The sequence below is a fragment of the Trematomus bernacchii genome, unplaced genomic scaffold (genome assembly GCF_902827165.1).
Source record: "Trematomus bernacchii unplaced genomic scaffold, fTreBer1.1, whole genome shotgun sequence".
Classification (NCBI taxonomy): Eukaryota; Metazoa; Chordata; class Actinopteri; order Perciformes; family Nototheniidae; genus Trematomus; species Trematomus bernacchii.
Genome location: NW_022987910.1, coordinates 2,738,021 through 2,810,109, shown reverse-complemented (window position 1 = coordinate 2,810,109; position 72,089 = coordinate 2,738,021). Strand labels below are relative to the sequence as shown.

The 72,089-nt window shown below is 39.9% G+C and overlaps 4 protein-coding genes across 4 annotated transcripts in view; 3 read left to right on the top strand and 1 right to left on the bottom strand.

Moving 5' to 3' along the window:
- The window catches only part of gosr1 (golgi SNAP receptor complex member 1), a 22,040-nt gene extending 10,595 nt beyond the window's left edge, over positions 1-11,445 (top strand). The window contains exons 7-9 of the mRNA XM_034115277.1: positions 6,460-6,489; positions 8,954-9,036; positions 10,900-11,445. Coding sequence (XP_033971168.1) covers positions 6,460-6,489; positions 8,954-9,036; positions 10,900-11,024 — 238 coding nt within the window. The 3' untranslated portion in view covers positions 11,025-11,445. The remainder of the gene's footprint in view (positions 1-6,459; positions 6,490-8,953; positions 9,037-10,899) is intronic.
- A 19,630-nt stretch (positions 11,446-31,075) lies between these two features.
- Positions 31,076-37,109, top strand: LOC117470284 (coiled-coil domain-containing protein 106-like). Its single transcript, XM_034114995.1, has 4 exons — positions 31,076-31,199; positions 32,353-32,502; positions 34,965-35,231; positions 36,850-37,109. The coding sequence occupies exons 2-4, from the start codon at positions 32,373-32,375 to the stop codon at positions 37,041-37,043; spliced, it is 591 nt and encodes a 196-aa protein (XP_033970886.1). The 5' UTR covers positions 31,076-31,199; positions 32,353-32,372; the 3' UTR covers positions 37,044-37,109.
- A 4,730-nt stretch (positions 37,110-41,839) lies between these two features.
- Positions 41,840-49,082, bottom strand: LOC117470554. The gene is made up of 3 exons (XM_034115375.1): positions 46,376-49,082; positions 44,980-46,260; positions 41,840-41,892 (listed from the first exon to the last, which is right to left on the bottom strand). Exons 1-3 carry the CDS (start codon positions 49,080-49,082, stop codon positions 41,840-41,842), a joined length of 4,041 nt encoding a protein of 1,346 aa, XP_033971266.1.
- Positions 49,083-60,918: 11,836 nt separating this feature from the next.
- LOC117470500 (coiled-coil domain-containing protein 106-like) lies at positions 60,919-66,946 on the top strand. The gene is made up of 4 exons (XM_034115297.1): positions 60,919-61,032; positions 62,189-62,338; positions 64,801-65,067; positions 66,687-66,946. The coding sequence occupies exons 2-4, from the start codon at positions 62,209-62,211 to the stop codon at positions 66,878-66,880; spliced, it is 591 nt and encodes a 196-aa protein (XP_033971188.1). The 5' UTR covers positions 60,919-61,032; positions 62,189-62,208; the 3' UTR covers positions 66,881-66,946.
- Positions 66,947-72,089: the final 5,143 nt, after the last annotated feature.

Here is a 72,089-nt window from a genome sequence, read left to right as displayed (position 1 = left end):
TATCTTACATATTGGCTTGAGAGGGCGGAGGAACCTTCTCCTCCTTCCTCATTTTTTTCCAAATTGCCATTCTGAATTTTAATGACGAAATAGCAACATCAAATGAGAACAGGGTTTGCCAGTGACGCATGTTGAACCTCCTCGGGCTTCTTGCAGCGACCTGCATTCCCAGCACTTAAGCCCTTGTGCCAATCCAGCACAATTGATCAGGATATCGACAATGAAATCATCTTGCCACAACCCATATTAAAGGGCTTCCCCAGACCATAGACAAAGATGATGGGGGGGGGGGCATGGAGGGCATGGAGAAGACTGGCGATGAGGATCGAGTTACGCTTGATTGATCCTGTTAGAGCCATGAAACAGGAAAAAGGACCTTCAGAGAAAGGGAGTAAAATGTGTTCGTGGCCAGAGAAACTGTCTGAAGTCTAACTGAAGGCAGAGCATGGATCCTCCATAGAGATCAGAGGTTTAAGTCCAAATGCTTTTAATGTTTTAAATAATGCATTCTGACAATCTGGGATTCTCTCTTTTAATAAAATACAATAATAAGCATTAGTCCCTATGTGCACTTGAGGGATGTGTTTGTATCTAGAAAGATTTAAAAACATTCTTAGTATTAAATATTCACACTGAAGTGTCTGTGGAGCTATTTTGCAGCTCAGCTTGTGATACACTTGTTTTGTGCCCTTGGCTTTTTACCTGAGGCAAGTAAGCCAACATGAAGTGTTCTGTCTCTGTTTTAGGGTAGATGATGTAATGTGTAATCAATATAAATCTGCACCGAGGCCAAAGAAGGCATTGCATAGTGCGTGTGCTTGTTTAAAAATGTATTGGCAAGGGATGGTACCGGCATTGCCAAACTGATCAGCTAAGACTAATCACTTCCCAAAGAAAAGAGAACAAGTCCCTTCCAGTTAATCTATAAATGTCTGCAGTGAGTGGAGTGTTTGCCACCCTGCATTCATTGTCAACAGTGCCTAATAAAAAAGACATGCACAGACACATTTTTAAGATAACCTCCTCTTGTGTGCTGGTAGTGGTGATCCGTGTACAGACCTTCCTGTATTATGTTTGAGAAGCCGAGGTGAATAAGAGTGACACTTTAGGAGCTTTTAGACAGCGAGAAGCCGCTGCCAAGGTTGGCTGCAAGGACAGAGAGGGCTGCTGCCTCTAGTGAAGGCACGCAGCTATTTGGCACCGCATTCAGAGTTTACGATGATTCAACTTTTTCAACTTGATGTCGCAGCTCGCTGTGTGACCCTGGCAAGCGCAGAAACTACTGTTAAAGGAAGGGAGCGATAATGAGGTGGGTAGCAGCAGCCTGCGCTATACATGTTAGGATCAGAGATGTGCATTTTGTTTTTGTCACTTTTATATTTCCGTAAGTGTTATTAATAGTGTAAGCGATCTTAAACTTGAACCTGTTTTTAGAGCTACTGGTTTGTGAGTGTGCCTCATCTTTGTCTTATTCTCTCTCCTTGTATCTGTTTTTCCATCTCTCTCTGCCATAAAGGTCAGAGCTCATGAATAAACTAGAGGGAGGGAGGGGCGGGCGGGCAGGTCCATTAAAAGTTCATGTAGGAAATGCTCTAATGGTAGTGGTCGCTGCTATCAGGACTTCCTGGCAAACGGAGGCATTTCTTTTGACACAGCAATGGTGTCAGTGTGAAGTGAGGCACATTCACTTGTCCACTCCTACTTTTACATTGACAAACATTGGCTTGAATATGATGGAGACTTGCTTACTCTTCGATTAAATGTGGACATTTCATGTTTTATCTCATAGCCATCCTTGGCTATCAACAGGGTACAAATTATTCAGGGTGAAGTAACAGCTAGCTAACAAAAAAACACTACAAAATGGGAATATTTAAAGGGGAATTATCATGCAAAATGCACTTTTTGATGTATTTTATACATAAATATGTGTCCCCGGTGTGTCGGGGAACTCACGCAGCGTCAGATAATAAAACCCTCTCTTTTCCTCCGTACCCAAATCTCTAAAAACGGGGCTACAACGGAGCTGATCCAGATATGCGTCCGATATGACGTAATATCAGAAATGTAGGCTGGCTTTACACCCACGGCCCTATCAGAAACGTTGCTATCAGAAACAATGCCCGACTGTTTTGGACGTAATATGGTCGGTGCATGTTTACATTAGCATCGCTAACACTCAGAGCTAATCTGTACACAGAGCATGTGTGTGAAGAAGCAGGAAATAAAAAGGAACTCACCTTGTGGTATAACCGGCAAGAGAGAAAGCCTTTGAGCTCCATACTGTTTCAGAAATAATCCTTGATAACCCATGATATGGCGTTTCATCGCCGCAGTATCTGCCGGTAGAATCTCCCGCATGAGCTCAGCCACCTCCTTTTTTCTTTGTATCAATTTCTTTCTTTTTTTAAGGCTTTATACCCCAAATCAGCACTTTTGAAACAGGAAGTGAAATAGAGGGATATGAGGCATGGCTAGAATGGGTTATCTGTTTGGTATTTTGAGCAAAACACTTCATAGACATGTTTTTTATATATTTTTATCTGAGACCTATGCTATTGCCTAAAAATAGCATGATAGGTGCACTTTAAGTTATCTTTTATGGTTGAGTGGATAGAGCAGTTATATCCTCCTGAAAAAATCCACCTGCTAAAAGCTTGCTCAGATACGTAGTGGAGATTGACCACTGAAATGAAATGAGCAGAACACTGAAGCAAGCAAAAAGAGCAATAACATGCCATGTATTTTAGGTCAATTCAGTTTAGTGCTTTGTTTCTAGCTGGTTATAACAAACTGCTCCTTCAAAAAAATATACATAAACATCTCAATGTTAAAGCTTTTCCATAGTTCATCTACCATATCCATGCCCTCAAGTGTTTCATTTCCAGTACAGACATTATGATTGTAGTGTTTCGCTGCTCGCTGTTATGTGCTGAATGTATTCTGCTTGCTCGGTGTTGTATTTGCCAAAGAGCCCGGCATTTGCACAATGTTCTCTCCCTTAGCAGCTACATTTACAAATGTCTACAACAAAATGCAGGAAAGATGCTCTCTCTACCGTGATCAAACCATTTTCAAAGAGTCTGTCTTGCTTCCCCCAGTGCTATACTCATCGGCCATGGTTGGTGAATGGCAGCGTTACTGAAAAGATCCTCCTCGAATCTGACAATTTGTGAAGTGTGCTGACTATGTACCCCCGAGCTTTGATTTATGACCACTTTTCCTCTTTGCTGATGCAGTTTGCTTTCTACAAATGTTGCCAAGATTTGCTACACTGTTTCCTAGGCAAAGTAATGAATGTTTCAGTTTACCTGGCTGATTGTATAGTTGCCTCGCATTGCTCTAAAAGCCAACATGACAGAGCATTCATCTCAGGAGGTTGCTGCAAAACATATCCTTTCACAGAACCATTTGTGATCGTCTATTCATCTTTGCAGCGGTGCTTGAGAATCACTGCAACAACCAGTGGTCAAATATCAGGCACTACTGGATGGACGCAGTCTGTACGTTTCCATATTCTTGAGTGTGAATGGAAGCATGTGGGTGAGGGTGGGTTCATACATCACATTGAGAAAGGCAATTAGCTTGAAGCTAATGAGCGATATAATGACTGCAGCAAAACAGCACTGACCAGGAGAAACGGAAAGGTCCCACGCTGAAACCACAGGAGGCCACATTGACATGAAGGTGATCAACTTCACCACTACTGCTGCAGCTTGACGATGGAGGGAGCAAAGCATAAATCCTTTGGCCCGTCTGCTTCTGCATATAACATCTCCATAAATCACAGCTCACCTCAGCTCACAGCCGCTCTCTCTTTTGCTTCACAGCTCGTGATTTATAAGGATTACACTGCCGGCAGACAGACGGTTAAAGGTTTAGTTTTCTCTGTCAGTCGTTTGTCCGTCCACCATCACGTTTTTTCTTCCATCGTTTAAGAAACAATGATGGAAGTCTGTCATGTGGCTGTCTGCCCTTTACCTAACCATATTCTACTTAAGTTGTCATTTATTTCTATTCAAGACATTCAGCCTTTTGTTAGAGCACTTCTTGATCTTAAGTGCATGATAATCAAATTCAGCACAATGGGTTTGTAAGATTGTTTTAAATGACAGTTGCTGCACCCATCCGCTCCCACAATCTCGTTATGGCAAACCATCCAGCCGGAGTTATGCGCCAGTTAGCTTTCTTTTTTTAATACGTCTTTTTATTTCATCATAGTGTACAATAATCCATGCCATTTCATTGGCATTGTAATATCACAGTACACTCACTACACTCCCCATTCCCTCCTTCCACCCGCACAAGCCCACACATGCAAAACCAAACCAAAAAATGCTTATCAAGAAAATAATAATAGAAAGGAAAAACACATAAAAGTAAAACAAACAAATAATTATACAATACAGCGACAATGTAGACAATGACAGTTACCTTTCTATTTCACCAAACAATTTGATTCCTTAGACAGTATTACATACTACTGCCAAATAGTTTGCTTGAGCAGTAGCAACCGAAGGCCTTCCAGCCCACACACTGTGCAGTTTCCATTTCAGCGTCCAGTGTGATGGGCGAGGATATGGGATTACAGCACTTAAATCCAACAATTAAACGTTGATTGGTTGAGGTCAGTCCTATTTGGCCCTCCAGTAGAGAGAGAAGGACCCTAACATTACAGGTCATTAGCAGGACCAAGCTTAAAGTCATTATACTAATATAACCCAGAAAATTGTCTCCTCTGCAAGATCAGTTGGTCAATACTGACCCACAGTCAAATTTGGTTACAACGATTTATATCCCCTAATAGTATTGATCTTTGTTTAACTGAGTTGCCTTTGTTTTTTGGACTGTCTGAATATTGTAGTGCTCCTTTCCGCTATAACAAAATGACTTCTCTGTCTTCATCATTTTTTCCTAACATGGAACTTTTAAACTCCTTTTGAGAGCTTCCCAGCATTTGATGGATGCGAAAAAATGACTGAAGACATTTTGATGTGTCACAGTAGGATAGACACAGGTGTAAATGCTACAAATCAATCACGACTGAATTATATTTTGCTGCTTCAATTTCAGGCTCCAGGTGCTGTGCAAGCTGTTTATAATTCCCTTTATGGAGTGAGATAATTGTATACGTCACCAGGAGCTGACATGAAGTATGGATCATAGTTTTGAGAACAATCTCTATGATTGAGCACCAAACTAGTGAATTATGTTGCATGAGATTAGACACGGTAACACGCTTTAAAATGGTTAAGGTATAAAGAGAAGATTCAGGGAAAGGTTGAAGATGTTTGTGGTTTGGGAAGAGTTTGTTGTGGATCAAATCAAAGCGGGAATCTTTGAGATTCCTGCTCCTCTGGTTTGATACATTAGGACGCTAAGAGCTTCACAGAAAGCACATACGAAGCAAGGCAATCAGGTTGTGCAGCTGAATGGATGTGGAAATATGAAATGCATAGAATAGCTTCTACGGACACAATAACGTTGTTGTTGAAGTATAATAGTAGGGCAAATATTAGCTTTCTGCATGACCTGCCTCAACTTCCTTATGAATACAGTTCCTACAGTTTTATTTGTTTAGATTAGTTCTCTGAAACATAACCCAAATTGATACCATTAGGGAGTAAACCACTGAGAGCGTTGTTGTTGTTTGAGCAACATAAGAGGTTTGTTTGTGTGTGGATGTGTGCCTTCCACTTTGGTCTGTAGGACAAAAGCAGTGTCTGGATCCCTCTCTTTGCTCCAGGATCTCTCTGGCTCTACTCAGTCCAGACAAATGGCAAACATTCCTCTTTGATTCTGAGCTAAAAGGAGACTCTATCTAGCTTTGTCCATAAAAACAAGTCTAACATCTGCTGCTGCTTTTTGAGTTACACACAAACGTTGTTAAATACATAATACTCTCTGCTGTTGTGAACACAGAAATGTGACCCCACTACACTTTGTGGGAAGATTAGAATTAAGTCATGCTGTGTTGCCGCCCGACTTGGAGGCGTGTGGCGCAGTGGATAGAGCCTTGGTATGGGGATCAGATGGTCACAGGTTCAAACCCCACTGCAGTCAGCATGTCGTTGTGTCCCTGCAAGACACTTCACCCCAAATTGCTCCTGTGGGGATTGCCCACAGTATTGAGTATGTAAGTTGCTTTGGATAAAAGCGTCTAACAAGTAACATGTCATGTAATGTAATGTAATGTAATTCCCTATGTGGGAGTTGATCAGATTGATGGAAGAAAAGGAAATCCAGTCCCACTCAACATTACACTTCATTCAGTTCATGGTCCAGCTGAGTTTCACCAATTACTGTGATTCAGTGTCGTTTGCCTACAGTCTGAAACTGATAACTGCCCTCATATCATGTTTATAACCATCCAAGGTTTGCTATCCTGCCTCATGTCAATATCTAACCTGTGATTGTCTGTTTTTCCTTCCTCTGCCCTCTCCTACTTTCTGTCTATAGTTCGGACCGACTGATGGATGACACGATAAGGTAAGACCTGCTCTCTGTCTCCCACATATGGGACCGCTCCCACACCCTATCTCCACTGTCTTACCTACCTGCTGAATCTTAATCAAAACCAGTGTGCAAAAATGTACCTTAAAATGGCCTGACAGGTCCTGTTACGGTGGTTCCACATGGCCGAAATGATATGAATAAACGTGTATACTTAGTCCAATTGTAGACATGGTTTTTACGGACTATTCAACTAAAAGAGTTTTCTATACACATCAAAGCCTTGGAAGTGCAGCAGCTGATGGTCACATTATATCGTGTGTGCATTAAACTGAACAAATCTGTCACGTGCCCAGAGTAAGTCCTCCCACCTCACTGATTTATAGATGCCATCCATCTCTCTCCAGCCCTGCTCCTTCCCCTCCCTGCAGACATGCACAAATGACAAATATGTTGTGTAGGATTTACCCTCCATCCCTGCAGGCTGCTTTCTCTCCCACCCATCGCCTTTTCCATTTCCAGTCCCTGCATCTCGTAAACTATGTTTGCCTGGGGCTTGGCTTGGACAGCGGAATGATTTGTGGATTTCGTCTATATTTCTCAAATTCCGTTTCCTTACTTACCCCTTTTTATAAGAGCTCATTTTCTCCAAAGTCTTGTCATTTTCTATAGCCTCTCTGATCTTTTTCCACATTTTTGAAAACCTTTGAACCTATACAGTACGTTTGCAATTCTGTTTCTTATTCCTCCCAAGTTAAATGTGGAAATCATTAAGGTTGCTTCTCAAATTATCCTATCACACTCTCAAATACATTTAACTAATTAACTCAAGGGAGCAAGATATAGTTGTTGAGGTAAGATGTTGTGTAAAATCTAAACATTTCCAGATTATGATTTACATTAGAATAAAGATCTGGTCACATCTGAGTTCATAGAGAGATGATGAATAAAAGGCTCTAACCTAACTATCTCTCCATTTGCTCTTTGAATAGTTAACTACTTATCTTTGGACGTGCTTGCTTGTTGTTGCTTTGTTTGGGAAGAATTCAAGTAAAAAGCACACAGTCAACTTCTCCAGTTACTCTTCTCTCGTTTGGAGTGTCCTCTTCCTGTGGTTACCTCTCTGGTAACTCTGACCCTTATTTCCATTTCCCTCTGGTGCATATCAGAACAACAAACAACCTTGAAAAGAAATGCTGAGACGTGCTTACAAATCAGAATAACTTTATTTTGTTTATCCTAAGGCTGAGGCTGATTCAGTCAATTCTGGGGTGTGTGTGTGTGTGTGTGTGTGTGTGTGTGTGTGTGTGTGTGTGTGTGTGTGTGTGTCAAAATAAAGACGTGTGGAGGTTGTCGGCAAAGTGTTTCTCCCTGACAGAGGAGAACATGATCCCCAAAACACTGCTGCAGGCCAAGACTGTGGACTGTCAGGAGAAGCCATGACCTCTCTCACACACACACACACACACACACACACACACACACACACACACACGCAAGGCCTGCTGCTCATCAGCTCTTCCAGCCAAGTGTAAACAACTGTGGTGATTTCATTGACTTTGTTTTTGTGAGGCCCTGTCTCTCTGGGCTGGGAGTAGTCAGTCCCCTGGGCGCTAACTGCTTATCACCTCGCTGCCAACAGTTACATTTGGTGCCACCTGTTCTTTGAGCATATTAACACTAAGCTAAAGTCAGTGTTTTGTCATTGTCGGGTTGTTCTGGGGAGTATTTTTCTAAATGTCTCTCTCTGAGAAGGGCTCAAACGAGGGCAGTGTAGCTTCCATTGATTACTGCTTGTAACAGACGCCACAGAGGGCAAACATAGAGCCTGAAACCTTTCCTGCCAACTGCCCAGCGGCACTTTGCTGCACTGAAAGGTGCTGAGGCCGGAGAGCTACAGTAACACAGCAACTCTACACCTTCCTGTACAAGCCACAGCTCACACACATATCGTAGGCACCGACGTAAAGATGACAGTGATAGGATGACTTATGTTTCACTACAGAACGATTGTCTTTTAGTACGGATGTGCCTACAGAAATATTGTCTTTTAATACCAGATTAAATCACTGCGCAGGAATATTGAGAAATGAACAACAGTACAGTATATTCTAAACGTACTGTATGCAACCAAAAAAAACTGCTTTTTTCTGTACCCCAATGAACTGATTGGACAGGCTTGTTACAGTCCTGTCGACAGCTAAAGATACCAGATCTTTTTTTTGTGAGATCATTTGATTTGTTAATGGCTGACGGGATATAAAGAACATTTAAAAAAACTCAAACAAATCTTTGGTCATACATGCTTTCCTGACATGGTGCTTGTAGGGAGCACATTTAGGTGACAGGACATCTTCATTTATTTTCAGAAATAGACATTTTAGGTGGTTCTGTTTTCCGCCTTGACAGCTTTAGCGTTCTCACTTGCAGTCAAAGGCTCTTAACAATACCATGCAGCATTTTGTCACTGTTCATCTAATTTCTCCCTTTTGTCTTTTAGTATTGCCATGGCGACCAAGGAGAACATGACCTCGCAGCGTGGCTTCCTGAAATCCATACAGAGCCGGGTCAACACGCTGGCCAGTATCCTTCATGCTGCACATTAAGGTTGCTTTATGGTCTCCCTGGGGGGAGGAGGAGAGGAGGAGAGGAGGAGAGGAGGAGAGGAGGAGAGGAGGAGGAGAGGAGAGGAGGGGAGAGGAGAGGAGGAGAGGAGGAGAGGAGGAGAGGAGGAGAGGAGGAGAGGAGGAGAGGAGGAGAGGAGGAGAGGAGGAGAGGAGGAGGCCAACATCAGGTAAAACGAACAACCACCTAATTAATCACACGCCGTTGGCAATGTTAATCGCATCGTTGTGTGTGGAACCAAATAGAAGAAAGCTCACAATAGATTGGAAGCTGAAGGATTGGTGGTATGAAATGTAATGCTGGTCCTTTTATGGCGCGTTTCCACTACACGGCCTCGCTCGGCCCCGCTCGGTATGGCTGGGCCTCGTTAGGACTGGCTCACTTTATGGCGCATTTCCATTACAGTTTAGGAACTGGGGTAGTATCTATAGTAACGCAGTGTAGGCGGAGCCGTGACGTGATCTTCAGAGAACCCCAGAAAAACAACACAGCCGTTAGCTGTTAGCACTCAGAGCTCACAGCTCCTCATATATGTTCAGAAACTAGACAAAAGTTAAACAAGTACAAACCACAGACTGCCTGTGTCATGGTGAATACAGTCGCTGCTTTATTTATGTCTGTATAGGCCGTTGTTGTGAGTGTGGACGGTCGGGGCATATACTGCGTTAGCTTAGCCAATCTCCATTTAGAAAACACACATTTTAAAAGGTTTTTCGCCTGCCGTCTGTCTGCAGACTTGACAAAGCATTAATTCATGGTTTTTACTAACCGGTATCAGTATGTTGTTACTTCGGCATCATTTTGAAACGTGTATTACAATTAAATCACGGTCAAATATGTCCATCTTGTTGTAGTTGTAGCCCCCTTGCCAGCGATGCTCTCTCTAGTTTAGCATACTCAGCCCGACTCAGCCTCGTTGTCTCTGGCCCTAGACCCACGATTTTATGAGGCCAGAAAAACTGTGAATTAGGACCCGCCGGCCGGTACTAGGCCAAGTGGAAACGCAACCAAAGACGGGCCGCTGACGTCACAGCCCTCTTAAACCGTGCTCCGCGCTGTAGTGGAAACGCGCCATTAGAAATCAATGCTCACTTTTCTCTGATGGAAAGTGGGTCTTTGTTATATTATAGGGATGGACCAAGGAGTGGTCATTCACACAAATGATCTTTTGATATTTATAGAAGCCAAGTAATGCAAAACGGTCTGAGCAAAGGGCTGATGCAGGTTGAGAGGGCTTTTTTTTACCATGTTATACCTTTTAATGAGTCCTCTTTTAAGTAGGTCTGGTAATTTACATGACTTTATTTACAATTGCATTTTGGCTTCCAAAGGTAACAAAAACAAGATAATGTTGATCAAATGAAAACTGTGCCGCATTTTGTTTAGCAATGATGCTCCTGTTTTCAGAATCAGAATCAGAAACGGGTTTATTGCCAGGTAGGTTCACACATACGAGGAATTTGACTTGATGTCATGGTGCATACATACAATATAAAACAAAAAATCTCCATATAAAACACATTTATTTTGTCTTCTGTTATAAATTCAGTGCACCCTTTTCCTTGAGTTTTTTAATAGTTCAATATCCATCATGTTCCCCAATTCTAGATATCATATTATTGAGATCTCATTATATGGCAAAAATAAGATTAAGATTTTTGGCTGAATCATTAAGCCTTGAAATGTTCAGTTTGTTAGCTGTCCTGAGATTTTATATTTGCATGGCATCGACATCCAAAGTGTTTGATTTATGACTGCCAACCGAAGATGTCTTTGTGAATTTAAATATTTGTGATCCTCCTTAACTTTTGACCCTCCTCGACCGTTTCCCAACCATCAACAATCTCATCCAGCGAATAAACCTGCGGAAGAGGAGGGACTCCCTGATCCTCGGCGCAGTGATCGGCGTCTGCACCATCCTCCTCCTGCTCTACGCCTTCCACTGAAAGCCTGCTGAATGTTTAAAGGAGCCGCACTCTACGTGCTCTCTGTAACATGGGATACCCAGAGACTAAGCTCAGTGATTGGATAAACCCCGAGGCTCCTGAGCAGGGGGACATTCAGTTGGTCCAGATCTTGGACGGGAACAGATTTGGCCAACAAGAACTACTGAACTTGTATTTAGCAGTGGGACAGATGGAGGGCTGCCAACAAGTGAATGGAGACCAAAAGTACAAAATAAGTCTAGATTTTAATTAAATATATTGATAACTCACTGGAGAGTGTGAAGAGACTGAGAGAACGTGTGATGCATCATTATTTTCCACAGGGAGGATTTTTAGTTTAATTGTCCTTTTTAATGGCAGTGGGATGGAGAGTTCATTGTGGGCTGTATAATGTGAAATTAATAAATTATTCATATCAGTATGTGTAAACAAGTGTGTGGTACTACTAGATACTGAACATTTAACGCTTTTTTCCAACTATATGCTGTGCACTCTACATTTTCGACAGGTTTAACCGCCAGGATGTAACAGCAGGGCTTGTAAAAATATATTTTGTTTACTACATTTCCATTTAAAAAGAAATTACTGTTGTGTTTTATGTGAAAGTAAAGCCATCCAGGCACTCCAAAATGTAAGAAAAGTACTACGGGGAGAGAGAAAAATCTTCTGACAGTTCGGAGGGCCTGGATCAGCTTTTTATTCTGGTTTTCACCATTTTCAAACACCCGACACACCCTTCATCTACGGTTAAATATACAGACCAATCAGTTATATCTCACCCCTATTTTTGTATTTGTCTTATTATTATTATAAGGAGAGGACAGTGGAGAGGGACAGAAAGATTGGGGACTACATGCTCCCTGGCTGGAATATCACCGATGATGGTTGGTTGATTAATGTTTGAAGTACATTTTCCAAATTCAAAAACGTAATCCAAATACTGAACAGCCTCTGTAAAAAAAAATTCAATGCAGCAAAAAAGTAAGGATATAAAAAGTATGAGGTCAAAATGGATTGTCAGTTTGAGTTACTTTGATCAATTATCCAAGAGGCGTCATCCTTTCTGAGAGTGGTAGAGGTCACAGGATTGCAGCCTGAACACAGTTATCAGATTCTTCTGAAATGGGTATCTTTGACAAAGTTCACCACACCGCCAGCTCTATTCACTTTTAGGTTTCTGGAGAAGATGAATGAAGATGTCCTGCTTTAATGGTCGGCTGTTGAAGGACTTATCCGTTCTGCATGTATAGTTTGCCTGGCAGAGCCAATGAACCACTATTCCATTTCACTGCACCTGAAGTACAAAGTGACCTGTGCGTTTGAAGATGGGAAATCAAGCGTTTATCTGAGAAGGGGGTGATTGCCGGCTGGGGGTGACCCTTTTAGATTAAAGTCTTTGTTGGGGAGGGGTGTAAGAATGTGAAAGCTTGTGTGTGAGAAACATCAATGTGTTTTATGTCTCGCAGCATCAGGCTCACTTCAATGGACGGAAAAGGATAACATTGGAGTCTTGTCCTCATTCCTTCTGTTTGATGCCTTCCTCACGAAGTGAAACAGTAGCCAGACAAGCATAGCCACCATCCCATGAATCTCTCATTTCCTTCAGGAGGGAAGCAAATGTGCTGGAGTCTAAATTTGGTCCAGACGTGTACATGCTGTCGCTAAGACTGCGGAGGTGCTGAAGCATTGAGCTCCTGCATATTTCAGCCAGTCAAACCCAGCGGCGCCGAAGCGGAACTAAGTGCCAGATATTCTCACCCCTTTCACACCAACGCAACTCCGGTTCAAGCTCCGTGCTAGAGCTTTTCAGGTTCAGAACCGGTACTTCGGTTTAGCTCCGGCTCTTTTCACACCGCTCAGAGCCCGACGGTGCTGCCGCTGCTGCGTCATGACGTCACAGTTTACGTAGCTGATTTTCTCCCCAACGGAGCTCACCTCACAAAAACGGGCCGGGGACTGCGTTGCTTTTAATCATACGAAGCCAGATTTGTGCAATTTGAAATCAACTTGTATATTTCCATTTCTTATTAATCAGATTATTAATTAAAAAATGTTATTAATTGATAAATAATTGTGTATTTTTACCCAGACATAACATATTTGAAATCTTCCTTTGTAAGCTGCAACATTAGGCATGTATGCATCACTTATATTTAAAGTATGATATATTTTGTTGAAATAGCATTCTACATACATTACTAGTACTTGAATGCCGTTTACTCAACTGTTAGGGAATGTTAATGTGTCAAACATGCTAAGAAATAACAATGAGAATCCATGAGAGCGATCTGGTTGAAAGGAAAAGTACACTTTTTCGGTTGCTACTGCCCAATTGTTTTATTTTAATTTTATTTCACTTAATGTACACATAATGTCCCGCCCTCAGGGAAATGCCTTCTCCAGTAATTTGTTAGTAGCATTTCACGGGTAATATTACTGGCTATACTTAAATCGCAGGACAGGATGGTGTGTTGATAGAACAGCTTGTTATCGCGAGACGAGCCGGGCAGTCAAACTCATTACTGAAGCTGGATTAATGACTCCCTGCTTATTAAATAAATGTCAGTGAAGTAGATAAAGTAGTTATACCACAGTGTAGAAATACTTTAGGTTTAAATCTTGCATTCAAGTACTATTTTTTTTTAAACAATATGTTTATTAATGTTTCATTCTTTTAAACAACATAGTTACAAGACACGCCATACCTTACGCAAACTTATATTTAAAAAAAAAATGAAAAACAGAGGCAAAGACAAGACAGGATCTAATAAATAAAATAGAAATATATAATAAAAATACATTAAATGAAATAAAATTCACATATCTATATTATGTTTTAGGATTGTGCTTGGATTTTTTTACATTTATTTATAATGCAGGAGAAAACCAGTGTACCTGGACAAAACCCAACTTTAGCTTATTTTACAATCTATTAGTGTGACGACCATTCCATTACTATCCCACCTCTTCCTTCAGTGTCTCTGTGTAGCTGCTCAGAGTAGAGTTGAAGAGATGTGTACTGGTGAAATGTAGTAACACAGATTATATACTGCAAAAAGGTAGGTGCATTGTGGAAGATTGTTTAAGAACATTTAATAAAAGAGATCAATATTAACCAATTCAAGCAATACATTTTAAAAAGGCCTTATATTGTATGTTCTGTTTTTTCATATTTTCCATCTTACTTCATTTAGTTTTGTAATACAAACCAGATTATCAGCTTTAAAAGCGCTGGTAGCAATCAGCATGCATGAGATGATTGATATGTCTGCCTTTTTCTAAAACATAATATTTGATTCGATACTCATTAATGTTGAAATATACTCAAGTAGTGGAATTTAGCTTTTAATTTTTATTTGCACAAATAAATAAAAAAATTAAAGTATTCAAACAGATTGTGATTGGGAAATATAGAAATACAGAAAATATATATAACAACTCTGGCAGCAGCTAGAATCCGAACCATGTCAAACTCAATTTCATCATTAACATTAAGGGGCTTTCTGTTTAGGGTCTGGGCCCCTATTTGAAAGCTTCAGATGGCCTATCTGGGGGGTTTCACATATCTATATTATGTTTTAGGATTGTGCTTGGATTTTTTTACATTTATTTATAATGCAGGAGAAAACCAGTGTACCTGGACAAAACCCAATTTTAGCTTATTTTAGGATTGTGCTTGGATTTTTTTACATTTATTTATAATGCAGGAGAAAACCAGTGTACCTGGACAAAACCCTTAGCTTATTTTACAATCTATTAGTGTGACGACCCCTTCCCTAGATTTGAATTGTGATCAATGGAAGTCATGGGTTGCTCTTTCTGTGAGCTTTTCCTAAAAGATGTGATAGGAGGACCTTGACAGAAACCATCTGGCCGTGCGTCTGCATTACTGGCATTAAAATGTCTGAAAAAGGAAACCACTCTCTTTCTCATTCGCTGAAAAACATTTCGCCTCTTTGGTAATCCTGTGCGCGTTTTGTCGACATCGCCCTGATCAGTAGGTGTGATGGCGGCTGCAGCACCATCGTTGGAATTAGGTGTGGACTTGTTGTGTGTTGTGTCAATATTGGACTTCCCTAGATTTGAATTGTGAGCAATGGAAGTCATGGGTTGCTCTTTCTGTGAGCTTTTCCTAAAAGATGTGATAGGAGGACCTTGACAGAAACCATCTGGCCGTGCGTCTGCATTACTGGCATTAAAATGTCTGAAAAAGGAAACCACTCTCTTTCTCATTCGCTGAAAAACATTTCGCCTCTTTGGTAATCCTGTGCGCGTTTTGTCGACATCGCCCTGATCAGTAGGTGTGATGGCGGCTGCAGCACCATCGTTGGAATTAGGTGTGGACTTGTTGTGTGTTGTGTCAATATTGGACTTCCCTAGATTTGAATTGTGAGCAATGGAAGTCATGGGTTGCTCTTTCTGTGAGCTTTTCCTAAAAGATGTGATAGGAGGACCTTGACAGAAACCATCTGGCCGTGCGTCTGCATTACTGGCATTAAAATGTCTGAAAAAGGAAACCACTCTCTTTCTCATTCGCTGAAAAACATTTCGCCTCTTTGGTAATCCTGTGCGCGTTTTGTCGACATCGCCCTGATCAGTAGGTGTGATGGCGGCTGCAGCACCATCGTTGGAATTAGGTGTGGACTTGTTGTGTGTTGTGTCAATATTGGACTTCCCTAGATTTGAATTGTGAGCAATGGAAGTCATGGGTTGCTCTTTCTGTGAGCTTTTCCTAAAAGATGTGATAGGAGGATCTTGACAGAAACCATCTGGCCGTGCGTCTGCATTACAGGAGATTTCCATGTCTTTCTCTCCACCACTCGAGTCAGTTTCGTAATTATTGACAGGAACATCCGATGCATCAGAATGGTCCAGTCTGCAGATGGTCATCCACCTAACAGCATCTGTTACATAAGGGCTGCAGTCCAGGTCCTCCTCCAGGTGACCCATTGTTACAAAGCTGTGAGTCAGGGCTTGCTCGGGTGTGATTCGTGAGTTAGCATCCAGGTCAAATAACCGTTTAAGCAGTTGTACAAAGGCCATCCTGTCTTTCAACTCAACTCTGCCCTTTTCCTCTACGTAATCCTCAAATGCTTCATCCAAACTTGAATACTGGTCTAAAGCATGCTCTGAAATGTCAGACTCGACACCGGTTCCTTCCTTGTACTCCTCTGGCGTTTTAAATCTCCACTCTGGACTATTTTTCCGTTCCCTAATGAAGTACTTGGAGGAGAACTTTCCAGCATTTAGCAAGTGGTCTCCTGGTTGGCCAATAAGATGGCAAATTACTTTCATAATACAGTATGTTGAGCTGTCAGGGAAGAGGTGATCAGCAATATACATCTCTGTAATAATACATCCCAGTGACCACATGTCTATGGCCTCAGAAATGGGGAGGCCCAAGTTCACCTCTGGAGCTCTGTATTGTTGAAGTTGCTTTTCTGTTCCAATTTCTACTTCAGATGTTGGGATGGCCTCACCAAAGTCGATCAATTTAATCCTAAAGGGCTGATTCTGGTGGTTCACAAGCATGATGTTGTCATGTTTAAGGTCTGAATGAATGATGCCAATGCTCTTCAGGGCTTTGAATGCTACAAGTAGCTGCTGTGTGATTGGACGGATTTCATTAAGCGTATATGCTTTCTGTCTGTTAACCATAAAGTCCAAAAGGCTCTGATCCAACATCTCAAATGCGAGGCAAGAAACGTCTCCGAAAAAGAAATTGTCAATACATCTTATAAGGTTGTTCTTCTCTGGGTCAAGCTTCCTGATTTTTTCTAGCATTCTCACTTCTTCAACTTGATCTTCACTGTCTTTGTGAATCTTAATGGCTATAATCTCTGAGGTTTTTAGGTTGACACATTTTGCAACCTTGCCAAATCCTCCTTCTCCAATAAAGTCCAATACTCGATAGTCTGCAGACTTGCTGGAGATTACGTCTTCTTTCTCTACCTGAAATGTTTCAGAATTGTTTGAAACATCAGATGAATCTGAATGGTCCAGGGTCCAGATGCTTGACAAGCTACCTACTTCGTTTACAAAAGAGCTGCAGCCCAGGTCCTCGGACTTCCCTAGATTTGAATTGTGAGCAATGGAAGTCATGGGTTGCTCTTTCTGTGAGCTTTTCCTAAAAGATGTGATAGGAGGATCTTGACAGAAACCATCTGGCCGTGCGTCTGCATTACAGGAGATTTCCATGTCTTTCTCTCCACCACTCGAGTCAGTTTCGTAATTATTGACAGGAACATCCGATGCATCAGAATGGTCCAGTCTGCAGATGGTCATCCACCTAACAGCATCTGTTACATAAGGGCTGCAGTCCAGGTCCTCCTCCAGGTGACCCATTGTTACAAAGCTGTGAGTCAGGGCTTGCTCGGGTGTGATCCGTGAGTTAGCATCCAGGTCAAATAACCATTTAAGCAGTTGTACAAAGGCCATCCTGTCTTTCAACTCAACTCTGCCCTTTTCCTCTACGTAATCCTCAAATGCTTCATCCAAACTTGAATACTGGTCTAAAGCATGCTCTGAAATGTCAGACTCAACACCGGTTCCTTCCTTGTACTCCTCTGGCGTTTTAAATCTCCACTCTGGACTATTTTTCCGTTCCCTAATGAAGTACTCGGAGGAGAACTTTCCAGCATTTAGCAAGTGGTCTCCTGGTTGGCCAATAAGATGGCAAATTACTTTCATAATACAGTATGTTGAGCTGTCAGGGAAGAGGTGATCAGCAATATACATCTCTGTAATAATACATCCCAGTGACCACATGTCTATGGCCTCAGAAATGGGGAGGCCCAAGTTCACCTCTGGAGCTCTGTATTGTTGAAGTTGCTTTTCTGTTCCAATTTCTACTTCAGATGTTGGGATGGCCTCACCAAAGTCGATCAATTTAATCCTAAAGGGCTGATTCTGGTGGTTCACAAGCATGATGTTGTCATGTTTAAGGTCTGAATGAATGATGCCAATGCTCTTCAGGGCTTTGAATGCTACAAGTAGCTGCTGTGTGATTGGACGGATTTCATTAAGCGTATATGCTTTCTGTCTGTTAACCATAAAGTCCAAAAGGCTCTGATCCAACATCTCAAATGCGAGGCAAGAAACGTCTCCGAAAAAGAAATTGTCAATACATCTTATAAGGTTGTTCTTCTCTGGGTCAAGCTTCCTGATTTTTTCTAGCATTCTCACTTCTTCAACTTGATCTTCACTGTCTTTGTGAATCTTAATGGCTATAATCTCTGAGGTTTTTAGGTTGACACATTTTGCAACCTTGCCAAATCCTCCTTCTCCAATAAAGTCCAATACTCGATAGTCTGCAGACTTGCTGGAGATTACGTCTTCTTTCTCTACCTGAAATGTTTCAGAATTGTTTGAAACATCAGATGAATCTGAATGGTCCAGGGTCCAGATGCTTGACAAGCTACCTACTTCGTTTACAAAAGAGCTGCAGCCCAGGTCCTCGGACTTCCCTAGATTTGAATTGTGAGCAATGGAAGTCATGGGTTGCTCTTTCTGTGAGCTTTTCCTAAAAGATGTGATAGGAGGATCTTGACAGAAACCATCTGGCCGTGCGTCTGCATTACAGGAGATTTCCATGTCTTTCTCTCCACCACTCGAGTCAGTTTCGTAATTATTGACAGGAACATCCGATGCATCAGAATGGTCCAGTCTGCAGATGGTCATCCACCTAACAGCATCTGTTACATAAGGGCTGCAGTCCAGGTCCTCCTCCAGGTGACCCATTGTTACAAAGCTGTGAGTCAGGGCTTGCTCGGGTGTGATCCGTGAGTTAGCATCCAGGTCAAATAACCATTTAAGCAGTTGTACAAAGGCCATCCTGTCTTTCAACTCAACTCTGCCCTTTTCCTCTACGTAATCCTCAAATGCTTCATCCAAACTTGAATACTGGTCTAAAGCATGCTCTGAAATGTCAGACTCAACACCGGTTCCTTCCTTGTACTCCTCTGGCGTTTTAAATCTCCACTCTGGACTATTTTTCCGTTCCCTAATGAAGTACTCGGAGGAGAACTTTCCAGCATTTAGCAAGTGGTCTCCTGGTTGGCCAATAAGATGGCAAATTACTTTCATAATACAGTATGTTGAGCTGTCAGGGAAGAGGTGATCAGCAATATACATCTCTGTAATAATACATCCCAGTGACCACATGTCTATGGCCTCAGAAATGGGGAGGCCCAAGTTCACCTCTGGAGCTCTGTATTGTTGAAGTTGCTTTTCTGTTCCAATTTCTACTTCAGATGTTGGGATGGCCTCACCAAAGTCGATCAATTTAATCCTAAAGGGCTGATTCTGGTGGTTCACAAGCATGATGTTGTCATGTTTAAGGTCTGAATGAATGATGCCAATGCTCTTCAGGGCTTTGAATGCTACAAGTAGCTGCTGTGTGATTGGACGGATTTCATTAAGCGTATATGCTTTCTGTCTGTTAACCATAAAGTCCAAAAGGCTCTGATCCAACATCTCAAATGCGAGGCAAGAAACGTCTCCGAAAAAGAAATTGTCAATACATCTTATAAGGTTGTTCTTCTCTGGGTCAAGCTTCCTGATTTTTTCTAGCATTCTCACTTCTTCAACTTGATCTTCACTGTCTTTGTGAATCTTAATGGCTATAATCTCTGAGGTTTTTAGGTTGACACATTTTGCAACCTTGCCAAATCCTCCTTCTCCAATAAAGTCCAATACTCGATAGTCTGCAGACTTGCTGGAGATTACGTCTTCTTTCTCTACCTGAAATGTTTCAGAATTGTTTGAAACATCAGATGAATCTGAATGGTCCAGGGTCCAGATGCTTGACAAGCTACCTACTTCGTTTACAAAAGAGCTGCAGCCCAGGTCCTCGGACTTCCCTAGATTTGAATTGTGAGCAATGGAAGTCATGGGTTGCTCTTTCTGTGAGCTTTTCCTAAAAGATGTGATAGGAGGATCTTGACAGAAACCATCTGGCCGTGCGTCTGCATTACAGGAGATTTCCATGTCTTTCTCTCCACCACTCGAGTCAGTTTCGTAATTATTGACAGGAACATCCGATGCATCAGAATGGTCCAGTCTGCAGATGGTCATCCACCTAACAGCATCTGTTACATAAGGGCTGCAGTCCAGGTCCTCCTCCAGGTGACCCATTGTTACAAAGCTGTGAGTCAGGGCTTGCTCGGGTGTGATCCGTGAGTTAGCATCCAGGTCAAATAACCATTTAAGCAGTTGTACAAAGGCCATCCTGTCTTTCAACTCAACTCTGCCCTTTTCCTCTACGTAATCCTCAAATGCTTCATCCAAACTTGAATACTGGTCTAAAGCATGCTCTGAAATGTCAGACTCAACACCGGTTCCTTCCTTGTACTCCTCTGGCGTTTTAAATCTCCACTCTGGACTATTTTCCCGTTCCCTAATGAAGTACTCGGAGGAGAACTTTCCAGCATTTAGCAAGTGGTCTCCTGGTTGGCCAATAAGATGGCAAATTACTTTCATAATACAGTATGTTGAGCTGTCAGGGAAGAGGTGATCAGCAATATACATCTCTGTAATAATACATCCCAGTGACCACATGTCTATGGCCTCAGAAATGGGGAGGCCCAAGTTCACCTCTGGAGCTCTGTATTGTTGAAGTTGCATTTCTGTTCCAATTTCTACTTCAGATGTTGGGATGGCCTCACCAAAGTCGATCAATTTAATCCTAAAGGGCTGATTCTGGTGGTTCACAAGCATGATGTTGTCATGTTTAAGGTCTGAATGAATGATGCCAATGCTCTTCAGGGCTTTGAATGCTACAAGTAGCTGCTGTGTGATTGGACGGATTTCATTAAGCGTATATGCTTTCTGTCTGTTAACCATAAAGTCCAAAAGGCTCTGATCCAACATCTCAAATGCGAGGCAAGAAACGTCTCCGAAAAAGAAATTGTCAATACATCTTATAAGGTTGTTCTTCTCTGGGTCAAGCTTCCTGATTTTTTCTAGCATTCTCACTTCTTCAACTTGATCTTCACTGTCTTTGTGAATCTTAATGGCTATAATCTCTGAGGTTTTTAGGTTGACACATTTTGCAACCTTGCCAAATCCTCCTTCTCCAATAAAGTCCAATACTCGATAGTCTGCAGACTTGCTGGAGATTACGTCTTCTTTCTCTACCTGAAATGTTTCAGAATTGTTTGAAACATCAGATGAATCTGAATGGTCCAGGGTCCAGATGCTTGACAAGCTACCTACTTCGTTTACAAAAGAGCTGCAGCCCAGGTCCTCGGACTTCCCTAGATTTGAATTGTGAGCAATGGAAGTCATGGGTTGCTCTTTCTGTGAGCTTTTCCTAAAAGATGTGATAGGAGGATCTTGACAGAAACCATCTGGCCGTGCGTCTGCATTACAGGAGATTTCCATGTCTTTCTCTCCACCACTCGAGTCAGTTTTATTGATTTTCTCTACCTGAAATGTTTCAGACATTTTTGCTATAAAAGGTTCTTCAATGCTCTCTAAATTGAGTCGATTTAAAGTGGATTCCTTTGTCCTACACTGAATGTACCCAAATGTGATTCTTCCTGTAGGCATTTGGAATGTGACATCATTGTGAGTTCAAGGCAATACAACGCATCAAAGTGAACAGCATTCTAAGCATGACATCATCATGACTCCAAAGGATCAAGCCAATAGGATTCGAAATATATTCAAATGACATAAATATGATGACATCATCAACACAGATCCAAATGATTTTTAAATGTATCTTTTACAATAAAAAAAACAACAATATATTCCTGTTGTCCAATCCAATTTCTTTAGAAAAAAAGTTTGTTTTGTCATGCCAAAAATCCTGTCACTGAGACAGAGTACCACAGCTCCTTACTGCTTACAATACAAAAAACAATCAGTATTTAAATAACGCCTTATTTTAAATACATACAAAAAATAAAGATTATTCACTTAAAATCATCAGCTTGATCCAATCACTTTTGGTTTCTTCTTTACATTGCAGAATAAGTCTAAGAGCTTATTCTCGATTTTGAGCCTTGATTTCATTTTTGAAAAACAATGAACACTGTCACAAAATCAGCCGTTCTTTGCACAAATGTCTTTAAACTGCGTACCTCAGAATAATTCATTCCACTTTCCAGTGATGATCGACCCGACCCAGTCCCCCATGGTTGTTTTTGTGAACGGCATAGAGTGGTGAGGTGACGAGTCCTAAAACCCGGAAGTGAGTTAGCATTTTACCACTCGTAAAGATCCCTCGTCTCAGAGCCAATGGGATTTCTCCATAGGATTTTGGAAAAGAGCTGGAAATAAGGTCTGTGGTTGAGACACATTGAAGAGACGGATCACGTTTTGTTCTACGACATTAAATACATCAGCAGTGGTGATTTTTGAAGAGTTTACGTGTCTGAAAAACAATGGTTGTTAACAAGTGGCTGAATAGGACTACAGAAGTTGTGGAGGACATTGTAGGTCAGTACACCGAACACGTAAACACTCCCGCTAAGTTTGTTTGCCCTGTTCTGCTTGAAAGCAAGTACCTGCCTCCTGCAAACTGTTCAAACAAACAATTCAACTTGTTCAATTTTGAATCTGTATTTTTGAATATCGATCTTAAGTCGGCGTGACGTTGAAGTCCCTGCTGTAGTTCGTTTATAGCATAACGTTAGCATTTTGCTTCTGGCGATTAGATTTATGATAAGAAAATTATAAAAGTAGGGTAGACATGTGGAGATTACTTCCGGGTAAATACGTCATCCCTGCACCACTCTACTGGGTGTTTCTCAATCGCGAGTAAAGCTGCTGCAGAGCCACTATTTCAAGCATACTACGTCATCGAGTGCCGCCGAAGTACTGTTCCAATCTCCAGCATACTTGGAAATCTACCGAGCCCGGCGTACTCCGTTTGGAGAAATATCGAGGCTGCACATGAGTAGACTCCGCGGTCTTAAAATCCCCACAATGCTTTGCGCACGGACCAATTTCCAAAATCTGTAGCGAAAAATGTAAGGCGGGGCCTCTCATATGACACACACCTGCACACTTGCTAGCCTGTTCCACTCTTTATTTTCCAAATGTCAGGAAGTATTCTTGACTCGCTTCTGAAGCAAGATGCTCGGCAGACATGTGCTACCAAGCAAGCGTACTCACGATTGAGAAACACCCTATAGAGTCGGGCAGGGATGACGTATTTACCCGGAAGTAAGCTGCGCATGGGTTCCATCGACAAAAAAACAATGGGATTTCTCCATAGAATTTTGGAATATTGTAAAAAAATAAGATCTGTGGAAAACGAACCTGTAAGTGCATGTTTTGTTCAGCCGGATAATTTCCACATGTCTGCCCTACAATTATAATTTTCAAATCATAAATCTAATCGCCAGAAGCAAAAGGCTAACGTTACGAAGATTTTTTTTAAATATTGAAGTTAAAAGCATCAATCTGGTGCACTTTGAGAGCAAAATGAAGAGATCTATGGATACATCTCTCAACACCCATATATGTAATATGAAACAGAACTTTAACAGATTTACTATTTCTTTATGGATATTTTACTAATCACTCCCCTTTTAAACTGTATTCTTGTTTTACTGTCATATAGAATTTCATAACTGTTTTTCCTTTATTCTCTTGTTTTTTTTAGAACTATAATGATCGTATGAAGGTGTGCCTCGGAAATAATCTTTTGAATAATTCGTGACCAAACCGTTTGAGACCCACTGAGATCATTTAGACTAAAGTTAACTATCTAAACACTCAGAGAGACCTATAGCTCACCTGAGTCTCTCAGTCTGAGAGGAAAGGACTCTCCTCCAGCTTGTTGTGGAACAAACAGCTCCTTATGTCCATTAGTGCAGCTAGCTAACCAGATGCTAACAACACGGTCCTCCCTGCTGGCACCGGTCAACACGTTCTCACTCTCTCTCGCTCTCTCTCTCGCTCAATCACACTAAATGCGTGCAACTCTCTGATTGGTCTGGTGTCTTGCCTCTGTTGCATTCACCGAACACGGGAAATTACAATCCTGCCGTCCTCTCTAGTGTCATGATGAGGTTCAAGTAAAGCACGGTTAATGTATTATATTATTGAGGGACAATTGTCCAGGGCTACAAAAAAAACATTTGGGCCTTTAAGGCCAGGCGACGCCACTGATCATTATAGTTATTAAAAAATAAGAGAATAAATGAAAAACAGGTATGAAATACTATACTGTAGGACAGTAAAACAAGAATACAGTTTAAAAGGGGAGTGATTAGTAAATATCCATAAAGAAAAAGTACATCTGTTTACAGTTCTGTTTCATATGGGTGTTGAGAGATGTAGGCTATACATAGATCTCTTAATTTTGCTTTCAAAGTGCACCAGATTGATGCATTTAACTTCAATATTTAAAACAAATCTTCCCCGGGGAGCATGCCCCCGGACCCTCCTAGAGGAGGTTATAGGTCCACCCCCCACCTAAAACATGTTCACATGGATAGGATACTAAATACATTTGCACACTTTTTATATGGTGGCCTATGGCCATATGTTTCTGTTTTGGTGGTCGTGCCACAACCGTGCATGTATGCACAAGTCATACAGTAGGTGCGCTATAAAATAGCACTACACCCCTGCAATGTGTGTGAAAGACAATAAACTTTACAGCATGTTTTGAAATTGAAGTTGCGTTGGTGTTTTTGTGTTGGTTGTTGACGGCAGTGTGCAGGGCCGTCCCTCCCTACAGGCTGATCATGCAGACTGCATGGGGCCTCACCTTGCGGAGGGGGCCTCATCTTGCGGGGGTAGCCTCAACTGAGCCGCAAATGCGTCTCAAATGCCTATGCGCTTATGCGGCGCAATTATACCCCTTTCACACCAACGCAACTCCGGTTCAAGCTCCGTGCTAGAGCTTTTCAGGTTCAGAACCGGTACTTCGGTTTAGCTCCGGCTCTTTTCACACCGCTCAGAGCCCGACTGGTGCTGCCGCTGCTGCGTCATGACGTCACAGTTTACGTCGCTGATTTTCACCCCAACGGAGCTCACCTCACAACAACAACGGGTCGATGATCGTGTTGCTTTTAATCATACGAAGCCAGATTAAATTAAATAACGACTTCTCCAACCTTATACTTTTCTCCAGAGTGCCGTGGTTCATTGTTTATTAATGTGTTTCAGCGGCATTTACCGACCGCTGCAGTGCTGCTGCTCTTCCATGAGTGTATTCTCCCGTTAGCTCCGGGTTAGCTCACACGGCTCTAAAGTATTCACTGTCTGACTGTCACACAAGCAGCTGATACATATCCCCAGTTCCCCTTAAGTGAATGTGTGTCAGTCTGAATTGACGCTGTTTGGCATCACAACGCTGTTATGAAAGTTTCTCTGGTATAACATGGGTGATGTTAGCATAGCAACCGAAGCTAAACTGACTACTTGCTAAGCCGTTTTCTACAGGCACTTTTTACCGGCGTATTTTTCATTATGATTCTACTTTTGATAGTCGGACATGACAACCTGTGCAGCCCATGTATTGATTCCATCCGATAGCTGCTATAATAACAAACAAAACGTCTGCCTGCATGCTCTCCACAATGATCAATAACAGCGAACGGATGGTCAAAGTAAGGTACAAATAAACAGAATCACACGAAGCCTGGTTAGTGTTGCCTGACTTTATAAAGCGTGTTTTTTTTTTACAAGTGTGTGGTTGCGTTCTAGTCACTTTGCTCAGCACTACTGCTTGTTACAACTTTTATTTGCCGTACTCGCCTTAACTGTTAGCTCAGGTTAATCTCGCCCCCCTCCGACGTAAGCGTGACGTATGCGGTTCTTGCTTCTAGACGGACAACTTTTTGGTGCTCAAAACGAACCGGATTCCGGAGCTTAGAGGCTGCTCCGCTGCGGTGTGAACAGGAAAACCCGGTGCTTTTCAAGCACCAGCACCGAACCGGCCCCGAAACACCGTTGGTGTGAACTCCGGTTCAAGCTCCGTGCTAGAGCTTTTCAGGTTCAGAACCGGTACTTCGGTTTAGCTCCGGCTCTTTTCACACCGCTCAGAGCCCGACTGGTGCTGTCGCTGCTGCGTCATGACGTCACAGTTTACGTCGCTGATTTTCTCCCCAACGGAGCTCATCTCACAACAACAACGGGCCGGGGACTGCGTTGCTTTTAATCATACGAAGCCAGATTTGTGCAATTTGAAATCAACTTGAATATTTCCATTTCTTATTAATCAGATTATTAATTAAAAAATGGGTAACACTTTATTTTGATAGTCCATAGTTAACACTCTATAAGTCATCAGTTGATATTCAACAGACATTCAACAACACTGTTTCAACAGACAAGTAACATGCATTCAACTAACTGCCAGTAGAATATAAGGTACATCTCAAGGTTGATTTATAGATTGTACAAAAAGTGTCTGTTGACTGTCAACATGTTTTTTGCAACAGGTTATTAACCGATATTCAACGTTACTATCTGTAGATTCTGTCAACATCTTCAAAATTGACAATCAACTACTCAAAATCTATCTGTCAGTTGAAAGTCAACAGGGTCATGTCGACTATCTGTTGATAATCTGTTGAGAGTCAAGATGTCAACTAAAGATTACATTAACCATTAGTTGATGATCAACAGATAAGTAACTTTAGAGTTTAGTTGACTATTACATTAACCATTAGTTGATGATCAACAGATAAGTAACTTTAGAGTTTAGTTGACTATTACATTAAGCATTAGTTGATGATCAACAGATAAGTAACTTTAGAGTTTAGTTGACTATCTGTTGATTGTCAACTAATCTAGAGTTGACTATCAGTATACTTTTAGTAGGTTCTCCACTAAGCGTTTGTAGGCATGTGTTAGGACTATCCAATTAAAGTGAAAAACAGTTGAGAACAGTAGAAAGTCTATAACCTATCAACAGAACACATACAGTCATCCACTAATTATATGCAACAGACATGGGAATAAAGCGAAATCTTTTGCACAACTGATCACAAACACTGGATAACTGAAGTCAATACCAGGCTATAAAGCACAGTAGAACAAACATTATACACAGCATATCAGAGAAAGAAAGCTATTTTATTTTAATAATACACTACAAGTAAAAACACTGAACAGTTGTGAACCACATTCAATCCTACTAAAATCCTACATCTAAACGTAATTATTAACAGGTCGCAAAAATAGAATACAAAAAGGCTTAACAGTTTGCCTAAAACTGCAGGGCATGGTAGTTTTTCTCACTTTGGGATTGACCATACACAGCATATCAGAGAAAGAAAGCTTTTTTGTTTTAAGAATATACTACAAGTAAAAAAAACTGAACAGTTGTGAAATGGTAAAAAATAAAGTTTGAAACACATTATCTACCAGCTGGTAGTCATACCAGGCAAACGAAAAAAAAATCACTGCACTGCAGATTTGTACAGTTTAATAACTATAAATACAATTTTATTTTGCTGTGTTCAGGACGTTTATGGGCGTCAGCAAAGAGCCTTTGGGCCCAATGTGTGGGTCTAACCCCCAGCCAATTACCAGGGTGTAAAGCTCGATCAGTTAACAACACTAATTAGGCTACAGAAAGGTCCTAAACTTATCTGTGGTTACCATTCCCTATGTCCTTGATAAGTCTTCCAAGTACACCATGTTTATAGGTTCTTGCTAACCAGTAGGTCCACTCTATGAAGGAGAGCTGTTTTTTCAAGGTTTTCTCAGAACGATTCCCCCGCATACGCCAAACTTCCCTCTTGTATGTCTGCCATGCTCTCTCAATATTTTGTGTATGTAGTCCTGTTTGTGGATCAACATAATTCTGGCTGTGGTTGACCCTGACATGCCTGTAGCCCTCCTGGGAAAGACTGGCATATGCTCTCCACTCATCACTCACAACAAGACTTTGAGGCTTGACATGCTTCTTGATGATGGGAACAAGGGTCTCCTTGTTTCTTCTCTTTACAAGGCGAAGAATGGGACGTCTGCTTGCAGCTTTGATCTCGAGTATACCAAACACCCACGATCTCTTTCTTCTCCAGGTGTTACCAAAGCGTCCTCTTCCATACTACCAAAAAACAGTATAAAAAAGTTTTTAAAAAAACAGTGTGAATATTATTACAAAATAATCTCTTGACTTTATGTTTAATCAATCTATTGTTAGTCAGGTGTAATTACCTTTTCATCTAAATCTGTTTTAAATTCCTTATAACACAGTAAACATGCTTACAAAATGATTTGCTGGAAATGGATAATCTTCTCAAGGTCTAACCCTAAGGTTATCTTTTTTCTCCTCGACAGTTCATGAATTTGTGCTTTTATTTGTGTCACTATGACCACATTAGGAACCAGAAAATCTTGACTGAAATTGATTGAAAACAATTACCAAATCTTGTGACACTGCAATGCAATTCAATTTAGTCTTGACTCTGGCTTTGTGTGAATATTTAATTATTTATTCATTATGTATGTAATGTTTGAGTTAGGAACACCTGTTCCTGTTTTATTTGACTAATATATAAGATAGATACAGAAGCCTAATGCATTCACTTGAGGAAAAAAAGGTTATTCACGAGAACCTTTCCTGAAACAGAAAACGTTTATTTCTCACGTGTATGCATTACGCTTCCGTAAATAAACCCTCTTTAGGTTAAACAAATACAATAAAATGAGTATATCACATTTCACATAATCACATTTTTCATCAACGTTTTTTATTAACTGATTGACAGCTTTGGGGAGAGTGATATTCATTTCTGCCATTTCTTTTGTATATCCTATCTATGACTCTCCCCTCCCACCCACTCTCTATATCTATCCTAAATTATGATTCACATAATGATGTAAGCTCTTTTAGGTTATAGAAAATGTAACACATTTAGTCAGGTGTATTGCACATTTAAATTATATTACCTTGCGTTTGTGGCAGAATTTGCTCTCATCAATGTGGACAAGGACATTAACTCCACCGACTTTCTGCTTCTTTTTCTTTTGGTGCTTTCCCAGGCTTTTTACACAGATTCTTCTGAGTTTCTTTGACATCATGGAAAGTGTTGCTGAGCTCTTTGCAATGCCATCTTGAAGCATGTCAACTTGCCGTAGATGCAAACCCTGGGCAAATCTATCAAGGATTAACACAAATAATGAAATAAGGACAGTGCATTTCCCAAAGAAGAAAACATTTCTTTGATCAAGATATAAGTCACGAAGCATAATTTATACCGAGTATATTGTATTTGGGCCATTAGTTTTTTAACTAGCATCAATAACAAGCCATCCTGTCAATCAACCATCCTGTACAGGGCTGACTAAAACTGATGCTCATTGCAACACAGTGTCACATCTGGTTGTATAGATATAATCACCACCATACTCTTCTGTCAGAAGCCCACACTTATGATTTATAAGAAATCCTAATGCTTGAAAGCAGAAAAAATTAATACTTAAGAGCAGAAAAACAAAATATGGTCAACTTACAACATGATGAAATTAGCAAGAGCCAAAAGTCAAGTCAGAGAGTTTTTTTGTTACTGTAACATATCTGGCCAATCAAGGCAGGTTATATGACAGGATATGCTTTTGTAATATTCTTTCAGATTGACCATACATCCATGCCACCATAAATTATGATAACAGCATGTGCTGTAGTGCAAATGTACTCCATATACTCAAATGCACTCTACACATAGGCTACTGTAATCTATCAAATACTGTAATAAGATAATACCTTTGCATTGCTTACCTATGGATGTACTTCATCCATGCGAATAAACTGCAGTGTGATTGTGAGAAAAGTGACTTTGTCCTAACACTTCTCCTCAAACGTCCACATCTTTTACGTCGGCATTCCCTGTAAATTGCAGGACATCAAATTGTATGATAAACTGAACATTTTCTATGTGTGTGTTACGCACACATACACACTAAGTTGGATATATAAGTAATTCAAATAACAGCAGCTTATGTAAAAACCATGCTGTTTATGCAAGTAAGCCTAGTTCATGTCAGTGTCATTATCTATACTATACGCTGAAATAAATATCTTGTAACATTAGTTAGCTGGCAACTTGTCTAAATTGTATCTTGCCTCCATGGGTAGCTGAGGGAGAGAGAACAAAAATGTACATCCTAGAGGCCTCCTCACACTTGATATCTTAATTTTGTCCATATACAATCCCCACATGTTAATATTTGGTATTACAGCACTTGAAGTTAATTGACAAGGGCATTGACATTTGTGCATATTTCTTGTAGGTGTGTTCCAAAATAACAAAAATCTGCCAAGAATTTAATGTACCGCCATAGACATTAATTTGTGAATTGCTTATCCGGGCCTTCTGGTTCCTTCCTATAGCAATCCATGGTTCTGTGTGAACATGCCCTCTAGGTAAGCTAACTTAATATTAGAAAACAATGTAGCAGAAGAATGCCCTATTCCTACCTACAGCCGATTGCATAACAAAATATGGGGGCCTTTAGTTTGCAAGCATTTTATTCTTACCAGATGTGATGGTCCTTGGTCTGGGAGGAGACCATCTTCATTTTGTGGCGGCAGTTTTTGCATTTCAATTTGCGTTTCAACAAGCCAATCGTTTGCAACCATTTTATTAATTTTAAAGTTGATTTTTTAGTTTCTTTAACATAAACTGTTCTCAAAAGTTTTCTCTCCAGTGAAGCCATATAGCATTAGCCAGCCGTCGGACCGAGCTAGTAACTGACTGTTGGTCAATTTATCTACTAAGACATCCCAAAAATTGAAAACTGGCGCACTTTCATTTCATTGGCTGGAGAACTTATGGGATACGCTTGATTTAGATATAAACACCTCCCGGGACCAGCGTTATATGTACAGTCTATGGTGTTGGCAGAGTTGACACGTGACTAAATGATATTCACCAAGCACTTCTACTGCCTGATTGGTCTACTGCACAAGTGCGCCCTTGGATTTCAGATGTTTTGGTCGTCGAGATGGTAAGTGTCAACTTCCTTAGGTAACATTGTCTTTTTTTAGAAAGCAGTCCTTATTACTTGCATGTGAACCAATATTGGTATCTCACTTTTATTTTCAGCATCGAAATGGCATTTTTTCTCAGGTGCATTCAGTAACCCGCCCCTCATCTGGCAACGGGAGCAGTGCCGTGGGTCCCGTGCATTGTACCCGGGCAAAGTCACGGAGAGCGATTAATGAGGCAGTAGGAGGCGATTCCATACAAGAAAGTGGTAAGTTGGGTTTATAAATGTCAAAGTAGTTGACGTCAGTGTGCTAACTTCACACTCTAGATAGCCTATGTGAACTATCCTGACAAACTACCACTAACTTTATTAGCTAAGTGATATGCATGTTAAATAACCGATATGCATGTTAAGTTAACATGCATATCGGTAAGGTTAACATTGTTAACCCTACCTACCAGCAAAGCTAACGACTTATAGCCATAGACACGGTCTTAGGAAAAAGCTAATATAACAACTAAAGTTATCCTTACTGGAGCAGCAGGGCTAATGGTTCATATAGAAGGTTCCTTGGTAGCTCAAACAGAATGCTAGCTAACATGCTTAGTTTGAATCTTCTCCTTAATGAGACCCGCAGGATCGCGGCCGACTTTACTGTCTTTAAGCGGCTGTACCGGGCTCGGTTTTGAAGCTGGTAATGATGACATCATATGAAAGTAGATGACCTAATGGCATCCAATGGTACCAACCACGTGATGCTAGCTTGTCGGCAATGGGGCTAAAAAACATTCTACATTTTGGAGGGAAAAACTGACATGGCAATTTCCACAGGGGTTTCCTTGACCTCTCACTTCAAGATATCTGTTTGAAAATGGGTTCTATGGGTACCCACAAGTCTCTCCTTTACAGACATAGGCCTACCCACTTTATGATAATCACATGCAGTTTTGGGCAAAAACCGTTTTTTACATGCAGTATAATGTGTTAATTACGCCTTTTCATAATGGTGTATTTGAATATTTCTGCATATTGGGGTCCCTATACAGTCTTGGAATTGCATTAATTGGGTTAGACTGTAAAGCTGAGACTCTTGTGGATCCAATGAGCTCAGTTGTATTAATGTGTGATGATGTTAGTCCCCATAGTAGTCATTTCATAGTGAGACCATGTTTTGAAACTTGACATCAATGTATAAAATTAGATGTTGTGACATCTAGGATAATCACAGCCTCATGAAACTGTTCAACCACAAACTAGAGACATTTAGAGAATGTGTAGCTTTCCTAGGTATATTGACAATAAGGGGGTTTCTGAGCAGTTCCAGAACAGAAGTACTGAAACATGTGAAACGTTTTTTATACCAAATCATCGCCTTAGCCTTCTGACCAGTATTCCTAATTTGTCATGTCCTATTTTGCAGCTGGTAACGTGGAAAGTAGTATGCTTGTCAAGCAGCATATTGTATGGAGAAAGAAGGCTGAGATGCTCCAGTCTCGGGTGGATGAGCTAGAGGAGGAAAATGGCAGACTCAAGCAGCAGCTTGAGGCCAAGAACTCTATACAAGAGCAAGGTTTGTACAGGTGGAGCAAAGTTTTACATTAGGGCTCTCCAGAACCTGTGTGGCTTCAAAATAATTATGGCGCAGTATACCACAACAGTATTTCAGCTATTATTGAATATTATTGCCAGCCTTTCAATATTATTTTTTCTCAAGTAACTATTTTTGATTTGGCGTTATATTTTTACATTTAGTGCATGTAGATATTTAGCTGGACAATGTGTAGGATCACTAATGGCGTGTGTCCATATAGCGTTTTTCACTGAAAGAAAACTGCTGGCAGGGCGCTTGGGAGCACTTCATCAAAGTACTACCACTGCACATGGGTTTGTTTTTATGACAGTATCTTGACAGCATATCATCGCCCCTTTGTTTTTACCTATAGAGTGGCGAAGTCCCTCCCCTTCCGGTTGAGCCCCATGGGACCTTATTTCGGAAAAGTTATGCATTGAAGTCAATGGAGAGAGAAAGATTATCTTTCGATCCCGTTTGAATTGTGCCACGAATTACACATATGATGTTTGTCAATTTAAAAGATAATTTTGCAAGTCAAAAAAAAAAAAAATGTGCCGTAAAACTGTGAAGTAACACATTTGTTTGTGTGAAACGCTAAATGAACTACATCCCCTGGTCAACCACACACGTCACCAAGATGGCCGTCACTACTGTCTTGTCAACAAACGATTGACTATCACCACAATGAAACACGTCCTGAAGAATGTCATGCAAAGCTGCCTGCCTGCCTTCCTTTGATTCTCTCTGAACTGCCTGGTCGTTTTAATGTTTAATGTCAACCATTTGTGCAGATAGCATGAAGTAGAAAAGATCGCCGATGCTAACGTTAGCGTTAGCATTTCTCCCCCGGAATTAAATGGTGTATTATAGAATGATCACACCGGTGACAGTACTATTCAAAGGGTTCACGAAATATGACTACTACTCTTACTGTTTAACATTTTGGGTTACTTCATGTTACTTCATGTTAAGGCTAATAAAAATGACAAGGCTGTAATGCTAACTAACGTGCTAGCTACTAGCTAGGTAGCTAACTTGATCAAGCCACTCCTGGTCGTTTCATCAGACGGGAAGCAAAAGAACGAGCAAGACCCATTGCTGGTATAATAACAACCTGGTACTAAGCACACAGGCATCTTGTTAAAGTTATCTTATCTTAGCCAGCGCCATATAGATAGATTATATCTATATTGCGCTGATCTTAGGTATCTGAATGGTGGAGGTAAACAATTGTGACATCACTTACGCGACTCTGGGATTTGTAGTCTTTCTAGTTACGTATTTTTCATAGTCTTATATTTCAACAGTTTTACGACAAACTGTGACTTTTTTGACATGGAAATGATTTTTTAAGTTTGACAAACATCATATGTGTAATTCATGGCACAATTCAAACGGGATCGAAAGATAAGTTTTCTCTCCCCATTGACTTCAATGCATAACTTTTCCGGAATAAGGTCCCATACCCCGGAAGTAAGTGGGAGGGACTTCGCCACTCTATTTGGGCTACTATCAATTGCATTTAAAACTGTATAGCCTCCTATTGGCTGCTGCTTTATGTGCATCTTTTGAATTGCAAACAAAAATGGCTGCCTCGCCATCTATTTTTTTATTTATTCATTTATTTATCAGGGACAGTGCACATTGATAAACATTACTGTAAATGTGCCAGAGTTAGCCAAGAGGCTATTTTTCATCCGTAGTCCCATGACATGTACTTTCTACATTTATAGGTCTCTGCTCAGTGTTATACAAAGGGGTTTGTAGTTTGTTATTGATATTCAGGCAGAGCACTGCAAATGTATTTTTGCATTATAAATCAAACTCTTGAAATGTTCACCAAAAATATTAAAAACAATTTAACAGAGAAAATACAATTTCCCAGGGAATTCAAGTCTCTTATTTGGGCTATAATATTTACAATATTTCAGCTATTGTTGTCATTTTTCAGGAATTCCTTTAGGAATTTAATTAACTTCACTTGTGTATAGGCTGTTGACTGCTGCCTTGTCATAGCATATTGGCTCTCCATTTAAAGATGAATTGGCTTAGACCACATGAGCACTAATTGGTTGGAATTAATGGAAATACACTAATAGTGATAGAAACGTTCTACACAAAGCAGTTTGAAAGTAGCAGACTAATGCATTTTCTCATACACAACTCCCTTTTGTATATATAAAACATAAGACATCCCATCTAAAGTTTTGTGAACATTATTTGTACTTCTGCAATGTCTCTTTATACCCAATCTAACCTCCACCGCATCAATTAGTATGCACTTCATGTACAACCTCAAACCACCTTAGGTTATCAGTTGCTCAAGCTCAGTCACACCAATGTCATTCTGTAATGTTGTATATTGTGATAAAAGCAGACTCCTCTGGCCTTTAGGCGAATCCTTTGTGGGGACTAAACTTAAAGTTTATTTCTGTTTGTCATTTATCATTCATCAACAGATGGGAACTTGGAAGTAATGGCCACTGGAGATAAGGAGCCGCAGGCCATGAGGTTGGACTCCAGCACGGATTCCAGCAACGATTCCAGCACTGACTCAAGCTCTGACTCAAGCTCTGACTCAAGCTCTACCTCTACCTCTGACTCTTCTGATGAGGGAAAGAAGAAAAAGAAGAAAAAGAAGCAGAAGAAGAATGGCAAGAAGAGAAGCAAAAAAGGGAAGAAGGAAAACAAAAAGGCGAAGAGGTCAAAAGGAAAAGGAGAGCGAGGTATAATAAACTAACACACCTGCTGAATGTATTTAGGTATTATGTATTTAGGTTATTATTGTGAGCTTAGTGCTTTATACTGGGTTTGGGGCATACAATCCCATTGACCAATCATCATCACTCTTATCACCAATGTACTCTTCATCGTGCCGGAGTGGTTGGGGTGTAGGTTGAATGAACTAAAATAGAGACACACCACATGCTTACTAGAGGTGTGAATCTTCACTGGCCTCACGATTCGATTTGAATACGGTTCACCTGTCAACGATTCAAATTCCCAACGATCCTCGATGCATCTCAATGTATTGCATCCTCAATTTTCTATATTACTGCACATAGCAAAAAATGTTATCTATTAATACAAGCAGTCAGATAAATCTGAACTCCCTTTTTTATTTAGAAAGTGCTTTCAAAGATCTGACTGTACAGACTTTAATATAAAAGCTTCTTTTCAATACCAGTATCTGTGTGAGCCACCTCACATAAACTTAATAAAAACAAAACTTAAATAATTCTGCAGTGTGCTGTAATCTACAAAAATAAGGTTTTCACATAGCAGCTCAGTGTTTCCCTAGGTTGACTGCTTTGGGGGGGGTGAATGGGCAGGGAGATAACTTTTCAGACTATTCCGGCATCATGTGAATGCAGCACAAAGCCGATGGCATTTACACTGCCTAGCAGCTACGGACCTTCCCTTACTCATAGTTCTTCTACTATGCGATATCTATGAGCGCACAGCGGACGTTTGATTCTGCGGGGAAGTGCAACCAAACAAAAAGTTGGGGATATTTAAACTTTTAGTGGCGAAGCGCAGCCAGAGAGTACCCGCAGCCAATCAGTAAACAGAGTCCTGACACGTTGACCTATGTTATAAAGAATTTCTTCTCGTCTGAAACACATGCACACGCCTCAGAAAAATGTCATCATTGTGGCGATCTGCACTTCGCTGCTGCCTGATGTGAATTTGGCATAACAGAGCAGCTGTTATTGGTAGTGAGAGCAACAAGTTAGTGGACTGCAGATCGTTTGAATGCCGCCTCTCACCTCCGCACACACGGGGTGTGTGTAAAGCTCTGCCCTCGGGGAAACAGAGATCAGAGGAGAGGAGAGAAACTAGCGCAACATAAAATGACAGAACGCAGTAAGACTCTCACTAAGCTGATATGAAACCAAACTCCCGATTTATGTTCTGTCACTGCATTGATGCAGAATCGTACATCGCGATGCATCTTATAAATCGAGAAATGTCCACACCTCTAATGCTCATCTACTATGGCTGTTTGAGCTGAACCTGTAATGAATAATGAAATATAAATAATGTTCTCACCAGTTTTTACCACCAATATGTTTTTTACCAATAAATAGCAAATTATCTAACTAGATTTGCACACTGCGCATACAGGCACACTACCTAGTACCTACTATAAAATACAACACATGTTCTAAAACAAACGGGAAGTCACACACATTCATCCAAGTTGTAGTCCCTTTTCAAGAGAAAATATGTGAGAAACACTATGGCTCACCCTGCAACTAAGACACTGCACACAATACACACCACAACAATTATTGGGGGGCCATAACATTTATTGACATTAATGTATTCTTTATTTTTCAGTGTCTTCCATCTCAGATGTGGTGAGGAGATATCGGCGTGTCCTTAAACTGGTGCAGAGAGGCTTCAGGATGACCAAAGCTTTTAAGAAAGCTCATGTTTCCAGGAATGCTGTGAAAGACACTGCAGCAATTGCTGAAGTATTCCTGGTAGATAAAAGTGTCCTAGACCAGTTTAAGGGTAAAACACACTTTTAAAATTAGCCCAACTCTGTCAGAAGAAAATAGTCGGTGAACTGGCAGAAAAGATAGATGAAATGAAAAGGAACAAACAGCTCATCCCCTTTTCTGTCAGGTAATTCTGAATGTGGGTTGAGCGTTGTTGTTGTTGTGGGGGGGGAAGCTACTTTTGGGAAGTTTTCCTTCTCTAACTCACAGCGGGTATTTTATTAGCTGATGTGTATTCTTAATTTTAAGTTTGTACGCCTACAAAAAAAATATATAAGGGATTGACTGTTTCCACCAGAGGTTTATTCCTGGTATTGTAGAGAAAACTTTAAAATGTAATGTTAATACACAGTTGTGAAATATAGTCTATTGAAACGCTAAATGAACAGTTGAATAATGTATTTTCTTTTTTATATATATATATATATATTTTTTTTTTGATATATAGTAGTAAAAAAAAAAAACTTTTAAGTATCTTAGTATATGCTGTGTATGGTCAATCCCATGCCCTGCAGTTTTAGGCAAACTGTTAAGCCTTTTTGTATTCTATTTTTGCATTCTATTTTTGCGACCTGTTAATAATTACGTTTAGATGTAGGATTTTAGTAGGATTGAATGTGGTTCACAACTGTTCAGTGTTTTTACTTGTAGTGTATTATTAAAATAAAATAGCTTTCTTTCTCTGATATGCTGTGTATAATGTTTGTTCTACTGTGCTTTATAGCCTGGTATTGACTTCAGTTATCCAGTGTTTGTGATCAGTTGTGCAAAATATTTCTCTTTATTCCCATGTCTGTTGCATATAATTAGTGGATGACTGTATGTGTTCTGTTGATAGGTTATAGACTTTCTACTGTTCTCAACTGTTTTTCACTTTAATTGGATAGTCCTAACACATGCCTACAAACGCTTAGTGGAGAACCTACTAAAAGTATACTGATAGTCAACTCTAGATTAGTTGACAATCAACAGATAGTCAACTAAACTCTAAAGTTACTTATCTGTTGATCATCAACTAATGCTTAATGTAATAGTCAACTAAACTCTAAAGTTGCTTATCTGTTGATCATCAACTAATGGTTAATGTAATAGTCAACTGAACTTTAGTTGCTTATCTGTTGATCGTCAACTAATGCTTAATGTAATAGTCAACTAAACTTTAGTTGCTTATCTGTTGATCATCAACTAATGCTTAATGTAATAGTCAACTGAACTTTAGTTGCTTATCTGTTGATCGTCAACTAATGGTTAGTTACTTGTCAGTTTGAACGGTGCTGTTGAATGTCAACTGACACTTGTCAACTGATGCACTGTTGACATGCTACTAAATGTCAACTGATGACTTATAGAGTGTTAACTATGGACTATCAAAATAAAGTGTTACCAAAAAATGTTATTAATTGATAAATAATTGTGTATTTTTACCCAGACATAACATATTTGAAATCTTCCTTTGTAAGCTGCAACATTAGGCATGTATGCATCACTTATATTTAAAGTATGATATATTTTGTTGAAATAGCATTCTACATACATTACTAGTACTTGAATGCCGTTTACTCAACTGTTAGGGAATGTTAATGTGTCAAACATGCTAAGAAATAACAATGAGAATCCATGAGAGCGATCTGGTTGAAAGGAAAAGTACACTTTTTCGGTTGCTACTGCCCAATTGTTTTATTTTAATTTTATTTCACTTAATGTACACATAATGTCCCGCCCTCAGGGAAATGCCTTCTCCAGTAATTTGTTAGTAGCATTTCACGGGTAATATTACTGGCTATACTTAAATCGCAGGACAGGATGGTGTGTTGATAGAACAGCTTCTTATCGCGAGACGAGCCGGGCAGTCAAACTCATTACTGAAGCTGGATTAATGACTCCCTGCTTATTAAATAAATGTCAGTGAAGTAGATAAAGTAGTTATACCACAGTGTAGAAATACTTTAGGTTTAAATCTTGCATTCAAGTACTATTTTTTTTTAAACAATATGTTTACCTGTTAAGCCCCAACGACCCCGTCGGCGGGTCTTTTTTTTTTTTTTCACGACACTTCTTAATATTTTAAATATATATTTTCAAAAACTATGAATGTGTTATACCATTCTAACGGGAAAAAACTCAGCTAACTGATGATACGAGCCATTTTTACCGAAACAAAACACAAGTCTCACAAGAAGCGTTAGCATTAGCCCCTAGAGAAAACGGGCTAATGCTACTTCAGGAGCTAACTAGCAAAAACGATTTTTAATAATAATATGTTCTGCACAAACTACATATCATCTGAAAGCTGATACTCCACTGATTATTTTGATATAAGTATCATCACTGGATGACAAGAACTCACTGAGCTAGCAGCCAGAACATAGCAAATAAACAACATCAGTTTTCAAATCCATGACAATAATTAGGTCTTACCTTGTGATTTTTGTGATCAAAAGTTGTGTTCAACGGAATAAAAACGCTGCTCAAGGTTAATCCAATGTCTCTTAGTCACTTTAGAATTGTTTCTGATCAATCAATCCTTTGATTCATGGCAGAAAAGTAGGTACAAAGATTAGGGGTCCGTAGCTTCAGCTGCTTGACATGCAGTTTACGCATAGCTCCCCCTCCCCGCCGTAAAGTATTTACGTATTTTCCAACTGCCACTCGATTCTATTGGCTCTAACGATTCAAAAAAGGTGTAAATCACGCAAATCGACCAATGGGTTCCAGAGATAGGGTCCTGCGTAAGTGTACATCAGGCCAGTATGCTGCTTACCCCACACTCCTGCTACGTTTTTGACGCAGCAGAAACACATTGAGAGGAGCGCAGAGAATGGCAGATCAGCGGCACAGCGAGACAGCAGGATTATCAGCGAAAACAGCCGGATTTGTTTTATTTCTTCATTTGAACAATGGCAGCCAGAAAGAAGACTTTATTGTCCATCCAGGAGGCATTGGAAATGGTATTTGAGGACTCTCCGTCGGAAGATAGTGATCTTATCACGCATCGAGTGACTCCGATTATGAAGTTCCACCAACGGAAAGGTATGTAATCTCTCTGTTTGTATCTATTACTTATTTATTTGGTGTAAGAGTATTCATCTGTTTTTATCTTTTAGTTATTTATTTGGTGTTAAGAGTATTCGTCTATAGTAATTTCACACGCATAACCATAGAGTGGCGAAGTCCCTCCCCTTCCGGTTGAGCCCCATGGGACCTTATTTCGGAAAAGTTATGCATTGAAGACAATGGAGAGAGAAAGATTATCTTTCGATCCCGTTTGAATTGTGCCACGAATTACACATATGATGTTTGTCAATTTAAAAGATAATTTTGCAAGTCAAAAAAAAAAAAATGTGCCGTAAAACTGTGAAGTAACACATTTGTTTGTGTGAAACGCTAAATGAACTACATCTCTCGTCAACCACACACGTCACCAAGATGGCCGTCACTACTGTCTTGTCAACAAACGATTGACTATCACCACAATGAAACACGTCCTGAAGAATGTCATGCAAAGCCTGCCTTCCTTTGATTCTCTCTGAACTGCCTGGTCGTTTTAATGTTTAATGTCAACCATTTGTGCAGATAGCATGAAGTAGAAAAGATCGCCGATGCTAACGTTAGCGTTAGCATTTCTCCCCCGGAATTAAATGGTGTATTATAGAATGATCACACCGGTGACAGTACTATTCAAAGGGTTCACGAAATATGACTACTACACTTACTGTTTAACATTTTGGGTTACTTAATGTTACTTCATGTTAAGGCTAATAAAAATGACAAGGCTGTAATGCTAACTAACGTGCTAGCTACTAGCTAGGTAGCTAACTTGATCAAGCCACTCCTGGTCGTTTCATCAGACGGGAAGCAAAAGAACGAGCAAGACCCATTGCTGGTATAATAACAACCTGGTACTAAGCACACAGGCATCTTGTTAAAGTTATCTTATCTTAGCCAGCGCCATATAGATAGATTATATCTATATTGCGCTGATCTTAGGTATCTGAATGGTGGAGGTAAACAATTGTGACATCACTTACGCGACTCTGGGATTTGTAGTCTTTCTAGTTACGTATTTTTCATAGTCTTATATTTCAACAGTTTTACGACAAACTGTGACTTTTTTGACATGGAAATGATTTTTTAAGATTGACAAACATCATATGTGTAATTCATGGCACAATTCAAACGGGATCGAAAGATAAGTTTTCTCTCCCCATTGACTTCAATGCATAACTTTTCCGGAATAAGGTCCCATACCCTGGAAGTAAGTGGGAGGGACTTCGCCACTCTATAACACAACGGCATCCATCTTGTGATCTAATGTTATTTCACACATACTCAACAACAAACAAATAAAATGGATGCCGTTTATTGTTCAAAGACTAGAAATAAACAAGACAGTAGAAAATATACATGTTGAATTTAACACGGTATTATATATATATATATAAAATATACACTTACATATATAAATATATGACGGACGGAATATTAATATTAAATACTGAACAGATTATATTGATATAATCTGTTCCCCCGTCTCACATAATTTACATTACTGTTGTTGTAGAGAAATTATTTCTGATTTGAGTTACATTTTGAAAGTACAAGCCAGTGAATTAATCTATTTGTTTTCTTTTTTTTTACCATTTTATGGACATTCCCGTGAAGGAGCTGCACAAGAGGAGGGGTGACCCCGGCAGGACGAACCCACACACCCAGAAGTCCTTCAGGGAGCAGCTTGCAAAATAAATGGTTGAGTTTTCTGGAGACCCTGCAGCAGGACCACCCCGCCCACCAACCCCCACACCATCACTGACATGCATGCCCGAGCATTATGGGGAAGATGCCACCACGGTCAGGAGGTACTGCAGGAAGTGCTCTGATGCTGGCAGCAGAAGGGTGAAGACACCTGTGTACTTCAGGAAGTGTCAGGTCCCTCTGTGCTTCACTCCCAAAAAGAACTGTTTCAGGGCATGGCATGACTTACTGCAATAATACCATAACATTCAGGGTTGGTTTGTATAAAGTTTTGAGAGTTTTTATCACCCAATTTTTTTTTTTACCTAAAGTGTGGTGTTATTGTGTTAGTGCTAACATTCTTTTATATAAATCTGCTCCAGTTGGAGTCAAATGTTTCCTATGTTTCCTAATTTTTATTGTGCAAGTAAACATGCATCTCATGCAAAGAGGGAACTTCCCACACACCCACACACACACACACACACCCCACACACACACTTAAATATATTTTTTTATTTTTTTTTATTTTACAATAATTTTACAATCTTTTTATTTATTTTTTTATTTATTTTTTAATTTTTTATGGAATGAATACCTATAGTGATGATTCAATGTTATAAAATGATTTTTACTGTCTGGTACCTGAAAAAGGTCAAATGGCACTGATGGAACCAGACGTGCCCAAATGTGCCCAAAGCTTAGTCCGCCTGGACTGTTTTTCCCTAAACCTCTCTAAAAAGGTCAATTTTCACTTGTTTTGCCTCAATCTTGATACAGGGTACTTATTATTAGTTATACTTTGAATTCCCAAAGCTTTCAGGCTACTAACCCATCATTCAAGGGTGGTTTTCACTATAAGTAATGGGTTTTTTTTAGGCAGAGGTAAGAATTTACACTTTTTTACTATGTTCCATCTGAATTTTCTCTGACACAGAAACATCTATATTGATTCTGACACTTCTACATCCAACTCACAGATGTAACATTGCTTTGAGAAAAAAGATTATTAATTTAACCCTTTTAGAAGTGAAGTTAAAGTCATTTGTTCTGGGCATGTCATTTTCGAGCCTGAAACCTGAAAAACAGGCTTGGGGCTTAACAGGTTAATGTTTCATTCTTTTAAACAACATAGTTACAAGACACGCCATACCTTACGCAAACTTATATTTAAAAAAAAAATGAAAAACAGAGGCAAAGACAAGACAGGATCTAATAAATAAAATAGAAATATATAATAAAAATACATTAAATGAAATAAAATTCACATATCTATATTATGTTTTAGGATTGTGCTTGGATTTTTTTACATTTATTTATAATGAGAAAACCAGTGTACCTGGACAAAACCCAACTTTAGCTTATTTTACAATCTATTAGTGTGACGACCATTCCATTACTATCCCACCTCTTCCTTCAGTGTCTCTGTGTAGCTGCTCAGAGTAGAGTTGAAGAGATGTGTACTGGTGAAATGTAGTAACACAGATTATATACTGCAAAAAGGTAGGTGCATTGTGGAAGATTGTTTAAGAACATTTAATAAAAGAGATCAATATTAACCAATTCAAGCAATACATTTTAAAAAGGCCTTATATTGTATGTTCTGTTCTTTCATATTTTCCATCTTACTTTCATTTAGTTTTGTAATACAAACCAGATTATCAGCTTTAAAAGCGCTGGTAGCAATCAGCATGCATGAGATGATTGATATGTCTGCCTTTTTCTAAAACATAATATTTGATTCGATACTCATTAATGTTGAAATATACTCAAGTAGTGGAATTTAGCTTTTAATTTTTATTTGCACAAATAAATAAAAAAATTAAAGTATTCAAACGGATTGTGATTGGGAAATATAGAAATACAGAAAATATATATAACAACTCTGGCAGCAGCTAGAATCCGAACCATGTCAAACTCAATTTCATCATTAACATTAAGGGGCTTTCTGTTTAGGGTCTGGGCCCCTATTTGAAAGCTTCAGATGGCCTATCTGGGGGGTTTCACATATCTATATTATGTTTTAGGATTGTGCTTGGATTTTTTTACATTTATTTATAATGCAGGAGAAAACCAGTGTACCTGGACAAAACCCAATTTTAGCTTATTTTAGGATTGTGCTTGGATTTTTTTACATTTATTTATAATGCAGGAGAAAACCAGTGTACCTGGACAAAACCCTTAGCTTATTTTACAATCTATTAGTGTGACGACCCCTTCCCTAGATTTGAATTGTGATCAATGGAAGTCATGGGTTGCTCTTTCTGTGAGCTTTTCCTAAAAGATGTGATAGGAGGACCTTGACAGAAACCATCTGGCCGTGCGTCTGCATTACTGGCATTAAAATGTCTGAAAAAGGAAACCACTCTCTTTCTCATTCGCTGAAAAACATTTCGCCTCTTTGGTAATCCTGTGTGCGTTTTGTCGACATCGCCCTGATCAGTAGGTGTGATGGCGGCTGCAGCACCATCGTTGGAATTAGGTGTGGACTTGTTGTGTGTTGTGTCAATATTGGACTTCCCTAGATTTGAATTGTGAGCAATGGAAGTCATGGGTTGCTCTTTCTGTAAGCTTTTCCTAAAAGATGTGATAGGAGGATCTTGACAGAAACCATCTGGCCGTGCGTCTGCATTACTGGCATTAAAATGTCTGAAAAAGGAAACCACTCTCTTTCTCATTCGCTGAAAAACATTTCGCCTCTTTGGTAATCCTGTGCGCGTTTTGTCGACATCGCCCTGATCAGTAGGTGTGATGGCGGCTGCAGCACCATCGTTGGAATTAGGTGTGGACTTGTTGTGTGTTGTGTCAATATTGGACTTCCCTAGATTTGAATTGTGAGCAATGGAAGTCATGGGTTGCTCTTTCTGTGAGCTTTTCCTAAAAGATGTGATAGGAGGACCTTGACAGAAACCATCTGGCCGTGCGTCTGCATTACTGGCATTAAAATGTCTGAAAAAGGAAACCACTCTCTTTCTCATTCGCTGAAAAACATTTCGCCTCTTTGGTAATCCTGTGCGCGTTTTGTCGACATCGCCCTGATCAGTAGGTGTGATGGCGGCTGCAGCACCATCGTTGGAATTAGGTGTGGACTTGTTGTGTGTTGTGTCAATATTGGACTTCCCTAGATTTGAATTGTGAGCAATGGAAGTCATGGGTTGCTCTTTCTGTGAGCTTTTCCTAAAAGATGTGATAGGAGGATCTTGACAGAAACCATCTGGCCGTGCGTCTGCATTACAGGAGATTTCCATGTCTTTCTCTCCACCACTCGAGTCAGTTTCATAATTATTGACAGGAACATCCGATGCATCAGAATGGTCCAGTCTGCAGATGGTCATCCACCTAACAGCATCTGTTACATAAGGGCTGCAGTCCAGGTCCTCCTCCAGGTGACCCATTGTTACAAAGCTGTGAGTCAGGGCTTGCTCGGGTGTGATTCGTGAGTTAGCATCCAGGTCAAATAACCGTTTAAGCAGTTGTACAAAGGCCATCCTGTCTTTCAACTCAACTCTGCCCTTTTCCTCTACGTAATCCTCAAATGCTTCATCCAAACTTGAATACTGGTCTAAAGCATGCTCTGAAATGTCGGACTCGACACCGGTTCCTTCCTTGTACTCCTCTGGCGTTTTAAATCTCCACTCTGGACTATTTTTCCGTTCCCTAATGAAGTACTTGGAGGAGAACTTTCCAGCATTTAGCAAGTGGTCTCCTGGTTGGCCAATAAGATGGCAAATTACTTTCATAATACAGTATGTTGAGCTGTCAGGGAAGAGGTGATCAGCAATATACATCTCTGTAATAATACATCCCAGTGACCACATGTCTATGGCCTCAGAAATGGGGAGGCCCAAGTTCACCTCTGGAGCTCTGTATTGTTGAAGTTGCTTTTCTGTTCCAATTTCTACTTCAGATGTTGGGATGGCCTCACCAAAGTCGATCAATTTAATCCTAAAGGGCTGATTCTGGTGGTTCACAAGCATGATGTTGTCATGTTTAAGGTCTGAATGAATGATGCCAATGCTCTTCAGGGCTTTGAATGCTACAAGTAGCTGCTGTGTGATTGGACGGATTTCATTAAGCGTATATGCTTTCTGTCTGTTAACCATAAAGTCCAAAAGGCTCTGATCCAACATCTCAAATGCGAGGCAAGAAACGTCTCCGAAAAAGAAATTGTCAATACATCTTATAAGGTTGTTCTTCTCTGGGTCAAGCTTCCTGATTTTTTCTAGCATTCTCACTTCTTCAACTTGATCTTCACTGTCTTTGTGAATCTTAATGGCTATAATCTCTGAGGTTTTTAGGTTGACACATTTTGCAACCTTGCCAAATCCTCCTTCTCCAATAAAGTCCAATACTCGATAGTCTGCAGACTTGCTGGAGATTACGTCTTCTTTCTCTACCTGAAATGTTTCAGAATTGTTTGAAACATCAGATGAATCTGAATGGTCCAGGGTCCAGATGCTTGACAAGCTACCTACTTCGTTTACAAAAGAGCTGCAGCCCAGGTCCTCGGACTTCCCTAGATTTGAATTGTGAGCAATGGAAGTCATGGGTTTGCTCTTTCTGTGAGCTTTTCCTAAAAGATGTGATAGGAGGATCTTGACAGAAACCATCTGGCCGTGCGTCTGCATTACAGGAGATTTCCATGTCTTTCTCTCCACCACTCGAGTCAGTTTCGTAATTATTGACAGGAACATCCGATGCATCAGAATGGTCCAGTCTGCAGATGGTCATCCACCTAACAGCATCTGTTACATAAGGGCTGCAGTCCAGGTCCTCCTCCAGGTGACCCATTGTTACAAAGCTGTGAGTCAGGGCTTGCTCGGGTGTGATTCGTGAGTTAGCATCCAGGTCAAATAACCATTTAAGCAGTTGTACAAAGGCCATCCTGTCTTTCAACTCAACTCTGCCCTTTTCCTCTACGTAATCCTCAAATGCTTCATCCAAACTTGAATACTGGTCTAAAGCATGCTCTGAAATGTCGGACTCGACACCGGTTCCTTCCTTGTACTCCTCTGGCGTTTTAAATCTCCACTCTGGACTATTTTTCCGTTCCCTAATGAAGTACTCGGAGGAGAACTTTCCAGCATTTAGCAAGTGGTCTCCTGGTTGGCCAATAAGATGGCAAATTACTTTCATAATACAGTATGTTGAGCTGTCAGGGAAGAGGTGATCAGCAATATACATCTCTGTAATAATACATCCCAGTGACCACATGTCTATGGCCTCAGAAATGGGGAGGCCCAAGTTCACCTCTGGAGCTCTGTATTGTTGAAGTTGCTTTTCTGTTCCAATTTCTACTTCAGATGTTGGGATGGCCTCACCAAAGTCGATCAATTTAATCCTAAAGGGCTGATTCTGGTGGTTCACAAGCATGATGTTGTCATGTTTAAGGTCTGAATGAATGATGCCAATGCTCTTCAGGGCTTTGAATGCTACAAGTAGCTGCTGTGTGATTGGACGGATTTCATTAAGCGTATATGCTTTCTGTCTGTTAACCATAAAGTCCAAAAGGCTCTGATCCAACATCTCAAATGCGAGGCAAGAAACGTCTCCGAAAAAGAAATTGTCAATACATCTTATAAGGTTGTTCTTCTCTGGGTCAAGCTTCCTGATTTTTTCTAGCATTCTCACTTCTTCAACTTGATCTTCACTGTCTTTGTGAATCTTAATGGCTATAATCTCTGAGGTTTTTAGGTTGACACATTTTGCAACCTTGCCAAATCCTCCTTCTCCAATAAAGTCCAATACTCGATAGTCTGCAGACTTGCTGGAGATTACGTCTTCTTTCTCTACCTGAAATGTTTCAGAATTGTTTGAAACATCAGATGAATCTGAATGGTCCAGGGTCCAGATGCTTGACAAGCTACCTACTTCGTTTACAAAAGAGCTGCAGCCCAGGTCCTCGGACTTCCCTAGATTTGAATTGTGAGCAATGGAAGTCATGGGTTGCTCTTTCTGTGAGCTTTTCCTAAAAGATGTGATAGGAGGATCTTGACAGAAACCATCTGGCCGTGCGTCTGCATTACAGGAGATTTCCATGTCTTTCTCTCCACCACTCGAGTCAGTTTCGTAATTATTGACAGGAACATCCGATGCATCAGAATGGTCCAGTCTGCAGATGGTCATCCACCTAACAGCATCTGTTACATAAGGGCTGCAGTCCAGGTCCTCCTCCAGGTGACCCATTGTTACAAAGCTGTGAGTCAGGGCTTGCTCGGGTGTGATCCGTGAGTTAGCATCCAGGTCAAATAACCATTTAAGCAGTTGTACAAAGGCCATCCTGTCTTTCAACTCAACTCTGCCCTTTTCCTCTACGTAATCCTCAAATGCTTCATCCAAACTTGAGTACTGGTCTAAAGCATGCTCTGAAATGTCGGACTCGACACCGGTTCCTTCCTTGTACTCCTCTGGCGTTTTAAATCTCCACTCTGGACTATTTTTCCGTTCCCTAATGAAGTACTCGGAGGAGAACTTTCCAGCATTTAGCAAGTGGTCTCCTGGTTGGCCAATAAGATGGCAAATTACTTTCATAATACAGTATGTTGAGCTGTCAGGGAAGAGGTGATCAGCAATATACATCTCTGTAATAATACATCCCAGTGACCACATGTCTATGGCCTCAGAAATGGGGAGGCCCAAGTTCACCTCTGGAGCTCTGTATTGTTGAAGTTGCATTTCTGTTCCAATTTCTACTTCAGATGTTGGGATGGCCTCACCAAAGTCGATCAATTTAATCCTAAAGGGCTGATTCTGGTGGTTCACAAGCATGATGTTGTCATGTTTAAGGTCTGAATGAATGATGCCAATGCTCTTCAGGGCTTTGAATGCTACAAGTAGCTGCTGTGTGATTGGACGGATTTCATTAAGCGTATATGCTTTCTGTCTGTTAACCATAAAGTCCAAAAGGCTCTGATCCAACATCTCAAATGCGAGGCAAGAAACGTCTCCGAAAAAGAAATTGTCAATACATCTTATAAGGTTGTTCTTCTCTGGGTCAAGCTTCCTGATTTTTTCTAGCATTCTCACTTCTTCAACTTGATCTTCACTGTCTTTGTGAATCTTAATGGCTATAATCTCTGAGGTTTTTAGGTTGACACATTTTGCAACCTTGCCAAATCCTCCTTCTCCAATAAAGTCCAATACTCGATAGTCTGCAGACTTGCTGGAGATTACGTCTTCTTTCTCTACCTGAAATGTTTCAGAATTGTTTGAAACATCAGATGAATCTGAATGGTCCAGGGTCCAGATGCTTGACAAGCTACCTACTTCGTTTACAAAAGAGCTGCAGCCCAGGTCCTCGGACTTCCCTAGATTTGAATTGTGAGCAATGGAAGTCATGGGTTGCTCTTTCTGTGAGCTTTTCCTAAAAGATGTGATAGGAGGATCTTGACAGAAACCATCTGGCCGTGCGTCTGCATTACAGGAGATTTCCATGTCTTTCTCTCCACCACTCGAGTCAGTTTTATTGATTTTCTCTACCTGAAATGTTTCAGACATTTTTGCTATAAAAGGTTCTTCAATGCTCTCTAAATTGAGTCGATTTAAAGTGGATTCCTTTGTCCTACACTGAATGTACCCAAATGTGATTCTTCCTGTAGGCATTTGGAATGTGACATCATTGTGAGTTCAAGGCAATACAACGCATCAAAGTGAACAGCATTCTAAGCATGACATCATCATGACTCCAAAGGATCAAGCCAATAGGATTCGAAATATATTCAAATGACATAAATATGATGACATCATCAACACAGATCCAAATGATTTTTAAATGTATCTTTTACAATAAAAAAAACAACAATATATTCCTGTTGTCCAATCCAATTTCTTTAGAAAAAAAGTTTGTTTTGTCATGCCAAAAATCCTGTCACTGAGACAGAGTACCACAGCTCCTTACTGCTTACAATACAAAAAACAATCAGTATTTAAATAACGCCTTATTTTAAATACATACAAAAAATAAAGATTATTCACTTAAAATCATCAGCTTGATCCAATCACTTTTGGTTTCTTCTTTACATTGCAGAATAAGTCTAAGAGCTTATTCTCGATTTTGAGCCTTGATTTCATTTTTGAAAAACAATGAACACTGTCACAAAATCAGCCGTTCTTTGCACAAATGTCTTTAAACTGCGTACCTCAGAATAATTCATTCCACTTTCCAGTGATGATCGACCCGACCCAGTCCCCCATGGTTGTTTTTGTGAACGGCATAGAGTGGTGAGGTGACGAGTCCTAAAACCCGGAAGTGAGTTAGCATTTTACCACTCGTAAAGATCCCTCGTCTCAGAGCCAATGGGATTTCTCCATAGGATTTTGGAAAAGAGCTGGAAATAAGGTCTGTGGTTGAGACACATTGAAGAGACGGATCACGTTTTGTTCTACGACATTAAATACATCAGCAGTGGTGATTTTTGAAGAGTTTACGTGTCTGAAAAACAATGGTTGTTAACAAGTGGCTGAATAGGACTACAGAAGTTGTGGAGGACATTGTAGGTCATTACACCGAACACGTAAACACTCCCGCTAAGTTTGTTTGCCCTGTTCTGCTTGAAAGCAAGTCCCTGCCTCCTGCAAACTGTTCAAACAAACAATTCAACTTGTTCAATTTTGAATCTGTATTTTTGAATATCGATCTTAAGTCGGCGTGACGTTGAAGTCCCTGCTGTAGTTCGTTATAGCATAACGTTAGCATTTTGCTTCTGGCGATTAGATTTATGATAAGAAAATTATAAAAGTAGGGTAGACATGTGGAGATTACTTCCGGGTAAATACGTCATCCCTGCACCACTCTACTGGGTGTTTCTCAATCGCGAGTAAAGCTGCTGCAGAGCCACTATTTCAAGCATACTACGTCATCGAGTGCCGCCGAAGTACTGTTCCAATCTCCAGCATACTTGGAAATCTACCGAGCCCGGCGTACTCCGTTTGGAGAAATATCGAGGCTGCACATGAGTAGACTCCGCGGTCTTAAAATCCCCACAATGCTTTGCGCACGGACCAATTTCCAAAATCTGTAGCGAAAGATGTAAGGCGGGGCCTCTCATATGACACACACCTGCACACTTGCTAGCCTGTTCCACTCTTTATTTTCCAAATGTCAGGAAGTATTCTTGACTCGCTTCTGAAGCAAGATGCTCGGCAGACATGTGCTACCAAGCAAGCGTACTCACGATTGAGAAACACCCTATAGAGTCGGGCAGGGATGACGTATTTACCCGGAAGTAAGCTGCGCATGGGTTCCATCGACAAAAAAACAATGGGATTTCTCCATAGAATTTTGGAATATTGTAAAAAAATAAGATCTGTGGAAAACGAACCTGTAAGTGCATGTTTTGTTCAGCCGGATAATTTCCACATGTCTGCCCTACATTTATAATTTTCAAATCATAAATCTAATCGCCAGAAGCAAAAGGCTAACGTTACGAAGATTTTTTTTAAATATTGAAGTTAAAAGCATCAATCTGGTGCACTTTGAGAGCAAAATGAAGAGATCTATGGATACATCTCTCAACACCCATATATGTAATATGAAACAGAACTTTAACAGATTTACTATTTCTTTATGGATATTTTACTAATCACTCCCCTTTTAAACTGTATTCTTGTTTTACTGTCATATAGAATTTCATAACTGTTTTTCCTTTATTCTCTTGTTTTTTTTAGAACTATAATGATCGTATGAAGGTGTGCCTCGGAAATAATCTTTTGAATAATTTGTGACCAAACCGTTTGAGACCCACTGAGATAATTTAGACTAAAGTTAACTATCTAAACACTCAGAGAGACCTATAGCTCACCTGAGTCTCTCAGTCTGAGAGGAAAGGACTCTCCTCCAGCTTGTTGTGGAACAAACAGCTCCTTATGTCCATTAGTGCAGCTAGCTAACCAGATGCTAACAACACGGTCCTCCCCTGCTGGCACCGGTCAACACGTTCTCACTCTCTCTCGCTCTCTCTCTCTCGCTCAATCACACTAAATGCGTGCAACTCTCTGATTGGTCTGGTGTCTTGCCTCTGTTGCATTCACCGAACACGGGAAATTACAATCCTGCCGTCCTCTCTAGTGTCATGATGAGGTTCAAGTAAAGCACGGTTAATGTATTATATTATTGAGGGACAATTGTCCAGGGCTACAAAAAAAACATTTGGGCCTTTAAGGCCAGGCGACGCCACTGATCATTATAGTTATTAAAAAATAAGAGAATAAATGAAAAACAGGTATGAAATACTATACTGTAGACAAAGAATACAGTTTAAAAGGGGAGTGATTAGTAAATATCCATAAAGAAAAAGTACATCTGTTTACAGTTCTGTTTCATATGGGTGTTGAGAGATGTAGGCTATACATAGATCTCTTAATTTTGCTTTCAAAGTGCACCAGATTGATGCATTTAACTTCAATATTTAAAACAAATCTTCCCCGGGGAGCATGCCCCCGGACCCTCCTAGAGGAGGTTATAGGTCCACCCCCCACCTAAAACATGTTCACATGGATAGGATACTAAATACATTTGCACACTTTTTATATGGTGGCCTATGGCCATATGTTTCTGTTTTGGTGGTCGTGCCACAACCGTGCATGTATGCACAAGTCATACAGTAGGTGCGCTATAAAATAGCACTACACCCCTGCAATGTGTGTGAAAGACAATAAACTTTACAGCATGTTTTGAAATTGAAGTTGCGTTGGTGTTTTTGTGTTGGTTGTTGACGGCAGTGTGCAGGGCCGTCCCTCCCTACAGGCTGATCATGCAGACTGCATGGGGCCTCACCTTGCGGAGGGGGCCTCATCTTGCGGGGGTAGCCTCAACTGAGCCGCAAATGCGTCTCAAATGCCTATGCGCTTATGCGGCGCAATTATACCCCTTTCACACCAACGCAACTCCGGTTCAAGCTCCGTGCTAGAGCTTTTCAGGTTCAGAACCGGTACTTCGGTTTAGCTCCGGCTCTTTTCACACCGCTCAGAGCCCGACTGGTGCTGCCGCTGCTGCGTCATGACGTCACAGTTTACGTCGCTGATTTTCACCCCAACGGAGCTCACCTCACAACAACAACGGGTCGATGATCGTGTTGCTTTTAATCATACGAAGCCAGATTAAATTAAATAACGACTTCTCCAACCTTATACTTTTCTCCAGAGTGCCGTGGTTCATTGTTTATTAATGTGTTTCAGCGGCATTTACCGACCGCTGCAGTGCTGCTGCTCTTCCATGAGTGTATTCTCCCGTTAGCTCCGGGTTAGCTCACACGGCTCTAAAGTATTCACTGTCTGACTGTCACACAAGCAGCTGATACATATCCCCAGTTCCCCTTAAGTGAATGTGTGTCAGTCTGAATTGACGCTGTTTGGCATCACAACGCTGTTATGAAAGTTTCTCTGGTATAACATGAGTGATGTTAGCATAGCAACCGAAGCTAAACTGACTACTTGCTAAGCCGTTTTCTACAGGCACTTTTTACCGGCGTATTTTTCATTATGATTCTACTTTTGATAGTCGGACATGACAACCTGTGCAGCCCATGTATTGATTCCATCCGATAGCTGCTATAATAACAAACAAAACGTCTGCCTGAATGCTCTCCACAATGATCAATGACAGCGAACGGATGGTCAAAGTAAGGTACAAATAAACAGAATCACACGAAGCCTGGTTAGTGTTGCCTGACTTTATAAAGCGTGTTTTTTTTTTACAAGTGTGTGGTTGCGTTCTAGTCACTTTGCTCAGCACTACTGCTTGTTACAACTTTTATTTGCCGTACTCGCCTTAACTGTTAGCTCAGGTTAATCTCGCCCCCCTCCGACGTAAGCGTGACGTATGCGGTTCTTGCTTCTAGACGGACAACTTTTTGGTGCTCGAAACGAACCGGATTCCGGAGCTTAGAGGCTGCTCCGCTGCGGTGTGAACAGGAAAACCCGGTGCTTTTCAAGCACCAGCACCGAACCGGCCCCGAAACACCGTTGGTGTGAACTCCGGTTCAAGCTCCGTGCTAGAGCTTTTCAGGTTCAGAACCGGTACTTCGGTTTAGCTCCGGCTCTTTTCACACCGCTCAGAGCCCGACTGGTGCTGTCGCTGCTGCGTCATGACGTCACAGTTTACGTCGCTGATTTTCTCCCCAACGGAGCTCATCTCACAACAACAACGGGCCGGGGACTGCGTTGCTTTTAATCATATGAAGCCAGATTTGTGCAATTTGAAATCAACTTGAATATTTCCATTTCTTATTAATCAGATTATTAATTAAAAAATGGGTAACACTTTATTTTGATAGTCCATAGTTAACACTCTATAAGTCATCAGTTGATATTCAACAGACATTCAACAACACTGTTTCAACAGACAAGTAACATGCATTCAACTAACTGCCAGTAGAATATAAGGTACATCTCAAGGTTGATTTATAGATTGTACAAAAAGTGTCTGTTGACTGTCAACATGTTTTTTGCAACAGGTTATTAACCGATATTCAACGTTACTATCTGTAGATTCTGTCAACATCTTCAAAATTGACAATCAACTACTCAAAATCTATCTGTCAGTTGAAAGTCAACAGGGTCATGTCGACTATCTGTTGATAATCTGTTGAGAGTCAAGATGTCAACTAAAGATTACATTAACCATTAGTTGATGATCAACAGATAAGTAACTTTAGAGTTTAGTTGACTATTACATTAAGCATTAGTTGATGATCAACAGATAAGTAACTTTAGAGTTTAGTTGACTATCTGTTGATTGTCAACTAATCTAGAGTTGACTATCAGTATACTTTTAGTAGGTTCTCCACTAAGCGTTTGTAGGCATGTGTTAGGACTATCCAATTAAAGTGAAAAACAGTTGAGAACAATAGAAAGTCTATAACCTATCAACAGAACACATACAGTCATCCACTAATTATATGCAACAGACATGGGAATAAAGCGAAATCTTTTGCACAACTGATCACAAACACTGGATAACTGAAGTCAATACCAGGCTATAAAGCACAGTAGAACAAACATTATACACAGCATATCAGAGAAAGAAAGCTATTTTATTTTAATAATACACTACAAGTAAAAACACTGAACAGTTGTGAACCACATTCAATCCTACTAAAATCCTACATCTAAACGTAATTATTAACAGGTCGCAAAAATAGAATGCAAAAATAGAATACAAAAAGGCTTAACAGTTTGCCTAAAACTGCAGGGCATGGTAGTTTTTCTCACTTTGGGATTGACCATACACAGCATATCAGAGAAAGAAAGCTTTTTTGTTTTAAAGCTCCCATGTCATGCTTTTCCGGTTATTACCCGTCCCCTTGTGTGTTATGAAGGTTTTTATGCATGTAAACGGTGTGCAGAGTCAAAACCCTCAAAGTACACCCTGTAGCGAGTAAAACTCTAACACAGAAAATACCTCCCCAAAACGCCTCGTTGGAGATACGTCACTGCCCATTTGATTCTTCCGGGTACCGCCTGATGTCATGCGGTACCCGGAACGAAATGGACCAATCCCGAAGAGCTATGGCCACACCAGCAGCGGCGTGTTCCTCCTCCAGAGGTTCGAAGAACCGGCATTTCACAGACGAAAGCTTCCAAAACATTGCCCAGTTTGAGGCCGGATATGCACAGCTTGTTTGGACCGTTTGGAGCAGGGGAAGATCTGGGTATACAACCTGTAAGTTTGCATTGTTATTTGTGTATTTATCAAACAAGACTGTTTAAATGTGTAAACTGTGTTGGACTGCTAAGCCATTGACACAGTGCTAACTAAGTTGCTAGAGTTTCCATATATCAACTCTAATATCAGCAGATGGCCTTGCATACATGTATCTCATAGCAGGAGAATGTCTGCATTCACACACAAAATACCTATTGACAGTATACTCCGGGTGATTTGCCGGTCAGTCGCGAAACGTAATTACATTATAGCTGGCGTAGCGATCTAACACACGGAGCTAGAGCTAGTTTCGGTCAGAAAAACATTTTTGTGATGCTACGTTGCTAGCGTTTAAATATATCAACTACAATGTCAGCAGATGGCCTTACATGTTGTCATGGCAGGAGAATGTCTGCAGTCACACACACGGAATACTCATACAGTATACTGTACTGTGATTTACCGTACATTGTGACCGTACATATACTGCATGTAGCTAACGAGGCTAGCTGTATGCTAGCGCAAAACAATGTATTCATGCAAGTTACATTGTATGGTAGCAGAATACCCGTATACGATTGCAATTATAAACACGTTATTGCTAGCCTAATATGAACCACTAGCTTTTGTTCATAGTAGTTTTATTACACTGCATTATAGTTGCCTTTCCTCCAAGCTAACGTTCATATCGTGTTAGCTACCAAGGTAAACAAAGCTAGGTTAGCATATTAGCAGGCAAGCTGTTCATTACACAACTACTACTAACGAATCTAAAACAACTAAGTTTCTCTAATATTTTGTGATTTGCATTTGATTTCGTCCAGCCAGATCCTGGCGGACAATCCATGACGTGCTAAAAGGCACTTCTACTACTACTGAGGCGTCGTGCTAAAAGGCACCGCACAGTCGGTGCGCAGGCAAGATGCAAGGAGGAGGAATGGATGATATACCGTGTATATATGTATATTTATGTTCATTTTGTACATTTCTAAAAATAAAGTTTAATGGAAATACTTAGTAGGCCTATCCTTTCTTCCCTGAATTCATATATAGCAAACCATGATTTGATTTCTCATCAAACAGTAGTAGTTTATAACGGGTAAAAATAACTTACTCTTTGTTATGAGCGGCTCGTAGGCCACAAAGACAAGGAGACATACACGAGTTTACAAAACCACGGCACATTTATTGTGATAAATGCAGAGATAGGTGGTTGAGAGGATCGCAGAGTTAGTCTTCCTGCAGCCGCTTTGGAGAGAGACTGGGGCCGTAGTGTCCGGAGGTGTCCGTGATCGTGCTGATTAGCCTCTTCAGCTCCACCCCATCGTAAGACAAAGGCCCTGGGGCCGTCACACTCTTCTATAACAACAGTTAAAAATATATATGTATATAAAATATACGGCTGTGCCGACGCCATGATAAGACTGATGTTACGCTGAGAGCAGCCGGGAAAAGCACTGTTAGACATGGGCGCAGCCTCTCTGGTGGTTGACTAATCAGAACGAGTGGCCGAGCTGACCAATCGGAGCACACTAGGCTCACAGGGAGGGGGGGGCAAGAGCTCCAACGAGTCGTTTAGTGGAGAAAATGAATACTGCTGAATACACATGCTTGACAGAGATGCTGTATGCGAAACCAATGTGAGTTTGGAAAATTGCACAGTATAAATCTATTTTAGTATAGCTCAACAATGTAATTATGATCAGTGGAAATGGCCATGACATGGGCCCTTTAAGAATATACTACAAGTAAAAAAAACTGAACAGTTGTGAAATGGTAAAAAATAAAGTTTGAAACACATTATCTACCAGCTGGTAGTCATACCAGGCAAACGAAAAAAAATCACTGCACTGCAGATTTGTACAGTTTAATAACTATAAATACAATTTTATTTTGCTGTGTTCAGGACGTTTATGGGCGTCAGCAAAGAGCCTTTGGGCCCAATGTGTGGGTCTAACCCCCAGCCAATTACCAGGGTGTAAAGCTCGATCAGTTAACAACACTAATTAGGCTACAGAAAGGTCCTAAACTTATCTGTGGTTACCATTCCCTATGTCCTTGATAAGTCTTCCAAGTACACCATGTTTATAGGTTCTTGCTAACCAGTAGGTCCACTCTATGAAGGAGAGCTGTTTTTTCAAGGTTTTCTCAGAACGATTCCCCCGCATACGCCAAACTTCCCTCTTGTATGTCTGCCATGCTCTCTCAATATTTTGTGTATGTAGTCCTGTTTGTGGATCAACATAATTCTGGCTGTGGTTGACCCTGACATGCCTGTAGCCCTCCTGGGAAAGACTGGCATATGCTCTCCACTCATCACTCACAACAAGACTTTGAGGCTTGACATGCTTCTTGATGATGGGAACAAGGGTCTCCTTGTTTCTTCTCTTTACAAGGCGAAGAATGGGACGTCTGCTTGCAGCTTTGATCTCGAGTATACCAAACACCCACGATCTCTTTCTTCTCCAGGTGTTACCAAAGCGTCCTCTTCCATACTACCAAAAAACAGTATAAAAAAGTTTTTTAAAAAAACAGTGTGAATATTATTACAAAATAATCTCTTGACTTTATGTTTAATCAATCTATTGTTAGTCAGGTGTAATTACCTTTTCATCTAAATCTGTTTTAAATTCCTTATAACACAGTAAACATGCTTACAAAATGATTTGCTGGAAATGGATAATCTTCTCAAGGTCTAACCCTAAGGTTATCTTTTTTCTCCTCGACAGTTCATGAATTTGTGCTTTTATTTGTGTCACTATGACCACATTAGGAACCAGAAAATCTTGACTGAAATTGATTGAAAACAATTACCAAATCTTGTGACACTGCAATGCAATTCAATTTAGTCTTGACTCTGGCTTTGTGTGAATATTTAATTATTTATTCATTATGTATGTAATGTTTGAGTTAGGAACACCTGTTCCTGTTTTATTTGACTAATATATAAGATAGATACAGAAGCCTAATGCATTCACTTGAGGAAAAAAAGGTTATTCACGAGAACCTTTCCTGAAACAGAAAACGTTTATTTCTCACGTGTATGCATTACGCTTCCGTAAATAAACCCTCTTTAGGTTAAACAAATACAATAAAATGAGTATATCACATTTCACATAATCACATTTTTCATCAACGTTTTTTATTAACTGATTGACAGCTTTGGGGAGAGTGATATTCATTTCTGCCATTTCTTTTGTATATCCTATCTATGACTCTCCCCTCCCACCCACTCTCTATATCTATCCTAAATTATGATTCACATAATGATGTAAGCTCTTTTAGGTTATAGAAAATGTAACACATTTAGTCAGGTGTATTGCACATTTAAATTATATTACCTTGCGTTTGTGGCAGAATTTGCTCTCATCAATGTGGACAAGGACATTAACTCCACCGACTTTCTGCTTCTTTTTCTTTTGGTGCTTTCCCAGGCTTTTTACACAGATTCTTCTGAGTTTCTTTGACATCATGGAAAGTGTTGCTGAGCTCTTTGCAATGCCATCTTGAAGCATGTCAACTTGCCGTAGATGCAAACCCTGGGCAAATCTATCAAGGATTAACACAAATAATGAAATAAGGACAGTGCATTTCCCAAAGAAGAAAACATTTCTTTGATCAAGATATAAGTCACGAAGCATAATTTATACCGAGTATATTGTATTTGGGCCATTAGTTTTTTAACTAGCATCAATAACAAGCCATCCTGTCAATCAACCATCCTGTACAGGGCTGACTAAAACTGATGCTCATTGCAACACAGTGTCACATCTGGTTGTATAGATATAATCACCACCATACTCTTCTGTCAGAAGCCCACACTTATGATTTATAAGAAATCCTAATGCTTGAAAGCAGAAAAAATTAATACTTAAGAGCAGAAAAACAAATATGGTCAACTTACAACATGATGAAATTAGCAAGAGCCAAAAGTCAAGTCAGAGAGTTTTTTTGTTACTGTAACATATCTGGCCAATCAAGGCAGGTTATATGACAGGATATGCTTTTGTAATATTCTTTCAGATTGACCATACATCCATGCCACCATAAATTATGATAACAGCATGTGCTGTAGTGCAAATGTACTCCATATACTCAAATGCACTCTACACATAGGCTACTGTAATCTATCAAATACTGTAATAAGATAATACCTTTGCATTGCTTACCTATGGATGTACTTCATCCATGCGAATAAACTGCAGTGTGATTGTGAGAAAAGTGACTTTGTCCTAACACTTCTCCTCAAACGTCCACATCTTTTACGTCGGCATTCCCTGTAAATTGCAGGACATCAAATTGTATGATAAACTGAACATTTTCTATGTGTGTGTTACGCACACATACACACTAAGTTGGATATATAAGTAATTCAAATAACAGCAGCTTATGTAAAAACCATGCTGTTTATGCAAGTAAGCCTAGTTCATGTCAGTGTCATTATCTATACTATACGCTGAAATAAATATCTTGTAACATTAGTTAGCTGGCAACTTGTCTAAATTGTATCTTGCCTCCATGGGTAGCTGAGGGAGAGAGAACAAAATGTACATCCTAGAGGCCTCCTCACACTTGATATCTTAATTTTGTCCATATACAATCCCCACATGTTAATATTTGGTATTACAGCACTTGAAGTTAATTGACAAGGGCATTGACATTTGTGCATATTTCTTGTAGGTGTGTTCCAAAATAACAAAAATCTGCCAAGAATTTAATGTACCGCCATAGACATTAATTTGTGAATTGCTTATCCGGGCCTTCTGGTTCCTTCCTATAGCAATCCATGGTTCTGTGTGAACATGCCCTCTAGGTAAGCTAACTTAATATTAGAAAACAATGTAGCAGAAGAATGCCCTATTCCTACCTACAGCCGATTGCATAACAAAATATGGGGCCCTTTAGTTTGCAAGCATTTTATTCTTACCAGATGTGATGGTCCTTGGTCTGGGAGGAGACCATCTTCATTTTGTGGCGGCAGTTTTTGCATTTCAATTTGCGTTTCAACAAGCCAATCGTTTGCAACCATTTTATTAATTTTAAAGTTGATTTTTTAGTTTCTTTAACATAAACTGTTCTCAAAAGTTTTCTCTCCAGTGAAGCCATATAGCATTAGCCAGCCGTCGGACCGAGCTAGTAACTGACTGTTGGTCAATTTATCTACTAAGACATCCCAAAAATTGAAAACTGGCGCACTTTCATTTCATTGGCTGGAGAACTTATGGGATACGCTTGATTTAGATATAAACACCTCCCGGGACCAGCGTTATATGTACAGTCTATGGTGTTGGCAGAGGTTGACACGTGACTAAATGATATTCACCAAGCACTTCTACTGCCTGATTGGTCTACTGCACAAGTGCGCCCTTGGATTTCAGATGTTTTGGTCGTCGAGATGGTAAGTGTCAACTTCCTTAGGTAACATTGTCTTTTTTTAGAAAGCAGTCCTTATTACTTGCATGTGAACCAATATTGGTATCTCACTTTTATTTTCAGCATCGAAATGGCATTTTTCTCAGGTGCATTCAGTAACCCGCCCCTCATCTGGCAACGGGAGCAGTGCCGTGGGTCCCGTGCATTGTACCCGGGCAAAGTCACGGAGAGCGATTAATGAGGCAGTAGGAGGCGATTCCATACAAGAAAGTGGTAAGTTGGGTTTATAAATGTCAAAGTAGTTGACGTTAGTGTGCTAACTTCACACTCTAGATAGCCTATGTGAACTATCCTGACAAACTACCACTAACTTTATTAGCTAAGTGATATGCATGTTAAATAACCGATATGCATGTTAAGTTAACATGCATATCGGTAAGGTTAACATTGTTAACCCTACCTACCAGCAAAGCTAACGACTTATAGCCATAGACACGGTCTTAGGAAAAAGCTAATATAACAACTAAAGTTATCCTTACTGGAGCAGCAGGGCTAATGGTTCATATAGAAGGTTCCTTGGTAGCTCAAACAGAATGCTAGCTAACATGCTTAGTTTGAATCTTCTCCTTAATGAGACCCGCAGGATCGCGGCCGACTTTACTGTCTTTAAGCGGCTGTACCGGGCTCGGTTTTGAAGCTGGTAATGATGACATCATATGAAAGTAGATGACCTAATGGCATCCAATGGTACCAACCACGTGATGCTAGCTTGTCGGCAATGGGGCTAAAAAACATTCTACATTTTGGAGGGAAAAAACTGACATGGCAATTTCCACAGGGTTTCCTTGACCTCTCACTTCAAGATATCTGTTTGAAAATGGGTTCTATGGGTACCCACAAGTCTCTCCTTTACAGACATAGGCCTACCCACTTTATGATAATCACATGCAGTTTTGGGCAAAAAACCGTTTTTTTACATGCAGTATAATGTGTTAATTACGCCTTTTCATAATGGTGTATTTGAATATTTCTGCATATTGGGGGTCCCTATACAGTCTTGGAATTGCATTAATTGGGTTAGACTGTAAAGCTGAGACTCTTGTGGATCCAATGAGCTCAGTTGTATTAATGTGTGATGATGTTAGTCCCCATAGTAGTCATTTCATAGTGAGACCATGTTTTGAAACTTGACATCAATGTATAAAATTAGATGTTGTGACATCTAGGATAATCACAGCCTCATGAAACTGTTCAACCACAAACTAGAGACATTTAGAGAATGTGTAGCTTTCCTAGGTATATTGACAATAAGGGGGTTTCTGAGCAGTTCCAGAACAGAAGTACTGAAACATGTGAAACGTTTTTTATACCAAATCATCGCCTTAGCCTTCTGACCAGTATTCCTAATTTGTCATGTCCTATTTTGCAGCTGGTAACGTGGAAAGTAGTATGCTTGTCAAGCAGCATATTGTATGGAGAAAGAAGGCTGAGATGCTCCAGTCTCGGGTGGATGAGCTAGAGGAGGAAAATGGCAGACTCAAGCAGCAGCTTGAGGCCAAGAACTCTATACAAGAGCAAGGTTTGTACAGGTGGAGCAAAGTTTTACATTAGGGCTCTCCAGAACCTGTGTGGCTTCAAAATAATTATGGCGCAGTATACCACAACAGTATTTCAGCTATTATTGAATATTATTGCCAGCCTTTCAATATTATTTTTTCTCAAGTAACTATTTTTGATTTGGCGTTATATTTTTACATTTAGTGCATGTAGATATTTAGCTGGACAATGTGTAGGATCACTAATGGCGTGTGTCCATATAGCGTTTTTCACTGAAAGAAAACTGCTGGCAGGGCGCTTGGGAGCACTTCATCAAAGTACTACCACTGCACATGGGTTTGTTTTTATGACAGTATCTTGACAGCATATCATCGCCCCTTTGCTTTTACCTATAGAGTGGCGAAGTCCCTCCCCTTCCGGTTGAGCCCCATGGGACCTTATTTCGGAAAAGTTATGCATTGAAGTCAATGGAGAGAGAAAGATTATCTTTCGATCCCGTTTGAATTGTGCCACGAATTACACATATGATGTTTGTCAATTTAAAAGATAATTTTGCAAGTCAAAAAAAAAAAAAAAATGTGCCGTAAAACTGTGAAGTAACACATTTGTTGTGTGAAACGCTAAATGAACTACATCCCCTGGTCAACCACACACGTCACCAAGATGGCCGTCACTACTGTCTTGTCAACAAACGATTGACTATCACCACAATGAAACACGTCCTGAAGAATGTCATGCAAAGCTGCCTGCCTGCCTTCCTTTGATTCTCTCTGAACTGCCTGGTCGTTTAATGTTTAATGTCAACCATTTGTGCAGATAGCATGAAGTAGAAAAGATCGCCGATGCTAACGTTAGCGTTAGCATTTCTCCCCCGGAATTAAATGGTGTATTATAGAATGATCACACCGGTGACAGTACTATTCAAAGGGTTCACGAAATATGACTACTACTCTTACTGTTTAACATTTTGGGTTACTTCATGTTACTTCATGTTAAGGCTAATAAAAATGACAAGGCTGTAATGCTAACTAACGTGCTAGCTACTAGCTAGGTAGCTAACTTGATCAAGCCACTCCTGGTCGTTTCATCAGACGGGAAGCAAAAGAACGAGCAAGACCCATTGCTGGTATAATAACAACCTGGTACTAAGCACACAGGCATCTTGTTAAAGTTATCTTATCTTAGCCAGCGCCATATAGATAGATTATATCTATATTGCGCTGATCTTAGGTATCTGAATGGTGGAGGTAAACAATTGTGACATCACTTACGCGACTCTGGGATTTGTAGTCTTTCTAGTTACGTATTTTTCATAGTCTTATATTTCAACAGTTTTACGACAAACTGTGACTTTTTTGACATGGAAATGATTTTTTAAGTTTGACAAACATCATATGTGTAATTCATGGCACAATTCAAACGGGATCGAAAGATAAGTTTTCTCTCCCCATTGACTTCAATGCATAACTTTTCCGGAATAAGGTCCCATACCCCGGAAGTAAGTGGGAGGGACTTCGCCACTCTATTTGGGCTACTATCAATTGCATTTAAAACTGTATAGCCTCCTATTGGCTGCTGCTTTATGTGCATCTTTTGAATTGCAAACAAAAATGGCTGCCTCGCCATCTATTTTTTTATTTATTCATTTATTTATCAGGGACAGTGCACATTGATAAACATTACTGTAAATGTGCCAGAGTTAGCCAAGAGGCTATTTTTCATCCGTAGTCCCATGACATGTACTTTCTACATTTATAGGTCTCTGCTCAGTGTTATACAAAGGGGTTTGTAGTTTGTTATTGATATTCAGGCAGAGCACTGCAAATGTATTTTTGCATTATAAATCAAACTCTTGAAATGTTCACCAAAAATATTAAAAACAATTTAACAGAGAAAATACAATTTCCCAGGGAATTCAAGTCTCTTATTTGGGCTATAATATTTACAATATTTCAGCTATTGTTGTCATTTTTCAGGAATTCCTTTAGGAATTTAATTAACTTCACTTGTGTATAGGCTGTTGACTGCTGCCTTGTCATAGCATATTGGCTCTCCATTTAAAGATGAATTGGCTTAGACCACATGAGCACTAATTGGTTGGAATTAATGGAAATACACTAATAGTGATAGAAACGTTCTACACAAAGCAGTTTGAAAGTAGCAGACTAATGCATTTTCTCATACACAACTCCCTTTTGTATATATAAAACATAAGACATCCCATCTAAAGTTTTGTGAACATTATTTGTACTTCTGCAATGTCTCTTTATACCCAATCTAACCTCCACCGCATCAATTAGTATGCACTTCATGTACAACCTCAAACCACCTTAGGTTATCAGTTGCTCAAGCTCAGTCACACCAATGTCATTCTGTAATGTTGTATATTGTGATAAAAGCAGACTCCTCTGGCCTTTAGGCGAATCCTTTGTGGGGACTAAACTTAAAGTTTATTTCTGTTTGTCATTTATCATTCATCAACAGATGGGAACTTGGAAGTAATGGCCACTGGAGATAAGGAGCCGCAGGCCATGAGGTTGGACTCCAGCACGGATTCCAGCAACGATTCCAGCACTGACTCAAGCTCTGACTCAAGCTCTGACTCAAGCTCTACCTCTACCTCTGACTCTTCTGATGAGGGAAAGAAGAAAAAGAAGAAAAAGAAGCAGAAGAAGAATGGCAAGAAGAGAAGCAAAAAAGGGAAGAAGGAAAACAAAAAGGCGAAGAGGTCAAAAGGAAAAGGAGAGCGAGGTATAATAAACTAACACACCTGCTGAATGTATTTAGGTATTATGTATTTAGGTTATTATTGTGAGCTTAGTGCTTTATACTGGGTTTGGGGCATACAATCCCATTGACCAATCATCATCACTCTTATCACCAATGTACTCTTCATCGTGCCGGAGTGGTTGGGGTGTAGGTTGAATGAACTAAAATAGAGACACACCACATGCTTACTAGAGGTGTGAATCTTCACTGGCCTCACGATTCGATTTGAATACGGTTCACCTGTCAACGATTCAAATTCCCAACGATCCTCGATGCATCTCAATGTATTGCATCCTCAATTTTCTATATTACTGCACATAGCAAAAAATGTTATCTATTAATACAAGCAGTCAGATAAATCTGAACTCCCTTTTTTATTTAGAAAGTGCTTTCAAAGATCTGACTGTACAGACTTTAATATAAAAGCTTATTTTCAATACCAGTATCTGTGTGAGCCACCTCACATAAACTTAATAAAAACAAAACTTAAATAATTCTGCAGTGTGCTGTAATCTACAAAAATAAGGTTTTCACATAGCAGCTCAGTGTTTCCCTAGGTTGACTGCTTTGGGGGGGGGTGAATGGGCAGGGAGATAACTTTTCAGACTATTCCGGCATCATGTGAATGCAGCACAAAGCCGATGGCATTTACACTGCCTAGCAGCTACGGACCTTCCCTTACTCATAGTTCTTCTACTATGCGATATCTATGAGCGCACAGCGGACGTTTGATTCTGCGGGGAAGTGCAACCAAACAAAAAGTTGGGGATATTTAAACTTTTAGTGGCGAAGCGCAGCCAGAGAGTACCCGCAGCCAATCAGTAAACAGAGTCCTGACACGTTGACCTATGTTATAAAGAATTTCTTCTCGTCTGAAACACATGAACACGCCTCAGAAAAATGTCATCATTGTGGCGATCTGCACTTCGCTGCTGCCTGATGTGAATTTGGCATAACAGAGCAGCTGTTATTGGTAGTGAGAGCAACAAGTTAGTGGACTGCAGATCGTTTGAATGCCGCCTCTCACCTCCGCACACACGGGGTGTGTGTAAAGCTCTGCCCTCGGGGAAACAGAGATCAGAGGAGAGGAGAGAAACTAGCGCAACATAAAATGACAGAACGCAGTAAGACTCTCACTAAGCTGATATGAAACCAAACTCCCGATTTATGTTCTGTCACTGCATCGATGCAGAATCGTACATCGCGATGCATCTTATAAATCGAGAAATGTCCACACCTCTAATGCTCATCTACTATGGCTGTTTGAGCTGAACCTGTAATGAATAATGAAATATAAATAATGTTCTCACCAGTTTTTACCACCAATATGTTTTTTACCAATAAATAGCAAATTATCTAACTAGATTTGCACACTGCGCATACAGGCACACTACCTAGTACCTACTATAAAATACAACACATGTTCTAAAACAAACGGGAAGTCACACACATTCATCCAAGTTGTAGTCCCTTTTCAAGAGAAAATATGTGAGAAACACTATGGCTCACCCTGCAACTAAGACACTGCACACAATACACACCACAACAATTATTGGGGGGCCATAACATTTATTGACATTAATGTATTCTTTATTTTTCAGTGTCTTCCATCTCAGATGTGGTGAGGAGATATCGGCGTGTCCTTAAACTGGTGCAGAGAGGCTTCAGGATGACCAAAGCTTTTAAGAAAGCTCATGTTTCCAGGAATGCTGTGAAAGACACTGCAGCAATTGCTGAAGTATTCCTGGTAGATAAAAGTGTCCTAGACCAGTTTAAGGGTAAAACACACTTTTAAAATTAGCCCAACTCTGTCAGAAGAAAATAGTCGGTGAACTGGCAGAAAAGATAGATGAAATGAAAAGGAACAAACAGCTCATCCCCTTTTCTGTCAGGTAATTCTGAATGTGGGTTGAGCGTTGTTGTTGTTGTGGGGGGGGAAGCTACTTTTGGGAAGTTTTCCTTCTCTAACTCACAGCGGGTATTTTATTAGCTGATGTGTATTCTTAATTTTAAGTTTGTACGCCTACAAAAAAAATATATAAGGGATTGACTGTTTCCACCAGAGGTTTATTCCTGGTATTGTAGAGAAAACTTTAAAATGTAATGTTAATACACAGTTGTGAAATATAGTCTATTGAAACGCTAAATGAACAGTTGAATAATGTATTTTCTTTTTTATATATATATATATATTTTTTTTTTGATATATAGTAGTAAAAAAAAAAAACTTTTAAGTATCTTAGTATATGCTGTGTATGGTCAATCCCATGCCCTGCAGTTTTAGGCAAACTGTTAAGCCTTTTTGTATTCTATTTTTGCATTCTATTTTTGCGACCTGTTAATAATTACGTTTAGATGTAGGATTTTAGTAGGATTGAATGTGGTTCACAACTGTTCAGTGTTTTTACTTGTAGTGTATTATTAAAATAAAATAGCTTTCTTTCTCTGATATGCTGTGTATAATGTTTGTTCTACTGTGCTTTATAGCCTGGTATTGACTTCAGTTATCCAGTGTTTGTGATCAGTTGTGCAAAATATTTCTCTTTATTCCCATGTCTGTTGCATATAATTAGTGGATGACTGTATGTGTTCTGTTGATAGGTTATAGACTTTCTACTGTTCTCAACTGTTTTTCACTTTAATTGGATAGTCCTAACACATGCCTACAAACGCTTAGTGGAGAACCTACTAAAAGTATACTGATAGTCAACTCTAGATTAGTTGACAATCAACAGATAGTCAACTAAACTCTAAAGTTACTTATCTGTTGATCATCAACTAATGTTTAATGTAATAGTCAACTAAACTCTAAAGTTGCTTATCTGTTGATCATCAACTAATGGTTAATGTAATAGTCAACTGAACTTTAGTTGCTTATCTGTTGATCGTCAACTAATGCTTAATGTAATAGTCAACTAAACTTTAGTTGCTTATCTGTTGATCATCAACTAATGCTTAATGTAATAGTCAATTAAACTCTAAAGTTACTTATCTGTTGATCATCAATTAATGGTTAATGTAATAGTCAACTAAACTCTGAAGTTACTTATCTGTTGATCATCAACTAATGGTTAATGTAATAGTCAACTGAACTTTAGTTGCTTATCTGTTGATCGTCAACTAATGCTTAATGTAATAGTCAACTAAACTTTAGTTGCTTATCTGTTGATCATCAACTAATGCTTAATGTAATAGTCAACTGAACTTTAGTTGCTTATCTGTTGATCGTCAACTAATGGTTAGTTACTTGTCAGTTTGAACGGTGCTGTTGAATGTCAACTGACACTTGTCAACTGATGCACTGTTGACATGCTACTAAATGTCAACTGATGACTTATAGAGTGTTAACTATGGACTATCAAAATAAAGTGTTACCAAAAAATGTTATTAATTGATAAATAATTGTGTATTTTTACCCAGACATAACATATTTGAAATCTTCCTTTGTAAGCTGCAACATTAGGCATGTATGCATCACTTATATTTAAAGTATGATATATTTTGTTGAAATAGCATTCTACATACATTACTAGTACTTGAATGCCGTTTACTCAACTGTTAGGGAATGTTAATGTGTCAAACATGCTAAGAAATAACAATGAGAATCCATGAGAGCGATCTGGTTGAAAGGAAAAGTACACTTTTTCGGTTGCTACTGCCCAATTGTTTTATTTTAATTTTATTTCACTTAATGTACACATAATGTCCCGCCCTCAGGGAAATGCCTTCTCCAGTAATTTGTTAGTAGCATTTCACGGGTAATATTACTGGCTATACTTAAATCGCAGGACAGGATGGTGTGTTGATAGAACAGCTTCTTATCGCGAGACGAGCCGGGCAGTCAAACTCATTACTGAAGCTGGATTAATGACTCCCTGCTTATTAAATAAATGTCAGTGAAGTAGATAAAGTAGTTATACCACAGTGTAGAAATACTTTAGGTTTAAATCTTGCATTCAAGTACTATTTTTTTTTAAACAATATGTTTACCTGTTAAGCCCCAACGACCCCGTCGGCGGGTCTTTTTTTTTTTTTTTCACGACACTTCTTAATATTTTAAATATATATTTTCAAAAACTATGAATGTGTTATACCATTCTAACGGGAAAAAAACTCAGCTAACTGATGATACGAGCCATTTTTACCGAAACAAAACACAAGTCTCACAAGAAGCGTTAGCATTAGCCCCTAGAGAAAACGGGCTAATGCTACTTCAGGAGCTAACTAGCAAAAACGATTTTTAATAATAATATGTTCTGCACAAACTACATATCATCTGAAAGCTGATACTCCACTGATTATTTTGATATAAGTATCATCACTGGATGACAAGAACTCACTGAGCTAGCAGCCAGAACATAGCAAATAAACAACATCAGTTTTCAAATCCATGACAATAATTAGGTCTTACCTTGTGATTTTTGTGATCAAAAGTTGTGTTCAACGGAATAAAAACGCTGCTCAAGGTTAATCCAATGTCTCTTAGTCACTTTAGAATTGTTTCTGATCAATCAATCCTTTCATTCATGGCAGAAAAGTAGGTACAAAGATTAGAGGTCCGTAGCTTCAGCTGCTTGACATGCAGTTTACGCATAGCTCCCCCTCCCCGCCGTAAAGTATTTACGTATTTTCCAACTGCCACTCGATTCTATTGGCTCTAACGATTCAAAAAAGGTGTAAATCACGCAAATCGACCAATGGGTTCCAGAGATAGGGTACTGCGTAAGTGTACATCAGGCCAGTATGCTGCTTACCCCACACTCCTGCTACGTTTTTGACGCAGCAGAAACACATTGAGAGGAGCGCAGAGAATGGCAGATCAGCGGCACAGCGAGACAGCAGGATTATCAGCGAAAACAGCCGGATTTGTTTTATTTCTTCATTTGAACAATGGCAGCCAGAAAGAAGACTTTATTGTCCATCCAGGAGGCATTGGAAATGGTATTTGAGGACTCTCCGTCGGAAGATAGTGATCTTATCACGCATCGAGTGACTCCGATTATGAAGTTCCACCAACGGAAAGGTATGTAATCTCTCTGTTTGTATCTATTACTTATTTATTTGGTGTAAGAGTATTCATCTGTTTTTATCTTTTAGTTATTTATTTGGTGTTAAGAGTATTCGTCTATAGTAATTTCACACGCATAACCATAGAGTGGCGAAGTCCCTCCCCTTCCGGTTGAGCCCCATGGGACCTTATTTCGGAAAAGTTATGCATTGAAGTCAATGGAGAGAAAGATTATCTTTCGATCCCGTTTGAATTGTGCCACGAATTACACATATGATGTTTGTCAATTTAAAAGATAATTTTGCAAGTCAAAAAAAAAAAAATGTGCCGTAAAACTGTGAAGTAACACATTTGTTTGTGTGAAACGCTAAATGAACTACATCTCTCGTCAACCACACACGTCACCAAGATGGCCGTCACTACTGTCTTGTCAACAAACGATTGACTATCACCACAATGAAACACGTCCTGAAGAATGTCATGCAAAGCCTGCCTTCCTTTGATTCTCTCTGAACTGCCTGGTCGTTTTAATGTTTAATGTCAACCATTTGTGCAGATAGCATGAAGTAGAAAAGATCGCCGATGCTAACGTTAGCGTTAGCATTTCTCCCCCGGAATTAAATGGTGTATTATAGAATGATCACACCGGTGACAGTACTATTCAAAGGGTTCACGAAATATGACTACTACACTTACTGTTTAACATTTTGGGTTACTTAATGTTACTTCATGTTAAGGCTAATAAAAATGACAAGGCTGTAATGCTAACTAACGTGCTAGCTACTAGCTAGGTAGCTAACTTGATCAAGCCACTCCTGGTCGTTTCATCAGACGGGAAGCAAAAGAACGAGCAAGACCCATTGCTGGTATAATAACAACCTGGTACTAAGCACACAGGCATCTTGTTAAAGTTATCTTATCTTAGCCAGCGCCATATAGATAGATTATATCTATATTGCGCTGATCTTAGGTATCTGAATGGTGGAGGTAAACAATTGTGACATCACTTACGCGACTCTGGGATTTGTAGTCTTTCTAGTTACGTATTTTTCATAGTCTTATATTTCAACAGTTTTACGACAAACTGTGACTTTTTTGACATGGAAATGATTTTTTAAGATTGACAAACATCATATGTGTAATTCATGGCACAATTCAAACGGGATCGAAAGATAAGTTTTCTCTCCCCATTGACTTCAATGCATAACTTTTCCGGAATAAGGTCCCATACCCTGGAAGTAAGTGGGAGGGACTTCGCCACTCTATAACACAACGGCATCCATCTTGTGATCTAATGTTATTTCACACATACTCAACAACAAACAAATAAAATGGATGCCGTTTATTGTTCAAAGACTAGAAATAAACAAGACAGTAGAAAATATACATGTTGAATTTAACACGGTATTATATATATATATATATAAAATATACACTTACATATATAAATATATGACGGACGGAATATTAATATTAAATATTGAACAGATTATATTGATATAATCTGTTCCCCCGTCTCACATAATTTACATTACTGTTGTTGTAGAGAAATTATTTCTGATTTGAGTTACATTTTGAAAGTACAAGCCAGTGAATTAATCTATTTGTTTTCTTTTTTTTACCATTTTATGGACATTCCCGTGAAGGAGCTGCACAAGAGGAGGGGTGACCCCGGCAGGACGAACCCACACACCCAGAAGTCCTTCAGGGAGCAGCTTGCAAAATAAATGGTTGAGTTTTCTGGAGACCCTGCAGCAGGACCACCCCGCCCACCAACCCCCCACACCATCACTGACATGCATGCCCGAGCATTATGGGGAAGATGCCACCACGGTCAGGAGGTACTGCAGGAAGTGCTCTGATGCTGGCAGCAGAAGGGTGAAGACACCTGTGTACTTCAGGAAGTGTCAGGTCCCTCTGTGCTTCACTCCCAAAAAGAACTGTTTCAGGGCATGGCATGACTTACTGCAATAATACCATAACATTCAGGGTTGGT

Excerpts from the sequence above, each read along its gene's own strand:
- LOC117470284 (XM_034114995.1), top strand. The coding sequence starts at position 32,373 with ATGCTTGTCAAGCAGCATATTGTATGGAGAAAGAAGGCTGAGATGCTC. Across the intron at positions 32,503-34,964 it reads GAACTCTATACAAGAGCAAG|ATGGGAACTTGGAAGTAATG; the intron begins GTTTGTACAGGT and ends ATTCATCAACAG. Across the intron at positions 35,232-36,849 it reads AAAAGGAAAAGGAGAGCGAG|TGTCTTCCATCTCAGATGTG; the intron begins GTATAATAAACT and ends TTTATTTTTCAG.
- LOC117470554 (XM_034115375.1), bottom strand. The coding sequence starts at position 49,082 with ATGACTTCCATTGCTCACAATTCAAATCTAGGGAAGTCCGAGGACCTG. Across the intron at positions 46,261-46,375 it reads GAAAGACATGGAAATCTCCT|GGAAGTCCGAGGACCTGGGC; the intron begins GTAATGCAGACG and ends ATTCAAATCTAG. Across the intron at positions 41,893-44,979 it reads GAAAGACATGGAAATCTCCT|CATCAGAGCACTTCCTGCAG; the intron begins GTAATGCAGACG and ends TTCTGCTGCCAG.
- LOC117470500 (XM_034115297.1), top strand. The coding sequence starts at position 62,209 with ATGCTTGTCAAGCAGCATATTGTATGGAGAAAGAAGGCTGAGATGCTC. Across the intron at positions 62,339-64,800 it reads GAACTCTATACAAGAGCAAG|ATGGGAACTTGGAAGTAATG; the intron begins GTTTGTACAGGT and ends ATTCATCAACAG. Across the intron at positions 65,068-66,686 it reads AAAAGGAAAAGGAGAGCGAG|TGTCTTCCATCTCAGATGTG; the intron begins GTATAATAAACT and ends TTTATTTTTCAG.